A 68,711-nucleotide genomic window follows, 5' to 3' on the forward strand; every position below is an offset into this window, starting at 1 on the left:
ATAGATCCATATCTTATAGGATATGGAACTTAACATGAAGAGTTAGGGACAAAAGTTACATGGGTGAAAGATTATTGTTGCAACTTGCAATATAAATAAATTTGAAAATATATATTATATTGTTGAGCAATATTTGACTCATTGGTTCATGTTTTTCGGAAGAAAAAAATCTATCAATCATCCTAATATATCTTAATTATCATCCCTTATTTGGCATCCAACGATTAGATGATAAGTAATGAATGATAAATAGTTTTGCAACCATCTAATGTCACGTTAAAGGATGATGAAAGTATAATAACAAAAAGGATCTCGAAATTTATAGCATTTCTCTTTTCGAAATATTATATAAACATATTTTCCATATATATTGACTGGTTTTTATGGTGTCTGCTTGCAGATTAGAGATAAGTATGATCAATTGAAATATATCTCCCTGGCTTTAACAGAAGACTATGTGACGGTATAAAAGACAACCACATAAAGATTAATTATACACTATTCAATGCAAAACGTTGAAATCAAATCTATCAGCATGCATACTTTTGACTCACATTCTTGATCCACCATGCATGCATCGATCATGCATGCAAGTATTCCAATTTACAGTACTACTTCATGCTATGAGCTTGAAGAATAAATCAGATATTTGATCATTTCATGAGTTTGGTTAATGGTGATGATCATATAATACGGGTTCATTTGTTGAGAACTATATATATATATATATATATATATATATATATATATATATATGAACGTAAATTGCAGCACTGCAGAAAAGGCCGAAACACATAATGCATAGAAAAATCTTTCTTAACATGCTGATAGATCTAGTATATTGATCATATACATATATATATATATATATATATATTATATATAATGTCTTCATAATGGCTCCTACGTACCTACGTGGAAGGGAAATTAACAACTATTTATAATGCAGACAATCATAGAGAGAGGTACGCTATATGTTTTTCAATGGCAAGCAGATCCTATTTTGTGGCCTACAGATCGACTTGGAGATCAATTGATGATAAGGTGACAAATTATATATTTCCTTCATATCATTAATGAAGACAAATTTAGAGGCTTAATTACCTTTTTTTTATTAGCTTTTAGAGACGTTCATGCCTCAACTATCTTTTCAATTTCCACGTCTGCTCCTACTAAAATGATGAATTTATTTTCGCCGCAAATAGTCATTATCGTTTATAAATACTCGTTTTTCTTGTAGTGCCAATATGTTTTATTCTTCAAACTCATAGCATGCATATATTTTTGGCCTCTAGTTTCATGACTCTTTGATAATATGATTAGACACAAATTTGGAATTTAATTATCAATAGGGTATATATAGATTTTTATATATTTAATATTGAGAAATTCTATTTTGCAGATCTCACTTGGAGACTGTATGTGCAGGTCCTTTATTAAATGAGAAAAAATATCATTTTAAGAAGAATAGTTTTGTAATTTTAAAAAATTTTAAAGATAAAATTACCTAGACTTGCATTGCAATCTCCAAATAAGGACTGTACCTAACATTGCTCCTTAACATTTTTACTAGATGTTCAAAGAATTGGCAAAATTTTTAGAAGCTTTACAAATTTGGAAGGCATATATAGATTCTGATAAAAAAAAAAAAAAAAACAACATAAAACAGTACGACACATCATCCGGTATATGACTACTTAAACATAACTTATTTAGTAGAAACATTAAGATTAATTTCTCGCAGAGTTTAGTTTCTATTTAAAATTTGATAGAAGAGTGGGCGGAGATCATGTACTATGATTAGAAAAAAAAAAAGAGCAAAAAAAGTATAGCATTAAAGTTAAAAGAGTAGCTGGAAACTTTTAAGATCGGATATATATAATTCACCTAATTAATTACTCTAATAGCTAAGCTTGTATATATGTGCAACGTCTTATTATTGTTGTGTTTCGCATTTGGATAAACAATAATATTGCAGGCAGATTATACCAGCTCGCGGCAAAGTCCCATATCGATCATGATTACGTACGTTAATATATATATATATATATATATCTACTTTATTATAATAAGTGGCTATTTAACTGTAAATAGTAACTTTTATTGTCTTTCTGTTAACTTTTTTTTATTTTTCCGTTAAGTCTTGTTTTACAAAAAAATCCTTAAAATTCTTGATCATTCCATATGTAGTTCCTTTGTAGAATTTAATGAAATATCTTGTTTTATCAAAAAGTCCTTAAGACCCTTGACCATTTGACGTGTAGCTCCCTTGTAGAATTTAATTTAAGATCATGTTTTATCAAAAGACTTTTAATAACCCCGCAATTAAATACTTTATTGAAGTTTAGATTTTTTTTAATCATATTTTTTATCTTTTTGTAACTTTTTTCAGATAAATAAGTTACTAATTTTTTTATTTTTTTTTATTTAAAGCATCATGTCAGATGCACCTCGAAATTAACGCACCCGGGACTGTTCTATATATATATATATATATATATATATATATATATATATATATATATATATATATATATATATACCATCTTACGTTGGCATGCAAGACTTATCCAATTAGTAATAAAAAAAATATTGAAATCATGATCATGATCATTACATGAATACAATAAAAAAAGACAAAACAGTGTTTGCATGAAGCAATTGCCTCAAACTCTGCTTCATCAGCCTCTATATATAATCAAATGATTAATTGCAATCATATGACCCCCACAGAAGCGTCCAATATATTGCATTACGTACATGAATCACAAAAGTCCATCAAATTAATGTTAATTAAGGCTGTTATATTCAGCTAGCTAGCAATCAACAATACCTCTCAATTACCTTAAAATTGGTCAGATCATGCTTATCTTGATCATCCAGTGTAGGGCCACGTCTAAGGTAATTCCAATGATTCAAGGTTTAAAAGAGTGAAATACATATGCTTCCTCGTTTTCACAGTTTATATATTTAATTTTTTTTAATTTTTTTTAATGGTTAAAAAAGTGGTTATTAATATATTAATTTTTTTTTATTTTTTAAAATATTTAAATATGTTTTAAAAAATATTTGAAATAAACATAAAAAATAAAAATACATTTTGCACTAGATGATCACACACCGAGCGGGCACATAAAGGCGGCAAAGTAGCACCAGTACTCTTGTAGAAATGAAACATGATTTGAAGATTACTCTTCCCAGAGAGTTTTATCTTGAATCCAAATACATATGTGATGCTTTTAACCTTAATAAGTAAGAAAATCAAAACTTTTGAAAACTAATATGATCTAAATGATTTAGTTTTCATGCAAATAAATAAGAAAAATGCTAGTAAACCCGTTTTGGGCTCCCGTTCGATTTGCCCGATTAGTTTTTTTATTTTTTATTTTTATTTAGTAATTAAGAAAATATTGTTTAATAATATTGTAAATTTTTTAGTTTTTTAAAAAATATTTTAAAATGTTAAAAAATGACGTGAAAAATAATTTTAAGATTTTTTATTTTTTTTCACATCATTTTTTTAACACTTTTAAATATTTTTTTTTAAAATCACAATATTATTAAACAATATTTTCTTAATCACTAAAAAAAAAAAAAAAAAAAACTAGAAAATAAATAAAAAAAAGTGAATGGGGAAATCAAAGAGCCCAAAACGGGCTTCCTTGCATTTCCCAATAAATAATGAACTCTTTCTGCTTGACCTTTTATGAAAGGATTATGCTATGCTGAGCACAAAGCCGTCCAACAAGATCAGGTCATGATAGAATGGAAGGACTTCTAGTCTTCTGCAATTGTTTATAAAATAATATAAGGGCCAAACTCATTAGCACAACCAATTAAGCTTTTAATATATTCATTAATTTGAAATTAAATTCCTCCCGAAAATGAAAGGTAATTGCATTGACAAGTACTGAACGGCTATTCTATTCAACTCTTGATTAAAATATTAATGGGAATTAGTAATTACATGCAATTAACCCAAGCCTGCTTCAGGAAGCTGCCAAGAAAGAAAGAAGACTCAGTTGGGAACTTGGGTAATAAAAGTTAAAACCCCATATATATATAAAGCGTGTGACAGTGAAAGGTTATAAATTTATTGTAAACAGATGTGGTTTGGTTCCTTTCAATTTCAATTCTCATATTTTATTTCTCCAATTTTTTCGTTAAATCTGTCCATACATTGTTCGCCAGCGTATATAAATACTTGGTTGGCTAGCCAGAAAACTGGACGTCCACACAAAATTTACCAACCCCTATTGTGTGTAACCATCAAAAAGATGATGCAGCCTGAGCTTCTTGATCAGCTCTCATGGCCATTCTACGATGTTATAGATTCCATTTTTTACGAGGGTGCACACCATGGCCAAAGCATGGAGTTTGCACCTTTTGATGGCTATGGCTTCCCTTCAATACTCACCACAACAGAGGATTCCTCTGAACTTTCTTCGGCCTCCTTTTCTTCAACAATATTCCCGAGTGAATTTGTCCGATATCAATTTTATGCTGATTCCCAGCCGGTCATGCTAGCCATGAGATCAGACTTCTCAACGGAGTTGGGGATATTAGAGAACATTTTGAATGATGATGAGACTGTGGGTATGGATTATATTATAGAAGAGAGTGAAGGAAGTTTCAGTTTGAAACAATCTTCCACTGCAGGAGAAGAATTTTTGTGTCCTAGCCCCTCAATGATATCTGAATCATCACCAGATGTATCATCCAACAATCAACCACTAGTAACTTTGCCAGGAGAGGACATGGAAATCGACAACCTTCGGACTGTCTACCATCTACTTAAGGCGTATGGAGAAACCTTCGAAAAGGATGAGAGAGAGCTTGCACAAGTTATTTTGAGACGCATCAGTGAGAAAGTTAGCCCAATTGGTAAAAGCTTGGAGCGTGTTGCATTCTACTTATGTCAGGACGTTGAGAATCAAGGTGATTATCTAAAACAAGAGTCCTGTAAGAATTTTGAGGCTGCGTTCCAGGCATTCTACCAAAGCTTCCCAGAAGGGAAATTCGCTCACTACGCAGCGAACTCTGCGATTCTTGATGCCATGCCAGGTGTTGTAGAGACTATACACATAGTGGACTTTCACATGGGAGAAGGGGTTCAGTGGCCTCCAATGATGGAGGCGATTGCACACCAACACAAAACATTGAGATTAACATCGATAAAATGGGAGGAGGATGCTCGTTCACTCTGGAGTTTTGAGGAGACCAAAAGGCGGCTCCATAACCAAGCAAGAGTTCTGGGTCTAAAGTTGAAGGTGGAGGAGATGGGGATTGAGGATTTGGTGAGTGAGACAAGAAAAATGCAGAAAAGGGACAGCAGGAGAGAGTGGATGGTTTTCAATTGCATGTTCTCACTTCCACACATGGGGAGGGGTAGAAGTAGAACACTGGTGATGGAGTTTCTAAAGGTTGCTAAGGAATTGATCTCTAGTTCTACCAACTCATGTAATAGGGGTATCGTTACTTTTGGAGATGGAGATGCTTATGACAAATTGAAACATTGCTCAGGTTTTGGTTCATTCTTTGAGGGGTATGTGGAGCACTACCAAGCCTTGTTAGAATCATTGAGAATGAATTTTCCACCTCATCTTCTAGAAGCAAGAATAGCCATTGAGTGCCTCTTCGTGGCGCCTTGTATCTCTTCTCTTTCTTGGCTCCATAAGTGGGAGGAGATGATGAATGGCTGCCATCCTCAAGAACGGCTTGGGTTGGAAGGTAGGAAACTCAGCCAAGAGATATTAGCAGAAGCAAAAGAAATGGTGAAAGAAGGGGAAAGTTCGTACGGAGCCAGAATTGTAGGACAAATTGGAAATGAGATGGTCTTGGAATGGAAAGGAATTACAATGGTTAGAGTTTCAATATGGACAAATCAACTCTAAAGGGCTAAAAACTAGGAAGTCCTTTTATTTATTCTAGTGTATATGCAAAATATGCTGAGATTTACTTTGATTTGTTAATGTATAGATTTTTATAACCAATAGATCATAAAGAATATTGATCAGACTGAGAGATCATATATTACATTCCGAAATTTACAATTGTAATTGCTATCCGTTTATGCTATGCTTAATACAATTATCCAAAGTCTTTGTATCTAAGAATATATGTGGTCAAGAGTTTTTTTTTTTTTTTTTTAATTGATTTTTATGGTGTGAAAGCTTTTTACTTGTAAATCGATAATGGGAACACATTCTAAGTTATTGATGTAATAGAAGATAATTTGCGAAAACTTCAAATTTTTAAACTTTAAACGTTTTCTAGCTAATGTATTTTAACAATAAGGGCCCGCCGCCCTTATGGTGCGTGGAAAGGCCATGTAGGGAAGGGTCCACCCCGTCCCGCACCATGCGGACATCACCCTATTTAACATAATGGTAGATGTATCATTCCCAATTACTTGTAAAAAAAATTTCAGTTATTTTCACGCGGTGTGGAGAATTCAGTCATGATACTTCTTCATATCTAATTAGGATTTGGAAAAAAAGATAGTTGTTTAGAGGTTCGATACATCTTGGAACTCGATAGATAATAACATGAAGCAACTGCGAAAAGGGGATTGACGCTCATGAAAATGTGACTGATCAAGATATTAGAAGGTATCAAAGTGATGAAATCCTTGAGGTCAGTGCTTCATCAGAATTTATGCTTTTTAGCATATTAATGAGATGGGAATCATAAGAAACATGGTTCAACCTCAAAGAAGCAAAGGTTAAAAATCCAGATAAGGAGTTCCTGACTCAAAAACCTATAAAAGGTTAAAAAAAAAAGTTTCTGTAACAGACATTCTATTCATTGGCTCAGGTAAACTGAAGTTGGGGCTCTCGTCCTAAGACCACAATCTCAGTTTTCCGACTAACTACATCAAAATGCCTACCTGAAGTAAATGGAAACCTGTGGGATATCAACATCTTTGTCATCATCGTCCTCACAAGCCACTACCACATCAAAGTGCTGCCGATATGGAGGCAGCTCTGCCTTGGCCACATTCCTAACCAGATCCACCAACTTCTTATCCATGCGCTCTTTATGCTTTGGGAAGATGCTGTTATAAAGTAAGCAACTCCCATGAGAGATGCTGTAAGCATTCAAGCCACTGTTTTTCAGCCATTGAAGAAGCTCCCTCAAAGTTGGATTGTCCTTCAAAATCCATCGGTCCCACACGGTCCAACTCATGTCTTTGTGCTTGATCACCTTAGGAGGAACAGGCTCGGCTATTGAGAACAGAGGGAGTGCTAAGTTGGCAAAGGTGTTTCGGTAGTCCTCTAATTTGTGCCCTCCATCCAGAACCTTGTACAGCTCCAAGCAAACAAGACCTGTTGCCATAGCAGTGGAGGTTGCAATGGCAGGGATGATCCTCCCAGCGATAAACTTGGCCTTAAGCTTGTCGACTTCAGGGATGCCATAGTTCCTTGCCCTCATATTTGCAAGCCCAGCTATTAGGTCCATATGATAGTTTGTGTCATCATCCTGGGTATCGCAAAAATTATAAGTGCATGAAAAAATTAGATGCATGATTCTAACTACAAAATTAATTGGACAAAAAACATACAGAACTCCACATTTGAACCTCTGACAGAAACATATACAGTAATAAAATGGTGAAAATGCTATGAGTAGGGAGTGAAGTATGAAGAAATAATAAAGGCGTAATATATTTTCAGTGGCAAGATAAGGTAGGATGAACAAGGCCAGGATCAGCAACCTATTTATCAGCAACATTGTCGAATATAAAACACAGTCCATGTCGTTTTTTTTTTTAGACTTGGAAATAGCTTTCAGAGAACACTCAAAAGACCTTGAGCTAAGTTGAGATGAATAAAAATGAGCTTAGAAAAACACAGCCCACCATAAGAAAATAAAAAAAGAAGAGCTTCCAGAATATATCTTCATATTAATAAATTAATTAGAGCCTAAGAACTGAAAAATGTTAACAATACGTTAAAAAGGATTGACAAGAGGGAAGCAGAGAGCCAGGGGAGGTCAAGTGCAAAGAGACCAACCTTCTCAAACTGAATTGAGTTCATCCTGAAACCTGGCGATAGCTGCTTCCTGCGTTCCTCTAACTTCATGATCAACTCATCGATGACCGCAGCATCATCAATGGATGAAGTGGAAAAGCTACTAGCTTTCTCATCTGTCACAATCTTAACACCTCTCTTGGGCTGGAAATCAGGGACTATCACCTGGTTAGCAGCATCGGCCAGTTTTCTAGGAGACTTGACCCAATCAGGAATTGGGATGCCAAATGTCTCTGCACGTAGCACAGACCCTGACATAATAAAATAAAGGTGGCTGGTATCATCGGCTGAGAACTGCAGTGGGCGAGGGAAACGCTTGGGAGCAGACCAGAATGGAGCCCCGTTACTGATTGTGGCATCCTCAGGAAAAGTGTATGTTAACTGCTTAACGCGGTTAGCAAAGTACTCTTCAAACCTGGTTCCATTAATACATGCCATCAGAAGCTGAACTAAAACACACAATGCTATAATGTAAACTAAATAAATGGAACAATATAAATAGAAACCGCACTTCAGACGAGCCCAGTTTATGCAATCTTGGAAGGTTTCACATCTCTCCTTGTCAAGGCATTCAAGTACAAGTTCCAAGTTATCCCTGGCCTGAGCATCACCAGCCTTCTTCATTGCAGATGCGTATTCATTTGGGTTGGTTAGATAAGTATTTACTTCAGCCGGTGTCTTCTCAAGGAAACCCTCAAACTCAGATCGAGCCCAAGTCAAGCAGTGGTCGATATTGTGAGGGAATGAGTGAACTGTGCACATGGGTGCTTGCTTTTCAGGTGGGTCCCGTGAAGCACCATAATTTTCCGTAAGGTGAGGAATGACCATCTGAGTGTTGCACTTGGCACCCAGGGTTCCTGATTCTAGAAGTGGCTTCTGGAAATATAAGCATCTTTGATCAATGTAAAGCCTAGCATTCACATTGTCCAGAGCATTGACAACAACACTAAGATTCTCCCAGAATTCATCATTGAACACATTCTCTGTCTCAGGGCTTGCACGATTCTGCAGCGCTTCAATGTTGAGACTAGGGTTTATCAAAGCAGCAGCTGAAGCAGCTACTGTTGACTTAGCCTGTCCAATGTTCCAGTCCCGGAAGAGAAACTGCCTACTAAGGTTACTTTTCTCAATTACATCATCATCAGTAATTGTTAACTTCCCTTGTTTACCGCAAGAAACTCCCATCAAAGCTAAATTCTTCAAAAATTCACACCCTAGTGCACCAGATCCTGCAACAAATATTTTTGCATCCTCCAACTTCTTTTGGATCTTGGATCCAAACACCGAAATTTGTGCATCATAACGACTGTTTAAAGGTTTCAAATCACTAGGAAGCAAGGGTTCTGAGGGAAGAGACTCGACTGATTCAAAGTAGAAAAACTGCGGAAAAAACATACAAAATATTTGAGTTGAAAATATAGATCATCAGAACTTAAAAAGAGGATAAAATATCAATGTGCGAATTGATGCTAACTCAAGACAGCAGATTAAACTAAAGAGTTCACTAAATCAGGTTAGCAGACCCAATCCACACTCTGGATGGAGTGAAGACCTGATCATCACTAGATCAGGTTCCCAGATCCATACAGATTCAACCCATACCAATGTAACTAACCTGAAAAAGAGGATGAAACTTCCCAGAGCAAGCCTTCACAACTTCCTGTCCAACAATACCACCAAACATGGCAGCCATGGGATTCAGCACAGCCCTAGCACCAGATGCAAAATGACGAAGAAGGTTTTGGTCAATCGCCTCGAGCCTCCCATCTGATAAGGCATCATTCATGCTAGTGACAGAAGAAATGAATTTCTGAGCATCATCCTCTGATCCAGCAACTGGGAAGTGTCCAAACTCTGACTGAAATTTATCAAGCGCCTGAAATGCCAGGTGTAGGAGTGGTGGACGATCAAACTTGGAGAAGTCACTTAGAAGGAAATCGCCAGGGTCCTTTAGTGCTTCTCGCAAAGGCTTGAAGCTCAATACCTTAGGTTGCTTCACCTGTGTCACAATACCACCTTTCACGTATGCAGAATACTTTGCGGTATCCTCCTCAATAGCGAATGAGTACGGTCTTACATCCTTTATCTTCCTTGGCTTTCCATCATTTAATTCTGTCATTCCATTGACCTCAGAGAACACAACAAGATCTCCATCCTGAAACTCAAGCCTCTCATCATCAACACAGGTCACAAGAGCAGGGTTGTCATTGCTAATAGATGCAATTATGCCTGTATGTGGATCTTTTCCATCAACATCAAAAACTGTAAACTCAGGGCCGAAGTCACAGAATGTACTACCAAAAAGACCTCGCACTTCAGATTTTATAAAGGAGATTGGAGGTTGATGGTTATGGCAGTAATCATCAAATTCAATTGCTTTCTCCAAGCTAATATCAGTAAAAACTACCACCTGTAGGAATTAAAATGTCAAATTGCTTAATTCATATATAATAAAGAAAGCAAAGAAAACAAATATTAATAGAAATCACTCAGAACTCAGAAGCACAATGGTATCAAACTACACACATCTTCTCCGATATTCAAATTACATTTTGCAGACTTCAATCTGATTAAACCAACTGTTTTTATACAAAAATTTGTCTACTTTAACCAGATGCGAAGGGCTTTGAATGATAATATTCCTTATAAAGTTCATTGAAAGGAACAACCCACAAAAGCATCAAGTTCACTAGTCCAACTACCCGCCATTCCCATACAAAAGAGGCATAAGCCCCAAATTTTATTAAAAAACCTCACTAAGGCAGAGGAAAGCCATCAATACAAGCAAAAAGACACTGGCCCCTAATATAGGTAAGACCCCATTTATCCATACATACTAGGCCCCGAAAATGTCTCCCCCCAAAATCTTCATCCTGAAAATCTATACTCCTACCCTTCGCACCTTCATTCGCTATAAAATCTGCCACCATGTTAGCTTCTCTATAAATATGATGTACTCGAACATTTAACAATCAAAAACAAAACAATGGCCTCTTCCCAAAAATCCCATAAGTACCAAAACTTACAAATACCCAATTTAAACCACCCTACTATCACCGTCGAATCTGATTCCACAAGGAAGTCCCTCAAACCAAGTTGATGACACAACTTTAATCCATCTAGAAAGGCTCTACACTATGCAACCGTGTTAGTGGCATGTCCATAGAAATGGAAAAATCCTGCCATTCCCATACACAAAACTATGAATTTGTGCAGGAAAGAAAAGAGCAGAAACAGGGTATAATAATTTAATAGAAGAACCAAAATTGCTTAATGTTTGGCAATAGAATATCAATGATACCTAGAGAAATCAAAGTTCATAAAACTATAAAAAGAACTGAATCCTGACAATATAAACATAATTAGCCTTTGAGTGGTCCCCTTTAGTCCCACTCAAACTTCAGTTGCCACCAATAAGAATTTCCAAAAGTTTGCAATCACAGTCCCACACACATGGAATGAGAAAAGAGAGATCTATGAAGATTTTAGAGAAGCTTATATTAGCATCCAACAACATTCTTCCATTTTATCAAAGAAAAGATTTTCCAACTTGGATAAACATCCGCCCAAACATGCCCAAGGTAAATTAAAAAAAAAAAGTCAATTTTCTTATCTAGCAAGGTAGGCTATGGAAGATCTCATTAAAATACTTGTAGAAAAGAACAATAAAATATTGGAAATAATCTTTTGATAAGTAAGAAAGTTTTATTAATACGAATGAAATAAGCAATGCCCATGTACACAAGGAGTATGCAAAAGAAACACCTAGACATTCTAAGAAAAAATTGGAAATAATTATACCAACCACAAAGTTTATTTGCGATTGCAACCCTGGCTTGACTGAGATTTTCAACACTCAAAAGTAAAAGAAACAGACTTCATTCCTTAAAAAGGCCTGGCAGATTGTACAGTCACATCCAATATCTTACTACCCCTTAGAGAATTTATTTTGAAAAAGATGAGTAGTGGCTGTTTAAGTCACCAGCTCTCTTTCTTCCATCCTCTCTGACTTCATGAACCTTCTTTTCAACACACTTTATATCCACTGTGTTAAAATTAATACAGATTGTGAAAAATAAAAAGACAAATCAAGTATAGTAGTAGTTCTAATTTGTTATTGGATTGTACAGGTTACTACTATACTTATTACGAACAATGAAACATGGACACATAAAAATGCTTAATTCATCCAAATTTTAGATTCTCGCATTGTACCATCCATCCACATGCGCATACAATTCCTTGTAAAGAACGACTTGAGCTTTTTTCTTGGCAGCAACACAAAGCTGTAACAATATTAAAAGGAATAAGACAAGATCATAACAAATTGAATCCATTAGCAAGTTTCTCATCTTCTGTGCTTTTGCTTACCATGTGGTATTATTTCTCCCACTGCATTCAGATGTTCACGATATTTTTGCTTTTCTTTTCAATAATCTTATTTTTAGTTTTCTTTATCCTCGACTAATACTACCAAACACCCTTTAAACCAAAAAAATAAAACAAACAAAACAGGGAGGTTCTGGACATGAAGTACCGGCAATGGAAATCAAGCATTTTGATCTTATGAAATTCACCAATAATCGTTTAATGACTCAAAAAATTACCTGAAAATGGGAAAGTTGTTCCTTAGTCAATTCTGTTGTTGTTAAACTACAAACGACCACAGAGTTATTTAACTCTTGCAATTTCTTGACAGAAGCGAGGGCCCGATTTTTCCCCACGTCATCCTCTGAGAAAATAAAATTCCCAGATAGATCCCACAGCTCCACAGCACCTTCGTCATGCACAGTGACGGACTTCACACCCGCAAGAACAAGGTTCTTTGCTGAAAAAACCGCATAAATCATTGTGGATAAAAAATAAAAAATAAATAAATAAATTATAATAAGAATCTTCGTTTTTCTTCATGGATGCAGGATTCCATCACACGTGAAACTTCAAGAAAACAAAACAAAACAAAGGAAGTATCCACAACTTTGAATCTTGGAAAAAATAAATATATGTATTTACGTACCGATCTCGGCACCGAGACCTTGCATGCCGGAAATGAGAATGTTGGAGGCAAAAAGCCGGCGCATCGTCTCACGGCCATAGACCGCAAGCTGACGGCTGTGGAGATCTTCGTCAATATCAATCGAATCCCCATTTCCCAAAGCCATGATATGGTCTTTGGTGTCGGCGATCGAGTTGTTGTTATCGTCGTTGCTCCTAGAGTTCCCCGTGGTGACGGCCGTGCAATGCTTCTTAGGCGAGGATTCGGTGGTGGTCTGAACAGCCTCCGCTCCCGCCGCTCTCTTTCTAGGAAGCATAAAGTGCAGTGAACTGCTGAGAAACAATTTCATTTCCATTATAACAACAGATACTCCGAATTGAATCTTTAGAACAAAAACAAAAACAATTAGAAGAAGAAGATACCGAGTGGACTTTGGAGAAGTAAATGAAGCGGTCCTGATGAACTTCGCTTTGTCCTCTCTCTCGGTCTTCTTGTGCTACGTACGCCAGTTTTTTAGGGTTTCACAGCTCCGAGCTCAGATTCGGTGGTCACTTTGAAGGTCGGTTTATCCCTCCTGGGGACTGAGTGCAAGCGAGTGAGAATGTGTGGGGGCGTGAAAAAGGAAGGGCTCTGATCGGGGGTGTACGTGATGATGGTCCCCAAGAATTAAGGACCGTTTGGCTTCTCGGATACCATAGTGGACACATGGATTGAGGTAACATCGCACCTTCCCGGATGGGAAATGGTTTCTAAAAATTTTAAATAGACAAAAATACGTATAAATTTTTATAAAAAAAAAAAAAAATTTCATTTAAAAGAATTGTAAAAAACTTATTTTTTATTAATAAAATTTATTTTTTTACAAAAACTTAAATAAAATTTATCTATTTAAAATTTATAACTAAAATGTAAACTATTAAGGTATCACCAACGCAACTAACAGAGTCCACAACAACAGAGCACTAAGTGGAATGTATACTGCTGTGTAACAACCCTCTGCTGTGTAATATTCTAGAATTCTGCTATGTAACAGAATGGACAGATGTCATGTATTAAATGGAAAGAATATTCTGGGTTGTTACTCATTGCTTCTATAAATAGAGGCCTATTGTGTATACGTCCAGAAGTGGAAAAACAGTGAATTAATTGAAGGTACTCTGTGTATGGCCTTTTTACAAACAGATGGTGTGTTGTTGTATTCTTTATGGTAATCAGAGCCAGAAAGGACTAACGTCCCTTCTACAATGGCGACTTCCGCTAAATCCACTTCCTCTTCTGTAAGTTCGTCTATTGTTACTGCAGCCACACACCTTGTTAACCTCAAACTCACCATAGAAAACTATCATCTATGGAAAGCTCAAATAGTTCCGTTTTTAAAAGGTCATAAACTGTATGGGCATGTTGATGGCTCTTACCCGATTCCTGAACCTCTTCTTGATAACAAACCCAACCCTGCCCATGATCAATGGCTACTTCAAGACCAACTCATTATCTCAGCCATTAATTCCTCCCTCTCCGAATCTGTCCTTACTCAAGTTCTTGACTGTACCACCTCAAAACAAGTATGGTCAACTCTCCAAAATTTGTTCTCAGCACAATCTTCTGCACATCTCATGAACACTCAATTCCAACTTGCTACACTTAAGAAGGGAGCCGAATCTATTACGGAATATTACAACAAAGCAAAACATCTCTCCTCTCAACTAGGTGCTGCAGGTCGTTCCCTCTCAGATTCAGAATTTACTGTCTTCCTTCTAGCAGGGCTGGGAGCAGATTATGAGTCATTAGTCACCTCCTTAACCACTCGTCCAGACCCACTCACTCCTCACCAACTCTATAGCTATCTCCTAAATCATGAATCAAGACTCTCCCATCAAACCAACTCCCTTCTCTCGGGTACATCCCTTTCAGCCAACAACACTACCATTCGACCCCCTTCTTCATCTGGACGTGGCCGTCATAATAATTACCGTGGTGGTAGGAGAGGACGTGGTTTTGGTCGAGGAAACAACTTCTCTCGTAGCTCAAGTCCTTCTTCCAACTTTTTCACCAATCAGTCTGATACTCGTCCTCAATGTCAGGTCTGTCATAAACCAGGGCACACTGCTCTCCTCTGTTATCATCGTTTCAATCAATCTTACCAGGCATCACCACCACCAAATTTGGCTGCTCATTTCACTGCAATGCCTCATTCCGCTACACTGAACTCGAGCTGGTTCCCTGATACTGCGGCAACACATCATTTTACTCCAGATTACAACAATCTCAATCTTGACTCTGCCTCTTATCAAGGCTCTAACCAGGTCAGCATCGGAGATGGCTCTTCACTGCCCATTCAAAACATCGGTTCCGCTCAACTTCACTCCTCTACTGGCAATTTTCTCTTAACTCAACTTCTCTATGTTCCTTCCATATCTAAGAATTTACTGTCTGTTCGACAATTTTGTCAAGATAATAACGTTTTCTTTGAATTTTATTGTGATCATTTTGTTGTGAAGGATTCTCGCACCCGGGTAACGCTGCTTCAGGGTCCCGTTGAAGAAGGCTTGTACGTCTTTCCCTCATCCACCATTGCTACTGCTTCCTCTTCCCCACCTCAAGCACTACTCAGCACAAAAACAACAAATCAACTTTGGCATCTTAGGCTCGGTCACCCTTCCTCCAGGATTACGGCTCTTACTCTGAATCGGTTTCATCTTCCCACCTCCAACCATGGTCATCTTCCCTGCTCTGCGTGTGTACAGGCTAAGGCCCATGCCTTGCCTCATCCCTTGTCTCCCACTCGTGCGTCTAAACCATTTGGACTTCTTTTTATTGATGTATGGGGCCCAGCTCCAATTTTGTCTTCGAAAGGATGTCGGTTTTATCTTTCAATAGTTGATGACTATTCCAAGTATATTTGGTTTTTTCCTATGCAATCCAAATCCAGTGTTTCCACTTTATTTCTTGCATTTTCCAACTATGTTACTAATTATTTCTCCTCCAAAATTATTTCTGTTCAATCTGATTGGGGAGGTGAGTTTCGACCTCTTCACAATATTTTTAAAAAAATTGGAATTTCTCATCGGGTCATGTGCCCTTACTCTCACCAACAAAATGGAAGTGTGGAACGTCGACATCGACACATAGTTGAAACAGGCCTTTCTCTTTTAGCTCATTCCTCTATGCCCCATAAATATTGGGTTGATGCTTTTCAAACTGCCACATTTTTAATAAATAGAATGCCCACTCCCATTCTCCAAAACAACTCTCCATATGAGGTCTTAATGGGCCATGCACCAGACTATTCCTTTTTAAGAGTTTTTGGTTCCTTGTGCTGGCCCAACCTGAGACCATTCAATAAACATAAAATGGACTACAGGTCCAAGCCATGTGTGTTCATAGGCTATAGCCCGGATCACAAAGGCTACTTGTGTCTACATGTTGCCTCGGGTCGCATCTATGTTTCGCGTGATGTAACCTTCCATGAGACTTTCTTTCCGTTTGCAACTCAGCTCTCAACTGACCATGGGCCCCTTATTCCTTCTCCAGCCCCTTTCATTACTTACTCTTCGGTTCCTGATACTTCACCCATACCTTATATTTCTTCTCCTAGCCCACATACTGAATGTAGCTCATCTCAGCCCAGACCCAATTCGCCTTCTTCCTCATCTAGGGCTTCGACTTCTTCTCCCTCACAAACAGACTCCCTTCCATCCCCGATAGCATCCCTCTCCCCTGCCTCTCAACATTCATCCTCCTCTACTTCATCACTTCCCTCCAGTAACTCCTCGCCTCATTCTATTTCACATCCGATGGTCACAAGAGCCAAGTCCAACATCCATTGCCCTCTGGTTCGTTTCGATGGTACGGTACCATGGCCTCCACCCAAACCCAGCTTTTCCCATACCTCTTCGGTGTCTTCCCATTCTTCCTCGTCTGTCTTCATACCCGAAGAACCCGATTCGTTTACTGAAGCCTCCAAATACCCAGAATGGAGGACAGATATGCATCTTGAGTTTCAAGCTTTAATGAACAATCACACTTGGGTGCTTGTTCCTCCATCTCCTCACTATAATGTCTTGGCCTCCAAATGGATTCTCAAATCCAAACGCAGAGCTGATGGCTCCCTGGAACGCCGCAAGGCTAGACTTGTGGCTAAGGGATTTCATCAACAACCTGGCTTGGATTACTCAGAAACCTTCAGCCCTGTCGTGAAACCAGTCACCATTCGTCTCCTTCTTTCCCTTGCCGTTTCCTCCAACTGGCCACTCCATCAACTGGACATACAAAACGCCTTCTTGCACGGTGATCTTGAAGAGGCAGTGTTCATGCGTCAGCCACCGGGGTTCGTCCATCCAGAACATCCTACTCATGTATGTAAGTTGTTTAAATCCATCTATGGTTTGAAACAGGCTCCTAGGGCTTGGTTTGCTAAACTATCTGATGTTTTAATTTCACTCGGGTTTCATGGTTCTAGGTCCGATTCTTCACTGTTTATCTTAAACACTTCTACTGGCTGTATTTACCTTCTCATCTATGTAGATGATATCATAGTCACGGGTTCCAGTACTGCACTTATCTCTGATTTTATTTCCTCCCTCAGTACACATTTTCCAGTTAAGGACTTAGGGTGTTTACATTATTTCCTAGGAATTGAAGTAACTCGTAACTCCTCTGGTCTTTTCTTATCTCAGTCCAAATACATTTGTGATATTCTTACCCGAGTCAAAATGCATGCCTCTAAACCAGTATCCACTCCGATGTCAACATCTACCAAACTGACTGCCTTAGATGGTTGTACATTTGAAGATGCTCAACTGTACAGAAGTGTGGTTGGAAGTCTTCAGTACTTAGCATTCACTCGTCCAGACATCTCGTTTGATGTTAATCGTGTGTGTCAGTACATGCACTGTCCACGGCTGCCCCACTGGCAAGCTGTTAAAAGAATTTTACGTTACCTAAATAACACTCAAAACCTTGGTTTGTGCTTCTCTTCATCTTCCTCTCCTACACTGTCCGCTTTCTCTGATGCTGACTGGGCCGGTTGCCCAGATGATCGCAGATCCACAGGTGGTTTTTGTGTGTACTTTGGGACTCATCTCATTTCCTGGGGTTCAAAGAAACAGCCTACTATAGCCAGATCTTCCACAGAGGCTGAATACAAGTCAATAGCAAATACGACGTGTGAAATTCTTTGGCTTCAATCCTTACTGCGTGAGCTGGGTGTTGTTCTCAAACAACCCCCCACACTCTGGTGTGATAATTTAGGTGCCACATACTTGGCAGCAAATCCAGTTCTTCATTCTCGCACCAAACACGTTGACTTGGATTATCACTTTGTTCGTGATAGAGTAGCAGCAAAGACACTTCAAGTATCCTTCATTTCCAGCAAGGATCAAATTGCGGACATTCTTACCAAGCCACTTTCAGCTGCACGGTTCCATCTTCTTCGATCAAGCCTCACTATTAAAACAGTGCCGCTTGACTCGCGGGAGGGTATTAAGGCATCACCAACGCAACTAACAGAGTCCACAACAACAGAGCACTAAGTGGAATGTATACTGCTGTGTAACAACCCTCTGCTGTGTAATATTCTAGAATTCTGCTATGTAACAGAATGGACAGATGTCATGTATTAAATGGAAAGAATATTCTGGGTTGTTACTCATTGCTTCTATAAATAGAGGCCTATTGTGTATATGTCCAGAAGTGGAAAAACAGTGAATTAATTGAAGGTACTCTGTGTATGGCCTTTTTACAAACAGATGGTGTGTTGTTGTATTCTTTATAAACCATAGTTTTCAATTATTATTATTTTTTTTAGAAATAGTGTTTTATTATTAATGTTTTGCCGAGAGTTCTGTCTAAGAAAATTGACAATGACTTAGTCATTAATTAGTCATTGTCAAGTTTAAATTTTGACTAAAATTTAAGATTTTGTCTATAGCCAAAATTTTTGAAGAGATTAATTCATATTGAACTAACAATTCTAAAATCAAAATAGTAATATAATATTATATATTTTAATAATATTTTAAAAATACATTTGTATTAATATTTTGTAAATACACTTGTATTTAATATTTTGTATTAAAATTAAAAATATAATATTTAAAAAGAAAGGTAGCTATTTAGTGAGTAACTGTAGAAAGACTTCTACAGTGACTCTCTAAATATGACTGAATTTTAAATTACTGTAGTTCAAAACTTTACAAATAATTTTAATTCAAAAATAGCTAAAATTTAGACTTGAAAATGCGATTGCCAATACTCTTAACAATTATAAGAATGTGAGATATATTTTATGATAAAAGGCAGAAAAAAAAATTGAAGACGTCGACAGCAGGATTCGAACCTGCGCAGGCATAGCCCAACAGATTTCGAGTCTGTCTCCTTAACCACTCGGACATATCGACTCGCTGCCTTATGGTTTGAAGATTTATTTATAAGTTGTAAATATGTTGAAACGGTTGAGTTTTTAATCAAATTTTTCTTCCCTCTCATTTCCTCTTCGTTTTTCCCGCTATCACGAAAATTCGGTGCCCTAATTTCTGAATCTTATTTTTTGAAAAAGAGAGTCTGAAACCCTAGACTACCATAGAAACCGATCCGGTGCGAGAACGACTTCTCTAGAAAATGGTTGATTCCTCTAGAAACATCGACGTGGAGCAGCTGATCTCCTACAGCGACGACCTCGTGCGCGTCTTGAAGGACAAGAGAGACCTCAGCAACATCTCTCAGTGCCTGGAACACTCCAAGGCCCTCCGCTCTTCCTGCGACGCCGATTTCCTCGAGGCCCAATCCTTACTTCAAGGTTTGTCTCTTCACTTATTTCAGACATTAAAATCAACATCTTCTTTTTTCTGTCTCATAAACTAATTTGCTTCGCCACTAGTTTTGATTAAGTGCTTTAGATTTTTTTTTTTTCTCTTTGTAGTTAATGGTTTATATTTTCCGAAACATTTTTTCCCCTTCTAAAGACCTGTAATTTTATTTTCGTTATGTATCATATCTGTAATTATGGTAACATTTAAGCCACAAATGTCGATTTTTATAGTTTCCTGAAAAAAACGTTTATGGTCATCTGTGGTTTGCGTGACCCTGTGCTTGAGTCCTGGATCGGATGAATGCATCTAGTTCAAATTAGAAGTAACCTGTCTTGGTAGTTTAATTCGTGCAAACTGTTGAAAAAGAAATACTTTTTGAATATTTGAACCAGCACGTGAACCCATTTTGTTTTGCAGTTTTAGAAAAGAGAGCGTGGCTGTAAAGAGTGATGGGACGGAGACAATGTGCTGCTTACTTCTTATGATGATGTTTATATTGTGAGCCCTTTCAGTGGTAGTGAGCGTGGGTGAATATTAGAGCAGTATAAATACAATATAAGTAGTTAAAGGAGGATGGGTTTCAGGGAGTACGGAGATTTAAAATCCCTATCCTTGGCAAGGTTGGACCTACCTGGTGCACTACATGTCCTAGTTAAGATTCTCGTGATTGTGATCTTAGAACAAGAATCAGGGTAATAATATGTGTTGCAGCGTATAGTGATCGTAGATGACCATAATTATGGAAAGGTAATTATTTGTGATTATATATACACATATTTGAGGCACACGTGGGGTTTATGTTAAAAATTTAAAAGAGAAACTCACAAACTGCACCACCTTAAGATCTAGGAGAAAAGCTCGCTGGCTTTTTTCTAAATTTGTGGACATGTTTTCTTTCATCCCTTGAGATGGAACAAAATTATTCTTTGAAGCTCACTTTCATGGTAAACTCATATGAATTCATGTTTCTTCAAGGAACAAAATCATAGTGAAGATCTGCTACTATGCTCTTTTCCACAATGTTTTGTGATTGGTTGTTTAGGCACACGCCCTGTGGGTCTTGAATTTATAACCACATCCTCTGTCCCATTTTATGTTATCTTCTTGTAAAAATTTTCATGCTAACGTAGAAAGCTTGTCAAGACTTTTGATCACTCAGAATGGGGATAGTTTTTTGAGTATCCTACTTTAGATTTGAGAATAGTGATAAAATTCCCTCATGCAAATTTGACACCAAAGCCAGAATTTCTAATGTGGTTGTGCGAATTGGAAACATTAATGAACGGTTCAAATTGGGCTTGAATTATTTTAATTTTGATATTGAAGCCTTAGAAAGATATAGCTGATGCAAAGATGTTTGCTTGTTTTTCTTTAGTTATGAGCTTAAGATATATAAGCTGAAAATGTACTTTTTAATATCACTGATTAACATTTAAAGTTTAGTCAATGTCATATCTGAGAGTTTAGGTTTCAATCACATGCTATCGCCAACTGAAAGGATCTTAATTGCTTTACGCTTGTCTTGTATATTTTGAGGCTATAGCGTGCACTTGACATGTTCTTATATGATACAGATTATCAGAAAAAGATAGATGAATGCAAGAAGAGATCAGAGGAGGCTAAAGCTGAGGTCGTTGCAGATTCTGAAATCGACCTTCTTCAGAAAGAATTGGATGAGGAAATTGAGAAAGAACATTTTTTTATGGATGAACTTAGATAAGTATATTGTCAATTTTAAGCATGAACTCTTTTCAATCCTTGGTTTTATTCAATGGCGTTGATTATTGAGTCTCTCTTTTACATAGAACACAATTATCACAAACGAGATTAATGATTTGGAACTCCAACGGGTTTCTGTTCAAGAACGAAGGCAAATTTTGAAGAAACTTGAGCAGGATGAGCTGAGGGCACAGTAAGTATATGTTTTCTCATTTTATAGCACAGAAGGTAAATGGCGATAATCTAGCTAAAAAAAGAAACTAAAGTGATTAGTGCTTGAGTGCCTATTAATTTATTTATTGCTTTAGGTTCGTGTGTTGAAAAAGCAATTGTGTTCTTCTATGAGTGTACTATTTATAGGCCGTTGTGGCTACAACTTTTCTATCTTTAATAATTTATTTACACCAGATCTTTATATATAAATTAGTCTCATATAAAAAGTCAGGATATTAGCCAAACTGCTACAAGCTTGACAACTTGTGGAACCTTTTACAGTTTATTATGTTTGTGGGGGACTATTATCGTCTCCATAAATGTTTAATCATGCCTGAGTTTGTCAAGCTTAGATGTATGATTAAACATGTATGGAGATTCATTTTTGTTACTTATAAGATGAATATTTGAGGGTTGTAGGACATTGTTCATGAAATTGTCCGGAATCTTTTGCTGCGGTGTTTACTGACCTCTCTCTCTCTCTCTCATGAAAATAGTTATGAATCTTTTGCAGCAGTGTTTGCTGCAGTGTAGGACATTGTGTGCGTGTGTCTGTGTGAAGAAGAGCAGAATAACAGTTTTACTTCCATAAATCCAAAAGCCAACGTCTATGTTATCTTGCAGGAGGATGCTTTCATTGTATGCGTCTGTCACAAATATCATACCAAACTTGGATGACGAGTCCAGATTCTCAGGGCGTATCCTTCTGCTGTTGTTTAGCATACTTGATATGTTTTCTTTTGCATGGCTATTTTCAGATTCAAGGTGGCCAAATATTATCTCAACTCTGTTCTCCTTAAGCCTTGTCAATTGCAGATATTGTGGATAGGGATAAAAAGGTGGTCGAGAGGTTTGAATTTGACCTAACGAAGATAGATTGCCTTGATGCATGTAATGCCATTTGGAAAATGATAAGTTCATCGTAGATAATGAACAATTTTCCATTCAGATGGCATGTGTAATATAGTGTGCTAATTCTCTTAGTCCTTTTTTTTTTTATTTGTCTGGCGTTTCTAGGAACTTCTCATTTTTGCATATTCCAAGCTGTAATATTTAGTTTGTGTTTGCAATAAGTTATTGTGAAGCACAATTTTCTATATTTATTTCTACGAGTTGGGTTGGTGCCTGCAGCCAGCAAGAGGTACGTACTCTAGTTTCATTATTCATTTGTTTTTTTATTCAAGAAACAAAAATGTGATTTTCTAGCATATGATTATTTACATTTGCAACAAAATAACATGAAATCAGGCTTGATGTTATAATAAAATAGTAAAAGTTATTGGATCTATATTATCACCTACTATTTAAGCCTAGTGTTCTCATTTCCTATTACTACAATTTCATGAGGTCATGTATTGCAGTATCTTTTCCCCTCATTAGCATCCTTTTCCTGAAAACATTTGATGATGAAACCAATGCCCAGAAAAGCATACTCGAAACAACCAAAATAGAAAAGTTTTAACTTTAGCAAATGCAAAAGAAGAGACTTCCTCTATGATTCTTGTTTTATTCCATCCATTGATTAAATTTAATCTGTGTATCAGCAACATGCTTTTTATGACTTGAAGTTCACCTAACTTTTTCATTATCCCTTGTGTATATGTTTACCCCTTTTGCCTTTGTAAAACCATGCTAAATGAAAAATATTATAAATTACTAATTTAACATATTATAAGCTATTATATTATAAAAATAACTTTTGACAAAGCGTCAATGTTAGCACAGTGATATCTAAAGTTTGATCGAGCACTCGTAGTACTATCTTTTCTTTTCGTACTATCCTTTATGCAAGTTTGTGCCGAGAAATCTTATAAATTTTATTCAAGTGCAGAGAGGGATCAATAATTATCAAGCAGTATTGTTTTTTAGTGAACACAATGTAGATCATTCTGAAGCTTCCATTCACATGCAAGGTAAGAAATCATGAAGTTTGTAGTTGCCTAGGATATTGGTTTGATTAGGGTCCAGTCTTATAGATTCACATGTATTGCAAATTTCATTGATTACATATGCCTTGTAATCTAGTTGATCTGAGTTACAAGTGATTTGCAGACCTCGGGTGCACCATTGCCTTTGTATGCCTTGCAGATGTAGGCTGCAAAATTTTGATACTCCTGCATTAAGAATAGCAGCCATATATTGATGAGAGAGAGAGAGAGAGAGAGAACAAGGGGGGTATGTTTAATAGATTAATTAGGGACTAACCTCTTGGAGTGGATGATTATTCACCACCACCCATGGCACAAATGTATGGGGGGGATTTAAACGGGCAGTTTCATCAGCATACTTCTGCACAAGCTGCATATCAATTTCCTTTTAGACCTCACCATTTAAGGTATATGAGAAAGCAGCATATCTCATTCCCTAGTGTACATTAACTAAGTAGCCAAACACAAAATTTAAGAAATCTCTAAGTAGAATACTGAATGGCTTCTAGGATTAACAAATCAGTTAGGAAGTAAAAAAGCTAGGACAATAAGACCAAAGGGTAATAATGAAACCAACCTTTGTTCCATTTCCACTAATATAGCAATCCAAAACAGGTTTCTTGGGTAACCCCAGAGAGGTGAAACAACTTTTCCAGTCTTTTTGCCTTCCTTCAATGGCTAGAAATTCAAAGCAGTATATCAAAGCGTAATGCTTGTTCTGCAATGGAGAATTAGCAATTGAGAGACAGCTTTAAAACCACAATATGCAAGAAGTCATGTCTCTTGGCTTCCAAAGTAACTCTGTAAAGAGGAAAGTTCTTTGAGAGACAATGCTCTGATGACTTCTGAATGGATGGAAGATTGGTATCTGATTTAGTTATGAACTTATGAGTAATATGGAATAGAAAGCAGCCACACCACATTTTGCAAGACATCAATGGCACAGGCTTCCAAAATATTGAGTATGCATTCATCCGGGCCATGCTACAAAATATTGTCAAAATTCAAATCCAAAATGAGAAACAATCATATCTAAAGATTAAACAGGGTTTTATTGCAAGTAATGTTGAACATTTTCATTGATAGAGGTGACATGCCACAATAACTATGCCGGTGGCAATAGATTATATGGTGCCAAAACATTGGGAATAGAGTAGCTGAGCAGCAAAGTATACATTCCAAAGGTCATGAGGACAGAGTGGGAGGACCCATATATTGCTAATGAGTAAAGTATGAACTTCACTGTAATGTCATGGGACTGAATCTAATGAACCCATTTCTTTTAGAGAAAGTTTACTATGCGGCTCCACTATGACCGTTCAATTTTACAGCTGGTCAAAATTATTATTATTTTTTTTTACTTAATGGTTAAGGAAGTGATTTTAAATGTATTGATGTATTTTTTTTATTTTTTAAAAATATTTAAATGTATTAAAAAAATATGAAAAAAAAAAAAAAAACAAAACAAAACCACTGGGTAGCACGCCCAGCTGTAAGAGTGGGGCGGCATAGTAGTCCCACTCTTTCTTTTATTTGCTTTTATTTACTGCAATGTAATGTTTGTTTTGAAATATTTATTGGGATCCTCCGCCCCCTCTTAATTTCATTAATCTACTTTGATCATGGAAAAAGAGTAAAGTATGGATCTATTTTAGGAGACTTCAATTGGAGCTTCATCGACCAGTATAATCCCTGTTTGGTTGCAGAGAAAACCATTCAACTGATCATAACACACGTCTTAGTTGGATTTCACTTTGGACAACTTATTACTTAAGCGATCAAAACTCTTATTTTTTTCCTATTTTCCAGCAGCATTTTCAGCAACCAGTAATGGAAACCTCATACTAGTGCTCAGTCAACTCTGCTAGGCATATACATCTGAAGGAAAAATAACATCGTCTCTGAGAGAAATCCCGGAGTAAACAAGTTCTAAACACAGCTATTCAATCTAATAAAAACCAAAATGGGGATGAGAATATGTAACCTGACAAACAATGCCATTGCTAGATTTATTGATGTAAGAGTTGCCCCAGGGAACTAGCCTGAGATTGATGATGTTGATGAGGTCCTCGTAGAAGACTCCCGTGAGGTTTTTCACTATGAAAGTTGCGCAAAATGGACACAAAGTATCATAGTATAGAGAAAGATTAACCTTCTGAGAATCAGTTGCAGAGACCTTGATGAGAGAATCATCAGTTGGGTAAGCAGGAATGGCGTGAAGAAAAGAAGATAGGAGCAAGGTCCAGAAGAAAACTATTACACATGTGAAGAGCAAATTGGGAGCAGTCATTTTGTTTGAGAGCGGATACAGTACTGCTAGTACTGGAGGCTTGTCTAGGAGGTTGTGCATGTATTTATAGTTTGAGCAAGCTCTGCTTTTCAAAGTGTCATGGGAAATTTTGTGTCCCTTTCCTACTGCTTCTTCAGTGTCGTAAGGAATTATTTATATTTTAAATGATTTAAGCCATGAACTACTTGGGTCATGGATGAACTCTTTCAATGTGGTCCGAAGGAAGATTCCTCTGTACATAACTGCTGAAAAGGATCAAATGGCCTGTAGGTTGTTTCCCATGAGATCAACACTTTCACGAGAGAATTACCATTTTAAGATGCAATACAGCTTTCTCTGCAATGTATCAACCACAAGAGGAGAATTCCAGGCGGCTTGGATGTAGACTTCTTTTTCTTTTTTCTTTTTTTATTTTTCTAAAGTGACTTCATTAGTAAAATAAAGTCACTATAGAAAGTTAATGTATATTACAAACTATATTTCGTTGACTAGAGAGGACCCTTCCCACTATGAAATTCTAACAAGTATCTTGATATTTCTATCATAGGGATTTTTTTAAAATTTGTTATTGGAATATGCTTTTTTTGCAATGGAATGCGCGCATCGATTTTAGAATTGATGTATCTTGACTGTTCTCTATTCTTCAAGATCTTTTAACAAAAATATGATATCTCTTGCTTCTCATTCTGATTCCCAGTTGTTTGCTAGGATGTAGACTTTAGCAGACAAGACTCAAAACAATAATTACATGTCGGATCAAAGTTATCTATGAATGTTATGCTTTTGTTAATTGATGTGTGCAATAAAAATGCTTGTTAAACATGTCATGTTTTGGACTAACGTGATGACTACAAGATTTCATTATAGCAAAGCAAAAGAAAAATGTTTCAAATAAAAAATTACCATATAAGTAATGTGAATGATATATTTTAAGAGTAATATTATACATCATACTGTCATCCTATTTTAATCATATTAAGTAGTATGTGACACATTCATCACTATTAGATGATAAAGAAGCATGTAATAAATGATTATTTAATGATGATAAATGTGTCATATCATACTTAGTATGATGAAAGTGGGAAGGTAGTATGATATATAGAATTTTCTATATTTTAAATACCGATTTACAAATGAGTAATATTATACATCACACTCTCGTCTTATTTTGATTATACTAAGTAATATCTGGCATATTTATCACCATTAGATAATACAGAAATATGTAATAAATAATTATTTAATAGTGATAAATGTGTCACATCATACTTAATAGGATGAAAGTGAGATAGTAGTATAGTGTGTAAAAATTTCCTTTACAAATAAAATAATTCATCACCTATAAATGAATCCAATGGCAATGGGTCAAAATGTACCCGTTCCAGCGTCACTTCCCTCCTTTCCCACCACAGTTTTTAAACCACTCATGTGGAGTGGTCCATCCAAAAGGACTCAAATCTCTTTCCTCATTATTGAATTTCTAAATTTCCGAGGAAAAAGAAGGGTAAAAAGCAAAGCAAATGACCCTCTTCGTGGTTTTTCATTTTCTGCTCCAAATGAATCCAAGTTCGCTGAGAAAGCCATTTGGGTACTTTTGGTCTTTGGATTGTCGATACTGCTCCAAACGAGAGAGACACTGCATCATCTGTAAGACTGTAAATATGTTGACATTACGTGTATATTGGCAGGTTTGAACAGGATTCTGGAAAATGACACATGTATCATCATTTTCCTTTACATAATCATATTTTAAATAAAGAATATTTTTATAAAATAATTTATAAAAATACCATCATTTTATAAAATATATATATGTACTCATTTTAATAAATAGTTACGCTAAATAGTTGTAAAAATATTGTGTGCATCATTGTTAGCTAGAAATTATGGGTGGCCATCGCTCCCGGCTCCACCCGCGTTAGTTATATTAGTATTTTTTTAATATTTTTAAATATTTAAAAAAATAAAAAATTATAATATTATTAAAAAGTATTTTTTTAATCATCCCAACAGAAAGAGTAGTCTTTTCCAGAACAGAAATGCTAAATGTCTCGAAAGTGTGTCTTGAAAATGTGTCCCGAAATTTTTTTTTTTTTTACTTAATGATTAAAAAAATATTTTTTAATAATATTGTAAATTTTTTATTTTTTTTTATAAATATTTATAATAATTAAAGAAATACATGAAATAAAAATAAAATATACATTTTGAGACATAAATTCGGGATAAATCTTCGGTTGGTGTAGTATTACTTTTTCCAGAAATTATACCGAGATTCTTGCAGCCCACTCGTACCTGGTCACATCCCATCAAAATCCTTTTGCGCCCTTTTCCAGAAGACAGTTGACGACCCACAAGTTCTTTTCATCATTGTAAAGAAGGAAAAATAACTTTTTTTCTTTTCTCATTCTACACGGGTCGGTGAATCATACCAAATACCAATTTGAAACAGAACTGTGAAATGGGAATTTTGAAGGGATAAATCAGACTTCCAAAAAGCTAAATCATCACATCACTCATCATCATATGTTGCCAAATTGTCATTCATATAAATAGACCAAACCAGTAAAGAGATGTAAAAACTAGTTGGGCCATATATAAATAACTTCAATCAAGAAGAGAGAGTCTTACAACAGTATGTATGAACTCAGCCAATAAATAATCATTAAAGCATCAGGTGGACCAGCCATGATAACATAAAGTTTTGTATTGACGTAGATTTTAATGAATCATGAAAGATCCATCTTCATCCCCGGTGTGTCCAAGAATCGTTTGCCGGTCTTGGGATATTTTCATTTCCTGTTGCTGCGGATGATGTAAAGTTCCTTGCTTTATCTGCATAGCAAACTGGATGGAGGGAATTTGCTTTCTCAGTCGAGTCCATTTGAAACGTAAGTGATATGCAGGCCTCAGGTCTAGGATTGCCTTTGTAAGCCTTGCAAATATAGTTCATAAAATTTCCGTAGTCCTGCCTCAAGAAAGATACTATTCAGAAAAGAACTGAAAAAAAGGTCTAGAGCAATGTTGCTTTTCGTTCTTCATCATAATAATTAATATGACAAAGTTTAAATGATTTTATAGGTCTAAAACTCAAAGTAAAAGACATTGAAAATAAAATGCAATGAATAGATATGATTGAAGATAACAAAATTAAGAGTAAAGAACAACATTTCTCGAAGGCCAAAGACCAAAGATTGACCAACCTCTTGGAGTGGTTGATTATTCACGACAACCCATGGCACAAATCTATGAGGTGGATTAAGCTGAGCAGTTTCCGTAGCATGTTTTTGTTCAATCTGGTGATCAAAATAAATATGGACTTAGCTAATGAAAAACAATGAAGAGGGCACGCACATAGGCATTGGACCAAACATGCTATATATTAGCAAGTGAAACTAACCCTGTTTCCATAGCCACTATTGTAGCAATCTATTGGTACAGTTCCCAAACCTGTCATATCAAAGCAATTGGTCCACTCATTGTGCTTGCCCTCCAAGCTGAGACGCTCAACGCAGTGTATAAATCGAAAATGCCTGACCTGCACCAGACTCAAATTGATACCAAAACATATACAAATTGATACCAAAACATATACAGGTCAGCAAACATGTTTCATTTTCAACTATAATCATAAGCTCTTGTGCTAACTTATCAACCGTGCCAAAAGCTCATTTCTTTGATTTACAAACATGAAAATTAGTATTACTAATCAGTCAGTGGGGTCACTGAAGATCACAATCAAAGGTTGCCCCCCTCTTTAAGGCGTTGGAGGGCCTTACCACATCAGGATAGATAGTAATGGTGCAGGCTTCAATGGTGTTCAGCAAGCATTCATCTGGCCCATGCTGCAAAATTGGTAAAAATGGATATTAATTGAAATAAATATAACTTTTTGCGGTAAGAAATTTATCTAATTACAGCACAATACATAATGAACATCTTTGTTGTTTGTTTGTTTGTTTGTTTGCTTTTACTAAATCAGTTGCTTCTGTTTATTTTTAATACCTAATGGCTGGTGCAGGGGACCCATAATACATTAAAGGCCACCATGAATTGCCCCGTGCCCTGTCGGTATAGACGTGTTAAAGTTTACACAGTCAACCGCCAGAACAGAAAACTTAATTTAAAAGATAATGATAGGCTTAAGTACCTCCTACCACTCATTAATTATCATTACTATAAATAGAGTTGAAATAAAATAATTTATAATGCATTTTATTGTATTTTTCTGCATAATGTATGTTACGTGTAGCAGTGATTATATCGATTTTTCTCTTTCATGAAAATTTATAGTAATTATATCTACAACTTCTGAGGATTTCTCTGTAAAGATTAGAACCTACAATTTGTTACCCACCATTTTGTTAACACAAAGTGATCAAAGACACATCAATTAACTACAAATCAACGGATTTATTACGCATGTTAATAGAACACATGATAATTGTTTGCAGGTTTACTTGCTCGCGTTTAATTGGATTTCTAATCAATTACCGGTTAGGATAGGAATATAAAAATGAGTACAAGAATAGGACAATTAGCTGCAGCTTGTGCTTTCTTCCCACTATTAAGATTAAGTTTTTCTTTTTTTTTTCATCAATCACCAGAGAATAATTGAAATGTAATACTTAAAAACCAAATAAACAATCCCAAATGAATATATGTGTACACACACACACAGAGGAGGAAGATGACGATGATGGAGACGGAGACGGAGAAGTGACCTGGCAAACGAAGGTGCCGTCCGATTGGATCCAGGCGTTGCCCCACGGGATCATCCTGAGATTGACGACGGAGATGAGGTCGTTCTGGAAGATCTTCACCAGATAACTCACTATGAAATTCGCACAATAAGGACACAGAGTTTCATAGTAAAGCGAGACGGTAACTTTGTCAGAGGAACGAGAATATGTTGGGGTAGTGAACGAAACCAAGATGTTCGTCAGAACAAGAATGGTGAGAAATCGTCGACAAGCAGCCATTTGCTATGGGTCTCCTGTCCTTCTGTTGGACTGCTTACTGTGAAAGATTTGGTTAGGGAACTCTGCGTGAATAAATACCAAACGATTGGAATTCGCTTGTGCTGCTGCTGCTGCAACGAACGTTACAGTGGCAACTGGGAAGTCCGATGCGTTGCTTAACCTTTTATTTATTCGTTGTGCGATCGACTTTCCAACTTTTTCTTTTTTCAGTGACCCTTTTTCTATCCTCAACAGAACAGGAGACGAGGTGCATCCCAAGGAAGGAGTGGCCTCCACATATCCAAAAGTCTGGCTTTTAAAGCTGCTGTGCTTGAGCTCCTCCACTAACTTTTGTATTCTGCCTTTTGCTTCCCTGCTAAATTGCGTGTCTCAAGCAACCTAAGGCTAAATTGTGTTTATTTCAAGCAACATAAAATTAGACTTCGCATGTTAAAATGAGTTGAATTAAATTTTTTATAAATAATAATAAATTAAGTAATAAAAAGAGTTATATAAAATCCATTTAACTGAGTTTAAATTTTATTTGAATATTTAAATGTTAAATTCTGTTAAGTTTGAAAACCAAACACAGTCTTACTATTTTTAAAATTAATTTAAAAGTTTAATATTTTGATATTAGACTCAACTTAAAAATTTTATATATCCGTAATTCAAAACGAGTTTTGCTGACGTCCTTTCAAATTTTACTAGATACATTCTGCTTAAAAAATATATAGACAAGATTGTTTTAAGTAAAATAATAAAAAAAAATACTTTTACAATGAAATAAGATAAAACATTTCTATTATTCAAACGGAGCATCAATCTTATCTATTCATTTTTTAATTAATATATACAATAAATTCTTAACAAGACAAGCCAAACTCATCCAAAATGACCAAAACTACTGAATAATAACTATGATTGTCATGTATCATTTACACTGCTTATTAATTACTCTTAAAATCTTTTATTGAGTCACTAAAATAAAAAATGATATTTATAGTAATAGAATATGTAAATTTTACGTATTTTTTTTTTTAAAAGTAAGTAAATATTAGACTTACATAAAAAAATTTAACTTTTTAATAAACAAAACGTTACTCTTTTTGTTAAAAAATATGTGAAACTTGCAGCACCATAACTATATATATGGTATTATTCCAAAGTTTCCGACCAAAACCTCACCGCTCCTCAAAATATGAGCAAGAACGTGATCATCTTGGTCCGGAAGAGGATGTAAACCTACCTATAAGGAAGGGCCTTTCAGCCCAATGGGGCATTTGTCAGAGTGGGTTTATAATAGATGAAAGATTGAGCCCAAAGAGCCCAAAAATTCGGTCCTCCATCCCCAGAATCCACCATGACCATCAACTTTCCCTACTGACCTCTGTCTCCCCAGAATGGCATCCATAATAATCCATATCAATTACTCCAAGTTCCAACCTCTTGGATATCTGGTTCAAGAAACCTCCAATCCCCATAACTCTCATCGACCTCCTCTACATCACCAATCGTTTTTACTCAAAATCACAAACCCAACAAGTTTTCTTCACACACACACAAACACACTCTCTCTTGAATTATAGGCAACCGGCGCATCGGTAAGATCACTCCCCCTACTTTTTTTCATTGATATGTTCTGAAAAATGTTATCTTTTATTTATTTATCCTCTGTTGGAATATGACCACATGCCAAACAAATGCATACCAAAAGATCTTATGTATGTTCACTCAACTGGTGTTTCTCCTTTGTTGTTGTTGTTGTTTTGGTCACTTTTGCGCCCAACCGGTACAAGATTAATGTCGATGCATAGGGGACGCAACACATCATTATGGCCTGTATCGACTTATGATTTATCTTCTGTTAAAAGGAAGGGGAGGCTCAACAGGAGCTAATGCTTTCTTAATTAGGTTGAGGGATGTCTTAGCAGAATCTGATTCGAAGGTAGTGGTGGGATGGTTTTTGTCGGGGACTTGTAATTACTGGTATTTGTGGGATTTTTGGGAGGAAGCTTTGGGTCTTATTACTTCTCTCAAGGCTCGAGTGTGACATATTTTTAGAGAGTCTAGTATGGTTGCTAATTTTTTGGCGAAAGAAGGGGTTAATGGTCGGGTAAAGGATTTTTTAGGAGATGATTTTGGTCCGGGGAGATTTCATGGGCTTGTTCGTATGGATAGATAGGGTTTACCTTACATTCATTAAGTAGCCTTGTTTTTTGAGGGGAGTTTTCTTTTTTGTTTTGGAGTTGTAATCATGGTTATTCCTCCACCTTAGTGAGGGTTTTTTATTAATACATGGAGGTGCCACCCTCATTTCTTTAAAAAAAAAAAAAATCTAGGGGTTCATGTAAGTCGTGATTAGTCAACTATTGGAGGATGCTTACGAAAAAGTTCCAAATAAGATGTTTGCCATTTATTTCTGAGGGTCAATACTCTGTTAATTCTCTTTCTATGCGTGTCCATTTGAAATGGTATTGCTACATGTCTAGAACTGGTCATCAAACTAATGTCATGTTTGTGTGTGTATTGTGAGGCAGATACCAATTGGTTAAAATTATATCTGGGTTAAGGCCATGGCCCATGGAAGGTTTTAAATGTAGAACAAGCAATGTGTCAGGTAACATGTGGTGGGGAGTGCTGTCCTCTTGATTCATACATCAAGCTTTGGAATAAGGATGTCAAGGTAAATACTTGCTTCTACTTCAGGATTTCAATTAATTTTTCTGCTTGTTTGAGCTGAAAAATAGCAAGGGGTAAAACTAACGATCTTGCTCGATAATCTTGGAACATTTGAGTGTATTAATTGATAGAATCTGCTTGGTTAATTAAGATTGTTATGACATCTTTATAGGATTATCTTTTTTGGGGAGTTTGAATTGGTAAATGGTGTAAGGTACTTGGTTCATAAAAATTCCCTTGGGAAGTTCAAACAAGAAGTATTTGCATTCTGTAAAACATTGGTTTATAAGTTCATATGCCCCTATAATCTATATCACCCATTGGGGTTTTTTTTAGCAGAGAATATTTAGAATTTTCTACAACCTTAGCATCCAAGTTTAAGACAAGTGGAATTGGACAGTCTCTGATTTCAATATGGTAACGGAGGAAGTCCAGGCTGATTCTGCTGCCAAGGGAAGCAGGCAAGAAAACGCGAAGGGAGGCCAGAGAAGGACCTTCTCCGGTCCAGTTCATGTGGCAAATTTGTAAGGATGATCTCATAATCTTGAAGGTTGTAAGGAAATGACTTCACAATTTTCCCTTCCCTTCATGTGGCAAATTTGTCATGTTCTGGACAATCTTTTTGCATTCAACTACATGTTTTTCTCTCGTCAAATTTGGAGTCATTTCACCTTGGACAGTCGGATTCTGGTACTAATGCAAGAATATGCTTTTGTTTGTATGAGAGGATGGCAAAATTAGATGTAAAAATTCGCTTTTTAGCCCAATTTTATCATTAGTTTGGTAACTTTGGTTATTTGGCAGATGAACCTACTGACAAATTTTCTTCTTCTTTTTCCTTTTAAAACGAATATTAGTATTTTTCCTCTCTCTTTCCATGACAAAAACATCCGAACATGAAAAATAAACACATTTTCAAACTGGCTAATCATTTAACCGGATGTAAGACAAGATTTTCGAAACTCCAAGCTCTACGACAATTTCTACCGACATATTGGGCCGAGGATGCTCTTCGTTAATATTATAATATCTTCACCAGGGTGTTACGTGTGACCTGCTAATAGGCGAAAAGGCTTTCATGAGACAGGAGCTGCAAAATACGTGTAACGAGATCTCAGCTTCTCCCTATGTATGCGACTCTTTGGACGAGGACGTTTGTCCCCCTGCCTATTCTGAATGTGATAAATATCTAGTCCTGGAGCCCAAAGGAAAAATTCTCGAACCCATAAGAGAGACTGAACCCGAGGAAGGAAAGTAAAAGAGAAACAAGATTACAGAAGGGCCGGGAAAATGGAAGATCTACTAGGAGCTGAAAGCCTGGAGCATTCCATGAACCTCACTCCAAAAGGAGGCTCCAAAGAGGTAGATGATCGTGAAGAGGAAGCTGAGAAGAAAGAAAATGGAGCTAAAGGAGGAGAAGAAAGGACAAGTGGATTTATAAACCATCTTCTCTCTAACTTGGTGTCTGGAGGGGAAGGTCAAGAAGAAAAAACCGGGGAAAAAGATGATGAAGAGAAGAGAGGCATCGTGAGTGAGGAGGGTGTTGATCATGATGATAAGGGAGGTGGGTTTATAAGCCATCTTATCTCCAACTTGGTCTCTTCCCATAGTCCGAAAGCAGGGAAAGATAGTAAACAAAAGGTGGAAGAAGGTGACAATAGGGGCTCTAAAGCAGAGGAAGATGCAGGTAGTGATAGTAAAGGTGTACGGGTCCAGAAAGGGAAGTCAAAAGAGGAGAGTGGTGGTGGAGGTATCATCGAAAAGATAGTCTCCCACTTGCCTGCTCCACTTCAAGGTAAATCCTTTTAGACATTATGCATTTACGGCAATATTAGACTGTTTTTGGTAAAATCAACTAAATAAAGCACCATTTACAATTTTCTTTTTTAATGTGACTTGATATTCCAATTTCCAACATTTTTATGGGATGCTGTCAGATATGAAACTTCATAGTTCATCCGAGACTTGGGACTCGTTCTGAGTTCTCTGACTCTGTGTCATCAAGGGTTTTATTATCTTTATTATGATGAAGATAATCTTATGGCAAACGGACGGAGATTACAAAGTCCAAGAATATATCTTGGCAATCCCGGGGACAACCACCCCTATATAAAGCAACTGAGCAACACAAAATAATGCTAGACCATTCGAACAGATCCACAAAACAAAGCCAAGATTACCCATAGGCCATACCCCGTGTGTTCTTAACAAACCAACAGCATTAACAAGGCCCATGTACGCGTCAATAGCAGCAGAAGCAATAATCTAGCAATTCTTAACAAAGCCTGCATATTAGTAAGAACGTTCTCAGCCCCAGAAGCCAGTCAAGATACAACAGTCAACACACATTGACCTGATAACGCATCAATAACATAGGCAGTGGCTCCCCTTCATCGAAGCGACATGCATCCACTAAAATAGCTCCTTTATCCCTACTGGGTAAAATCAATTAGTCCCCAAGTATCAATCAATCCATTGTTCAGTGAGTTTTTTAAGAAAGCCTTCATAGAGCCGATTCTTATCATGACATAGTCTAGTATTTTCGTTGGAACATCAGCATTTATTGTGGGCTTTTCAGTAAAGGATCTCAGGTTCCAATCTTTCCAAATGAAGTAGACAGATTCTGCCAACATCAGCCCTGCCTTCAGGGACAGCAACGATTTACCCTCAAGTTTATTAGGGAAATTTCTTTATATATATGTAATCTTTTCAACATGATTTAGCCTAGTTGAATATGTTCTGTGCATAGATTGACATTTTGATATGATCTTAATGACCAGATGATGCGGCTACCCCGCCAGACGAGGCCTCCATACTAATTCACTCCATCATTCATGACTGAGAAGCACACACCAGGCATTGATTTTTAGGATTGCTCATTTAGAAAAGCTAGATTGCCATTCGATGTATTTCATCTTTCATTTTCTTTTGTTTGTATAATACTTTTTTTCCCTCTCATTTGTTAAGATAGTCTTTTGGAGTTGTGAAAGAACTTTTCCCTAATCTTTTGTTGCCATTGGCGCTTCAATCTTTTAATTTGCTGTTATTGGAAAAGCAGTTTGGCCTTCACACACTCTCTTATGGTGATTATTTTAAGCACTGGTCTCAATCGTTGTAATGCATGTTAGATGGGATTACCTGAAAATTAATCAGGTATTAAAGATCTGAGAATCTCGTACCTACTGCACGTGTAGTGGCGGGGTGTTCTTTTTCCTAATCTAGCTGCACATATTAGAATAAAAACAAATATTTTAAACTGATATCAGTTATGGGAGATCTTTCCTGTAACAGAAAGTCAGCAGGCAAGGAGGAGTTCATAATGTAATGTTTCAGAACAAGGAGTTGGAGGGCGCTCTCTGTGCAATGTGATGCGCACATTGGGTTGTTATAGAGTAGGATGGGGTTGTGCTTGCTACGGATCTGATCAGAGTTATCTCCTAGCCTATGAAAGAACTTTGATTTCGAACCTGAAAGTTCTTTTAGGATTCTATATCGGATATCATTGTCCAGGGATGTTTTTTTTTTTTTTATTATTTGTCCAAAGAGTGATTGGGAGGCCAAGATTTAATCTTGGCAGAGTTGAGATTTTGAGTTATAGGCAAATTAAGACATTGGGATTTTTGGATTGCTGTTTTTACTGAAGTGTGTGGACGGTTTGCCCAGGTGGTATTTTTTACCAGACCTTCAGTAGCCTTAACAGCATTGCACTACCAAGAATGAAAAGAAAAGGAGATAGGGATTTCTTAAAGGCATTGAAGAACCGAACCGAGCTGGAACATCTCGGTACATTGACCGAGTTAACACCATAGATCGAAATTGTAGTCCTACGATCCTACCTCAGGATCGACTGATCGGTTCTCTTGTGAGTAGGTTAAGCGATACTGTCTAGGCTGACATGATGGCAGAAGGAACCACAATGCCTTGTAGGGCGGTTGACACCAGCCACAACTATCAGAGAGCCATTTTGTGTACTATTTGTGATTGAAGTTGAAGAGAGCCCGAAATATCTATTCATGCAATGTATAGAAATTTGTGGAGGGTTTAACAAAACTTTAAATATAACAAGTTTAATGTATTAATTAATATAACATATTCGCTATTATTACAGCTGAGATCAATCCTAATATTTCACAAAGAAGTTTAATGTATTTAGCTGTAACAAGTCTTATTCTCTCGGATTTTTCACTCTAATCATCTTCACAGTTCACTTAAAACAGTTACCATACAAATAAAACCACTTCAGCAGTACGGAGTAGACTCTAACTAAGAGCTAAAACAACACCAGGATTCTTCAAAATGCCTCTTCACCCTTATGGAGGAGCATCTGATCAAAGTGCCACACTCCTGCAAGCCACCAAACAATAAATGCACTTCAAAAAACTGTAAAGGAGGGGATTGAGGAAGAAGAAACGGAAGGTGTTCTTTGAAAAATGAAAAAAGAAAAAGAAAAAAAAAAAAAAGGGCAGTGAATTGTCAATCCTTGAAATCTGAATCATACCGTGTCCTTTACCGACCATCCTCAATTGAGCAACATACTCTGATATCTTCTTAATGGCTTCAACCTATAAAATAACCAGGAAATACGTTTTTCAAACATAAATATAAGACGTCTTTCCATCCTTCTTCATTGTTTGTTTGTGTTTTCTTGCTTTATAGGAAATTAAGGACGAGAGATTCTTTTAAGGCACCATTTAGAGAAAAAAGAATTTGCTTATATCATCGCCAATGCATCACAGACTATGAAGAAATGAACTCAAGGCTCACCTGCTCTTTTAAAAACTCGCTCTCAATGAATTCTGTCATTTGGGGGTCATTGTTACAATCTGCTACCTGTCGTTCGTAAAAAAAACAAAAACAAAAAGGGTTATCTCTTAGGAGGAACAAGGGTAAACAATGCTAAAATGACCCAGAAAGGTGAATGCGTATACTACATTGTGCAAGCTCAGAAGCTTCTCGTTCGTTAACTTCTCCAAAGCCAATGCCAATTCCATAGCTGAAACAAAAACGAGGTACCAAGTTGTTGGAATGAGTAAATTACATCATTTTCTCGAAATATAAACACAGATTGTCGCCTCCATGCAATTAATGAAAACACATATAGCTAAAAGGGCAATGTCTCTCGGAAATGGCAGAAGAGGTTGGTTTCCAACTCGTGTTCATTTCCTTTTTGGCAATTGATCAACTTCATCGAATCAAAAGAAAAGGCATATATAATATATATCTCGATCTCTGTATGTAAACCAGAGATATTGGACTGTCAAGCCATATTCTTACACATCTATATGCATGATGATCGAGGACAGGTGAAGAATCTCACCATACAAAGCATCTCCTTTCTCTTCATCCTCGAATTCTGATGGGGGCGTTACTATACAATGTAGTAGTACTTTTCCACCGCGTATGTTCTAATTAATTACGACAGAGTAATGTTAGATCTTCCAACCAAACACAAAACCACATTAAAAAGAAACCATCTTTTCTAGACATTTGGGACCAACCTGGTATTTGATCAACTTTTCAGCATGCTCTCTTTCTTCTTCACTTGATTCCTTGAAAAACCTGATCATCGCAACAAATTAATTAGCCAGCCATGCATTAACTCGTATGAATACATCAATAAATCACAAGTCAGAATAAGGCTGATTTTTTTACTTGGCGGGGCCCTTGAGAGTTATGTTGTCCCTGTCGAAGAACGCAAACATGGCATGGTACACATATGACACATTGTATTCCACACTGTAACACAAAGCAACTAGCACAGCGTGAGAAAAAATGAGAAATCCGTATAGATAAGGGTACTAACTTCTAAGAATAAAGAAAATGAGAAATGATTTGTAGAAGCACAAACAGACAAGTTTCATAAAGCTATTCTAAAAAAATAAGAGTGCCACTTTGGAACCGTCATTCTGTTCATGGGGCTTTAATAGCCCTCAATAATAGCCGGCCACATCAGCAATACTCCACGGTATATTATGGAACTTCTCACATTCAATAAAATTAACATAAGTGAATGGTCAACAAATCAAAGCAATCATCGTCCAATTTGTAGTGAACTTTGGGAACCCATTCCACATTTTAGTTTCCTTACCTTTCTATGCGGCCAAACACACACAAAAAAATACCACATATATTCTCAATATTTCAGCCCCTTATAACGACGAGTGTACAAAACGGCTAATGGCGACTTCTAATTGCAAGGACAATGGTTGTTGTGTGCTGGAGGGAGATATCTCCCTGGATCTCTTGTGGGAATGAAGAAGACGTTAGTGTTCTATAAAGGAAGGAAAAGCTTTTGCCTTGTTCTTCTTGTCCTGTAAGTTTGCCCAAATGACCTACTGAGAGAAAAACCACATCACCACCGTCGATGACCTCCAAACCCATTTTCTTCTTCATGTTCTCAGACAAAATTCTATATATTCCAGAAAAATTTAATGGCTAAAAGTTGCTTGTCCTTGCAATTGCTAAAAGTTTTGGGAGAGCGTCTTAGGCGAATTTTTGGAAGAGAGAGGGGCTTGGGCAACTGGCAAGGCCAGGTATTCACTTTTTTATAAAAGGAAAACTCTACGTGCAGTATTTTTGCATACTTTTTATGCGCTTTATTAGTATGAATAACTGTATCATTTTTTTTAATATAAAATAAATATTTTAACCTTTTACATTAATAAAATATGTAAAGAGTACATAAAATTGATTTATATAATAAAACTCTAGTTAATATATAACTTATCTATTTGAGACTTACCCTTAATATTGTTCAAACAAAATATTGCAAACCTGCTGTTAAAAAACTGCAGCTGATTAATAAAAATATATTAGCTTTTGATAATAAATTACTCTAATACCTCCTGAAATCGATCCTCACTTATTTCAAAATCTTAAATCAATGGTACAGTTCGTTCACCTAGATTTTCATACACTCTTGCAATATAAAATAAATAATAAAAATATACCTTTTCTGATTAGATTAAGTTTTTGAAACAAGTGAAAATTTTACATAATTTCAGAGAAAAAAATCCTGAATTCGAACTCTAGCTCTTCAGTTTATTCCATTTAATTAGATATTTTATTTTATAAAAAAAATAAATACGTGTCGGGTCCATCCATTAAAATGAAGTTTAGCTCACTCGTGAGTATTAATATATTAAATAAATAATAAAATTTATCTTTTTCCCCGTCATTTAAACATCAAATGATAATTTCACATACTCCTATATACCAAACTATCTTGATATGATATTATCCATCGACAATCAGATCAATTTTTATCTTCTAGAATTAGAAATTTAAGAGAAATTAAACAGCGTTTTTCATTATATATACGGAAGACGATGCAGAGAGATATGCAAACAGAAGATAACAAACAAAATATATATGTATATATATATATATATATATATATACGCACTTGATCTGCTCATTGATGGCCGCTTCACACTCCTTTGAATAGCCCTGCCGAGCGATGGAAACATGAGGGGACACCGGGACAACATGAGCGTCCTTCTTGAGCTCTTCAAATGGCTGAAACAACACTCCAGTGAGAGGTGCATCAACTATCTCGCTTGACGAAGAAACAACGAATTTGTTACTTCCTGATCTTTGGCTAAAGATTACAGAAGCAGTGGACGAAGAGAAAGGATAGTTCAAGGAAGATGCAGATGATGGAGCAGTCCTAGTTGTGAAAAGAAATGAGCCTCTATGTCCATGAGCATCCCCTCTCATTGAAGAGAGAGAAGAGGCTGAAACTGAAAAAGGTCTCAGAAACATTGTTAACTGCGGGACGCTTGGAATTTCAGAACAGAGAAATTGATTGTAATTTGTTGAGAAGAATGGAAATGAAGAAGCGTACAGCGAGGGAGAAAGAGAGAGAGAGAGGGAGATCGATCATGTATATAGTGGCGGTGAAGAACTGCTTGAAGAATTCCAGATGGAATGGGCTTTTTTTGGACCGTAGGATCAATTGAAACGTGGATAGCTGTAGCTGGAACACGTATTAGGGCGTGTGGAGAACTCGTGTGTCTTATCTAGTGCTCAGAATATTGCAAAATATCCGGTCCACGTGTTCAGACACTCGCGTCTTGTCGTTGAGAACCGAACCAGAGAACGACGCAAAATAAATGATCTTAATTTTTATCGTAATTTTTTATTGTTTAAAGAGATTTTAGCATTCTTATATTTAAAATGTTTCATGTTAATTGTTATTTGGAAACGTGATATATTTTTAATAAGAAATGATACTTGCAGTTTGTTGATGTCGTGTTTCACCATTTGGACTCCATCACGATTCCAAATCAGCCGGGCCAGCAAATAAAGCTGAAAAGGGTGCTCCGGTAGCACCTGAGGTCACTCCAATGCTAAAGTTAGTGAGGATCTTGATAATGAACGACACTAAATGTAGAAGAGAAAATGTAAGATTAGTTTAATCTACCTTCCGCTTGGAGGGAAGGCTATCATTTATACCTGGCTGGGGTCCTACTCCCAAGGGGTATTTGGTGCGAAGTCATCATTCCACTATCTCAGGTCCACTTTATCAACTCATTAGGTGCATGATGAGTCTTTTTCTTTAAAATCGGATTGTCCCCCATTATTGAAGGCCCCACTGCCTGCATCCCACAATATATTATTTGCCACATGCTCATATTGTGGGATCAGGCGATTTATTGAGTCCCAGGGATTATTTCCTGATGCCGGGCGGGGCCTGAGAACCAAATCTTCGGGGCTTACAACTCGGTCATCGGCTTGGTTGGGCTTCTCTGTCTGGGCCCTTTGCTTGCTTCAATTCTCCCCTCGAGTGGCTTGGGATCTTCGTGATTTGGGCCGGAGTCCTTTTCATAGAAGGTCTCCCTCATAGTACCCCCACGAATTTTTATCACATAAATGTGATGGAAATTCAACACGCTCTCCCATATGAGCGCAACCCGTCAGTTGAGTCTTTTTGGGTTTATTTATTTGTTCGCTGGTTTTGTTTACCTGTGCTCCGTGCCCGTCTGCTGGTCATTGTAGATTCCCAGGGTCGTCTACTCGGTTTCCATCAGTTCAGATCCCTAAGACCACCTGTCAATGTAATAAATGTGTCTCCTTAGTTCCCGCGCCAACCCGTTCCCCCAATGGTTGATTTGATGTGTCAGTCGCTTCCCTCTCCACGCCTATGGAACCCCATTGGTTCATGCTTCCCATGCGTTTGACTTGACAGTTTATCCTCGCATCGATAATTAATTCGTGATCCCCGTTGCGTCTCACTGGCTCCGTAACTGCTAGAGTTGCTTAGTTTCCCGTGCGCCTCACTGCTTCCCCTACCTCCCCCAAGACGCCTCATTCTTCCTCCATTTTTGCACTTTCCTCCCTGCGAACGCCCATTGTCTTTCTCCGATCCTCGTCTTTTCGTCGTCGTGCTTGTCTTTCTATTTCATGCCATTTGTCATGGCTCCTAAAGCTCCATCCACTCCGGCACCTCCATACTTAGTAGGGAAGCGTTGGGTTTCCTCAATTACCAGTGCCGATCTTAGGGAATTCCACTCCAAGTACAACATTCCTCCCTCCGCCATCTTGGAGATCCCTACGAGGGTGAGCATGCGGTGAATCATGACAGGATGATGACACATGCGGCCCTTTTCCTCTGATGTTTGTTAATAGTCTTCGTCTCCCGTTATGCTGTCCCATTTGCAAAGTTCTCAATTACCTTGAGCTCTCCCCGGTGCAGCTCCATCCTAATGCTTGGACTTTTGGTGTTCAGCTGCATTCTTTTCTAGATGGCCCTCTATGGGACAGTTGAAGAGTACCTCAACTTGGTGGGAGTGTTGGGGAGTCGGGAAGCCGTGCCGAGGCGTCCCAGGGCCAGGATATTCATGGGCCAGAGTGACAGCAGTCGGTGTGCCAAGTGTCCCTTCGACGTGGGGGACCACATCTTTTCCGAGTGGGTCACGTTCTACCGCTGGTCCTTCTTCTTCTTCTTCTTCTTCAGCAGCCCCTCTTCCTACTTCAACTGGGTCCTTTCCCGATCAACTATTTCCTTCCGTAGAAAAGGTGGATGCGTGCAACCTTCAAACGCACTTCTTCAGTTCTTTCGTGCATCCCCTCTTCGTGGGCCCAACACATTTGAGTCATTTGTGTCTTCCAAAGATACTTTGGAGAAGAATCCAGTACTTGATTCTCCTCAGCAGACCCCATAAGCTCGGTGCAGGGAAGGAGGGCTAGATCTAGAAGTTGGGCATCAGGAAGAGGTTTAGGATCCTTCCAAGGCCTTAAATGTATAGGAAAATGGAGGAGGAGAGGAAGATGGAGAAGAAGAGGAAGATGGAGTAGAGCATCCTCACTTCGAATCTGACGTAAGAGAATAGAGAGGAGAGGAGAAGGAGGAGTAAGGGGAGGTCAAGTTGGGCCGCTGTGACCAGTTACTCAGAGGAGGTGATCGGGATTGCCCTTCCTCATGCTAGGGCCGTTTCCCCTCCGCCCTCCTTCCCCGAGCCAAATGGGGCTGATTATGCGGAAGGTTCCCCGGATTCTCCCTTTGTCATAGAGTTAAGTGATGACGATAGCTTTGAAGTTTTGTCGACGGTCGCACCCGGGCCGTGTACTGAAAGTTGGAGTATGCCTCCAAATTTTTCTTGGCAATCGCTGGCCCCTCTACTTCTGCTAAGGTCGACGGGAATCAAGCCTCAACTTCAAACCTAGAAAGGGTCTAGGCTACCGCTCCCGAGTGCATCGTGCAAATGTTGCGCCCCCTTCTTTGCCCAGGTTTGGTTTCCCATTTCCTTGCTTACTTCCTTGAGTCCTTTCAGTCTTGTACTTTGGCATTTTTTTTTTTTTATCGTTCTTTTGTTTGCAAGTCATTGACCTATTGGCTATAACAATTAGAGAGGAGCTTAGGGAATTGGAGGAGGCTAATAGGGGGCTCGGGACGTTGGGTCGCTTTGGGTACTACAAAATGAAGCAGGTGGCCCAGTAGATTAAGAAGGTCAGAATTGAGTGCAAAGAGCTGATCCACGATGTGGTGTCCTTGAGGGATCAGAACCAACTCTTGGAGGAGCAGAACCGACTCTTGGAAGAGCAGCACCAACTTTTGCAGGAGGTCGTTGCGAGGCGTCAGTAGAAAAAGAAGGTTCTAAGGTGCCTTATGCGTGAGGTCGAGGAAAACACAGATCGATGGTTGACTGAGCGACAACGCCTCGAGGAGGCCCGTGGCTCGGCCGGGCAGAACTTGGTCCATTGGGAAGCAAGATTTGGAGTTTGCTCGAGAGAAGTAGAAGGAGTCTAAGCAAGGGCGGGCCTCGGTTACCAGACAACGCTTAAAGCTGTTGGCCAGGTACTTCAAAATTACCCAAACAGCCCAGTACCTAAGGGAGCAACTATGTCAGGCGAATGAACACATTGGTGAACTCTCTTGCTCGGTAACTTGGCTAAACATCGACCTCTTGACCCGCGACATTGAGATTGCCGGCTTAAAGTCTCAATTGGATGATGTTGCGCAACATTTTGGGGAGATCAGGTCTCAGATCTTGAAGGCCAACGCCATTCGGGACGCGACCATTCTTATGGTTACAAGGAGGGCCTTGTCCAGTTGAGCGAGCACCTTTTCCAGAATCCCGGCCTGGACTTGCATGCTCTAGACTTGGCCTCCCTTCTCCCGAATGCTGAAGCACAAGATTATGTCAAGAACTATGGAAAGCCAGGGTATCCTCCGTATCCCACGAGTGCTCCTCCGCCTCCTCCTCTGCAGTGACCGGCGTGGGCAATATGTTTTTTTTTGCTTTGTAGGGCCTTTGTATAACACTTTCTGTTTTGGTTTTTGTAAGAGTTGTATACTTTGTTGATGAAATGAAATGGAAATAAGTTTCTCCCAACAACTTTTGTCTTACTTTTTGTCTCTCTTCACAATGAATCTCAACTCTCCTTCTCTTTTTATTTTATTTTATTTTTTAGTTTTTGGAGTTGGCAAGTCAAGAGACTTGACCTTATTGTGCATTTGTTGGACAAGAGGTCACATCGAGTTTAGAGACTCGACTTCGTTGTCGTGAGGCTAAGTCATGGGCTCGGGATCTGATGCCCGGCCTAAGCCTCACGGTGAGTCTAGGGACTCGACTTTGTTGGACAGGGGGTCGGCGAGCCTAGGGACTTGGCCTTACCCCACAGGGAGTCTAGGGACTCGATTTCGTAGACTTGAGGCTAAGCCATGGGCTCGAGATCTGATGCCCAACCTGGGCCCCATGGCAAGTCTAAGGACTCAGATTTGTTAGACGGGAAGTTGGCTAATCTAGGGACTTGGCCTTACTCCGCAGCGAGTCTAGAGACTCGACTTCGTAGACGTGAGGCTAAGTCATGGGCTTGAGATCTAATGCTTGGCCTGGGCCCCACGGTGAGTCTAGAGACTCGACTTTATTGGACGTGGGATTGGCAAGTCTAGGGACATGGCCTTACCCCGCAGTGAGTCTAGAGACTTGAATTCATTGTCGTGAGGCTAGGCCATGGCTTGGGATCTGGTGTCCTGCCTGGGCCCCACGGCAAGTCTAGAGATTCGGTTTTGTTGGACGGGGTCGGAAAGTCTAAGGACTTGGCCTTACCCCGCAACGAGTCTAGAGACTCGACTTCGTTGTCGTGAGGCTAGGTCATGGGCTCTGGATCTGATGTCTGGCCTGGGCCCCAAGGCGAGTCTAAAGATTCAACTTCGTTGGATGGGGAATTGGCAAGTCTAGGGACTCGATTTCGTAGACCTGAGGCTAAGTCATGGGCTTGGGATTTGATGCCCAGCCTGGGCCTCACGTCAAGTCTAGGGACTCGGCTTTGTTGGACGGGAGTTTGGCTAGTCTAAAAACTTAGCCTTACCCCACAACGAGTCTAGGGATTCGACTTCATAGATGTGAGGCTAAGTCATGGACTTGGGATCTGATGCCCGGCCTGGGCCCCACGGTGAGTTTAGGGAATCGGTTTTGTTGGACAGGGGGTCGGCCAGTCTAGGGACATGGCCTTAACCCGCAATGAGTCTAGAGATTCGACTTCGTTGTCGTGAGGCTAGGTCAGGGGCTCTGGATCTAATGCCCGGCCTGGGCCCCCGGCGAGTCTAGAGATTCAGCTTCGTTGGACTGGGGGTCGGTGAGTCTAGAGACTTGACGTTACCCTGCAGTTGGTTGGTGGCTTTGCAGAATTTCAAGATAAACACTTGGGCAGTTTTTATTCACCGAATAAGTTCACAAATTCCATACAAGATATTGTTGCGAGTCCTTACACATAGTACTTCTTCAAGTGCTCGGTGTTCCAATGGTGGGGGAGCTCATGTCCTTGACTGTTCTTTAGGTGTTGAGAGCTGGGCCAATTACTTAAAGGCATTGAAGAAAAGAGATGGAACATTTTGGTACATTGACTAAGTTAACACCATAGATCGAACTCGTAGTCCTACGACCCTACCTCAGTATCGACTGATCTGTTTTCTTGTGAGTAGGTCAAACGATACTGGCAAGGCTGACATGATGGCAGAAGGAACCACATTGCCTTGAAGGGCAGTTGATACCAACCACAACTATCAGAGAGCTATGGGAAACAATGTCGCCTTTTGTGTATTGTTTGTGATTGAAGTTGAAGAAGAGAGCCCCGAAATATCTATTCATGCAATGAATAGAAATTTGTGGAGGATTTCACAAAACTTTAAATATAACAAGTTTAATGTATTAATTAATATAACATATTCGCTATTATTACAGCTGAGATCAATCCTAATATTTCACAAAGAAGTTTAATGTATTTAGCTGTAACAAGTCTTATTCTCTCGGATTTTTCACTCTAATCATCTTCACAGTTCACTTAAACAGTTACCATACAAATAAAACCACTTCAGCAGTACGGAGTAGACTCTAACCAAGAGCTAAAACAACACCAGGATTCTTCAAAATGCCTCTTCACCCTTATGGAGGAGCATCTGATCAAAGTGCCACACTCCTGCAAGCCACCAAACAATAAATGCACTTCACAAAACTAAAGAGGAGGAGGGGATTGAGGAAGAAGAAACGGAAGGTGTTCTTTGAAAAATGAAAAAAAGGAAGGGCAGTGAATTGTCAATCTTTGAAATCTGAATCATACCGTGTCCTTTACCGACCATCCTCAATTGAGCAACATACTCTGATATCTTCTTAATGGCTTCAACCTATAAAATAACCAGGAAATACATTTTTCAAACATAAATATAAGACGTCTTTCCATCCTTCTTCATTGTTTGTTTGTGTTTTCTTGCTTTATAGGAAATTAAGCACGAGAGATTCTTTTAAGGCACCATTTAGAGAAAAAAGAATTTGCTTATATCATCGCCAATGCATCACAGACTATGAAGAAATGAACTCAAGGCTCACCTGCTCTTTTAAAAACTCGCTCTCAATGAATTCTGTCATTTGGGGGTCATTGTTACAATCTGCTACCTGTCGTTCGTTAAAAAAAACAAAAACAAAAAGGGTTATCTCTTAGGAGGAACAAAGGTAAACAATGCTAATATGACCCAGAAAGGTGAACGTGTATATTACATTGTGCAAGCTCAGAAGCTTCTCGTTCGTTAACTTCTCCAAAGCCAATGCCAATTCCATAGCTGAAACAAAAGCGAGGTACCAAGTTGTTGGAATGAGTAAATTACATCATTTGCTCGAAATATAAACAGAGATTGTCGCCTCCATGCAATTAATGAAAACATATATAGCTAAAAGGGCAAAGTCTCTCGGAAATGGCAGAAGAGGTTGGTTGCCCACTCGTGTTCATTTCCTTTTGGCAATTGATCAACTTTATCGAATCAAAAGAAAAGGCAATTGATCTCTGTATGTAAAGCAGAGATATTGGACTGTCAAACCATATTTCTTACACATCTATATGCATGATGATCGAGGACAGGTGAAGAATCTCACCATACAAAGCATCTCCTTTCTCTGCATGCTCGAATTCTGATGGGGGCGTTACTATACAGTGTAGTAGTACTTTTCCACCGCGTATGTTCTAATTAATTACGACAGCATGCAGTACTGTTAGATCTTCCAACCAGAGACAAAACCACATTAAAAAGAAACCATCTTTTCAAGACATTTGGGACCAACCTGGTATTTGATCAACTTTTCCGCATGCTCTCTTTCTTCTTCACTTGATTCCTTGAAAAACCTGATCATCGCAACAAATTAATTAGCCAGCCATGCATTAACTCGTATGAATACATCAATAAATCACAAGTCGAAATAGGGTTGTTTTTTACTTGGCGAGGCCCTTGAGAGCTATGTTGTCCCTGTCGAAGTACGCAAACATGGCATGGTACACATATGACACATTGTATTCCACACTGTAACACAAGGGAATTAGAACAGCGTGAGAAAAAACGAGAAATCTGGATAGATAAGAGTAGTAACTTCTAAGAATAAAAAAAATGAGAAATGATTTGTAGAAGTTTAAATATACAAGTTTCATACAAGCTATTGTAAAAAAGTAAACCACACTATAGAAAAAACTATTCTTTATTAGTGGAATCCACCTTTTTATAAAAGAAAAATTTTACGTAAAGTCATTTTTACGTACTCTTTGCTCACTACACTAATATGATTGGTTATATCATTTTTTTAATATAAAATAATTATTTTGACTAATCACATCTATAAAATAGATAAGGAATACATAAAAGTGGCTGTACCTAATAAAATTATTTATAAAAAGAGAGTATGTAGCTTGTAAACTTATTCCTAACATTAGTCAAACATGATATTGCATACCCGCCGTTAAAACTGAAATTGATTAATATAAATATACTAGCTTTTGACAATAAATTGCTGTAATACCACTTAAAATCGATCCTCACTTATTCCAAGATGTTAAATCACTAGTACAATTCAATTTCATCTGTATTTTTATTCTTATATAAAATAAATAATAAAATATATTTTTTTAGATATGGTTAAACTTTTGAGACAAGCGAAAATTTTACATGATATGAAAACAAATCCCTTGTTCAAAATTGTGATTCAGCATTATTCTATTTAATTAAATATTCTACGTGTTGAACCACCGTCAAGAGAGACTGACGCTTATGAGTTTGTACGTTAAATAGAAAATAAATAATAAATCTCTTCATCAACTTACAATTTTTGGATAAGTGCTGATTTCACGTACACCTATATACCACACTATCTTGATATGATATTACCAATCTACAATCAGATCAATTTTTATCTTTTAGAAGTAGAAATTTAAGAGAAATTAAGCAGCATTTTTCATTATATATATGAAAGACGATGCAAAGAGATATGCAAACAGAAGATAACAATCAAAATATATATGTATATATATACGCACTTGATCTGCTCATTGATGGCCGCTTCACACTCCTTTGAATAGCCCTGCCGAGCGATGGAATCATGAGGGGACACCGGGACAACATGAGCGTCCTTCTTGAGCTCTTCAAATGGCTGAAACAACACTCCAGTGAGAGGTGCATCAACTATCTTGCTTGATGAAGAAACAACGAATTCGTTACTTCCTCTTTGGCTAAAGATTACAGAAGCAGTGGACGAAGAGAAAGGATAGTTCAAGGAAGATGCAGATGATGGAGCAGTCCTAGTTGTGAAAAGAAATGAGCTTCTATGTCCATGAGCATCCCCTCTCATTGAAGAGAGAGAAGAGGTTGAAACTGAAAAGGGTCTCAGAAACATTGTTAATTGCGGGACGCTTGGAATTTCAGAACAGAGAAATTGATTGTTGAGAAGAATGGAAATGAAGAAGCGTTCAGCGATGGAGAGAGAGAGAGATCATGTATATAGTGGTGGTGAAGAACTGCTTGAAGAATTCAAGATGGAATGGGCTTTTTTTGAACCGTAGGATCAATTGCAACGTGGATTGCTGTAGTTGGAACACGTAATGGGGCGTGTGGAGAACTCGTGGGTCTTATCTAGTGCTCGGAATATTGCAAAATATCCGGTCCACGTTGCAATCTCAACTTCCCCAAAATCCTTCCTTTCTTTAACCCTTTCTGACTCGCTCGAGTCTCAAATGTTCAGACACTCGCGTCTTGACGTTGAGAACCGAACCAAAGAACGATGCAAAATAAATGATTTTAATTTTTATCGTAAATTTGTATTATTAAAAGAGATTTTAGCATTCTTATTATTTATGAAAAGTAGCATTCTTCTATTTAAAATGTTCCATATTAATTTTTATTTGGAAACTCAATATAGTTTTAATTAAAAATGATATTTACAGTTTATTTAAAAAAATAAAAAATAAAAAAATCATCCAAAGTTTTCATTTCCCAATCCACTGCTATTTGGTTACCAGATGCTGATGTTTTAGGGCGAGTACAACTTCTTCATCAGTCTGCGACTATAAAAGTTTAAATTGGGAATTACCATCTGCCAGCTAAGGTTAGACTACATATTAATATTTTGTCTTCATCCAGAGTTTTCCGCCGCCGTCGCTTTACTAGAAACTTTTGGTGTTGCTCTTTTCCACGGAGTCCTTAATATTGGGCTTTTAATGTACCAGCCCACCCAAAAAATAAATAAATGGGCCTCATCTGTCCAGTTTAATCCAGCCCATATTTCCTAAATCTTAATTCTGCGTAGATGTGGGCTTTATTTGTTGACCTATACTATTTACGAGATGGTACTTAAATAGAGTTTTTTTATTATTAAGTATAGACTACCGTCGATCATTTAAATGGTAAGATTTGATTTGTAAAATTTAAATTTTAAAATTGATGTACACACTAGCTTAATAATAGAATTTTGGTTATCGTGAAACTATATAAAAAAAGAAGTCAAAATACAAGTGATTTTTTAATATTGTGTTTGGATGTTAAATTGAGTTGAGTTGAGATGATAAAATATTGTTAGAATATTATTTTTTAATATTATTATTATTTTGAGATTTGAAAAAGTTGAATTGTTTATTATATTTTATGTTAAAATTTAAAAAAATTATAATGATGAATTGAGATGAATTGAGAGTAGTTTATCATCCAAATGACGCAAACTCTAGTGTAAAAGGCGTTAACATCAGTAGTGTGCAGTGCGTATCAATGTTTGTCCCGAGTGCAGACAATTATTGTGCATTTATGCAGATTTAGAAGTTAGAACAGAATTAAAAAGAACAAAAAAGAACAACAGAAAAGAAGGAAAAAAAGAAAAGAAAAAAGCAATCCCAAAAAGGACACGATTAATCAAGATTGTGTAATTACCAATCCATATGAGATTCCATGGTTTGTAGCTGTTTCAACACCAGTTTTGAATGACGTTGCTCTTATTCTTAATTTCTTACGGGTTTTAGATCTACTAAAAAGTCATGACATTAAGCATCCTATTTCTCTTGCTGCTGTACGATATTCAGATGTTGTTCGAATAAATAATAGGTCTGCAGATTGTCCAAGCTAGCACATATATATATATATATATATATATATATATCTTGAAGTTTAGTTTGAGGAAGCCATGCATCAACATGCAGTAAACTACTTTTGAAAAGTGAATATATAGGAATTTTCACAAGCTTCCTCCTTGATCAAGTAGTACTTCTCGGCCTGGTCATATATTTTCCAGATGCATAACATAGTGCAGCAGTGACTAATGATTTGGGTGCAAAAAGCAGGCAAAGAGGCTGGCCGCCTGCCATGGGCGACCTTGGCCGGACTAGGTGCACCCATCAGATAGTAAAGTGAAGAAGAAGAAGAAGAAATATCAGTAGGCTAATCTAAACCAACTACGCAAGGAATCTACACATTGCCTCATAAGTTTGATTAATTTGTCGGATATGATCAAAATCTAAAGGGTGGTGGAGAACCCTTCATTTTTTGATTGATTTATGTGTAAGGACTGTAGTGCAGTTCATTGTCAACTACTTGCTGATAAGCAAAGCCTCGATCCCTTTCTACGATTTGGAAACTTGCGCTTGCTTTTGGGGATAGCTTGTGGATGCCATGCATCGTTCGTGACCACATGATGTCGGGGATGCGGCCCTTCTCAACTCATTTCCGATATTATTGCTTTCGTGTTGAACTAAAGAGCTCAGACTGTGACAGCATTATCTTCTAAGACCGCATGCGCGCTATGGGGCTTGTGGATACCACACGGCCTTCGTTTCATTGGACACCAGGCGGCCATAGACACGACACAGTTCTCCGATTATTTAATCCCCATTTATTCTTTACCACATTAATTCCCAGTATTGTTATAAGATGGTAAACAAATCTTTGGCTGTGAATAGATCTCTGGTTAATTCCATGTAATATAAGACGATTTCTTCTATATGTAAGCCAACGTACGGAGGACACGACTCTCAAATATGATTTCTCGTATCATACAGAAAAGTTAGTCGTGCATGATATGATATATATATATATATATCAATCGGGAGTTTAGAACTTTGTAGATTATAATTCAGTTCAATCCCGAGATGTAAATGCTAGAAATGTACCATCAACTGATCACGATCAAGTACAAATGGTGGATTATGGTTGTTAATTTTGTACCTTGCTTTTCTTCCCCTTTTTTGAATTCTACAATTACTTTTAAAAAAATCTATTCATCATCTCAACTTCTATCATTCTCTCATTATTTCATGATGTGACATTAAATGATAGTTTTATAGATAAAATATAATAAATAATTTCTAATCACATAATACCACGTCATAGGATAATGAAAAGATGATAAAAATTGAAATAATGAGTAGCATTTCTCATTACTTTTACATTAATAGAGTGTAATACGTAAAAATCAGTGCACATAAAATTTTTGCTCTTTTTTAGGCCAACTTGATTTGAGTTGAATTCAAGAAAATTAAGGTTGCAGTTAAAACTCCCCTTGCGATTCTCTCTCTCTCTCTCTCTCTGTGTTTTTATTTTGTTTAGATTTTTGTTGTTTCTTCGCTGAAAATAGCAATAAAAACAAATCAAACGCAGTGAAAGCTCCATCTATGCATGCACTGATCCCTATCTCTAAAATTCTCCCACAAATAATTCGTGCATGGCGACAACCCATTTCTATCCAACCAGAAAGCGATTCCCGGATCGCAATTATTCATTCTCTTTTTTAAGAACCAAAACCATTACCAGTCTCTCCACACTTCATTTCGATGGCCACAGATGCCTCCCCGAAATTCCGTGGTGTGCCGCAATCCCCGAGTTCCATACTGCAATATCGGTATCGCCGCCGACCCACGACGGCCTCGAGTTCTGGCAGTTCATGATTGCCGGTTCCATAGCCGGCTCGGTTGAGCACATGGCGATGTTTCCGGTTGATACTCTGAAAACCAGGATGCAGGCCCTTGGTGCAGGCTCTTGCGCGGCTCAACCGGTCGGAGTCCGGCAAGCACTCGGCTCGATTTTGAGGATCGAGGGCACTGCTGGCCTCTACCGCGGTATCGGAGCAATGGGGCTCGGCGCAGGACCGGCCCACGCAGTGTACTTTTCGGTGTATGAGTTCTGCAAAGAGGCTTTTTCCGGTGGGAATCCGAATAACTCGGCTGCTCACGCCGTATCGGGGGTATTCGCGACTGTAGCGAGCGATGCCGTGATAACACCGATGGATATGGTGAAGCAGAGGTTGCAGTTGAAAAGTAGTCCTTACAAAGGTGTGGCGGACTGTGTGAAGAGGGTTTTAATGGAGGAAGGGATCGGAGCCTTCTACGCGTCGTATCGAACCACGGTAGTGATGAATGCGCCATTTACGGCTATTCATTTCTCGACTTACGAGGCTGCGAAGAAAGGTTTGATGGAGATATCTCCGGAGAATGCAGAGGATGAGAGGTTGGTGGTTCATGCCACCGCCGGAGCTGCTGCTGGAGCTTTGGCGGCGGCTTTGACAACTCCGCTTGATGTTGTGAAAACTCAGCTGCAGTGCCAGGTAACAACTTTCACTTTGACATCCATCCATCATGATTCATGCCCTTAATTGATTTCTTTTAAGGTTTAAGGTTTCGTTCTGTTTGAGTTCAATTGTCAGCAAGAATGGCATGTCAACTTCAGTACAAACATATCAAACTTGAAGTAAACTTAGGACCTGGAGTAACATTAATGTTGTTTACAGTATATTACACCTCCCTATTCATATACTGTCGCAAGATCATGTTCTATTATTAAAAATTAGATTTTATAAACAATTTTTTGATGTGGAAATAGCTGCAGATAATTAATCCATTTATTTACCTCCAAGAGATTTTTCAACCTTCTATAATCATTCCTTGAAACCCTAATGGCTCAAGTGTTCTCTGTTACTACTTCTCAAGCCTTTCCGGTTCTCGTGTATGTGGTGTGGGGATGAGAGATCAAGGCCGATGGTTTAGTAGCTTGTGGGGTTTTCTTTCTAAGATTTTACAGGTATAGCTTGCCATTATTGCATCTCAAGGTTACTCTTCTGTTTGCACAGGGCGTCTGTGGATGTGATAGATTTTCTAGTAGTTCGATTGGGGATGTAATTCAAAGTATCGTGTCAAAGGAAGGATATCGAGGGCTCATGAGAGGATGGATTCCCAGAATGCTGTTCCATGCACCTGCTGCTGCAATCTGCTGGTCTACTTATGAAGCATCAAAAACCTTTTTCCAAAGACTAGGGGGCAGCAACTCATCCGTTAACTAATGGGAGGCCGGGCCAAACCTTGTGGAATCTGTAGACAGCTCTTTTAGGCGATCATGACCAATTGGAATTAAGAAACAGCTCCAATTTGTAAACTGCAGCAAGTAGCACTTGAGTTGAACATAATCATCATCTTCTGAAACCCAGCCATTTTCCATATAAGTGGTGCTTGTATTTCACCCAGAAGGGTTGGGCTCATATGTATAATATTATATACATGATGCAGATTGTTGCGCTCATGTCAAGTAATTTTCATACAATACCAATCACGGTGGGAATACTGGTTGTAACCCACAAGTATTTGGCTATTTACCAATAAAAAGATTGGCTACTTCTTAAGTACTATTGCCTCAATGATGCCACTGCATGATACTGCTTCTTTGTTCTTGCACAGTTTTCATGAAATGTCATCCCAGATTTCAGAGCTGGGAGAACCTAGCTAGTTGTCATACCAACAAAGCATTTTTCATTGAATCTGTGGGGGGTAATTGTAGCTAGAGACTATAGTTAGAAGAAACAATTATCATGGAGAAAAGCTGAAACATATTAACATTTTAATTCCTAGTCTTTAACATCTTCCACTTCAAAGTCCAGATCCCATATTCTAAAAAATAATTGCTAGTTAAAATATGCTTTTGCTAAAGGGTTCAATGAGCACCAGTGGTCTAGTGGTAGAATAGTACCCTGCCACGGTACAGACCCGGGTTCGATTCCCGGCTGGTGCATATTTATTTTTCCTATTTTTTTTTGGGTACTATACCGTCAAATGCTGGCGAACTACAACTTCCCACGCTTAATTTCAGTTCTTCCATTTAAGGGTCTTTTGGGGACTTCTCAAGGGCTCTCCCCAGTCCCAACCCTTCTAGTCTACTTCTAGTTCTAGCATTCATCTACAAATATTATGAAGACACCGGAGTCTCAAATATATTGCCCAAAAGAAAAAACATTCTGGATTTCAAGACATTTTGGCAGAACAGAAACATCAGATGTACGGATGGGCAGTCCCAGAAGTGTCACATTGGTGTCGGCCTTGTTGCCTATGGACGAATAAATCGATCATCCCTCTTCATTCTCAGCTTAAATTAACTACTACACCCTTCGTTACCTGCCTCCATTCACATGTGGACTTGTCTCACTGAATGAGCTCATAAATACAAACGCTCAAGAAAACACATACTCACTGCGACCATTAAACAATACAAAACACAAATAAGTCCACCGGATAATGACTATTCAACACCATAGGGAATATGATTCAATCATGTAACAGGTCTTTCTCATTACAGTACCCAATCATGGAAGAGGCAAACAGGCAGATCCAGGCACTAAAAAGGGGGTTAGAGCTTATCAACATACTAATCCATAATCATCCTGCCTTAGAACTTATCTACAATTATACCATCTCTAAGATACTCATATGCCTCTCTGCTCCTGGTTTTCTTCATCCCAGCAGTAAAATGCAGTTTCGATCCATCAGATGAGATACAGGTAACTTTTGCCCATATCATCACCTTTGTCTTCATCCCCTCTATATCTACTAGCTTTCCTTTCTCCAGATAGCCAGTGATAGTGGTGGAGAAGCGCAAGACAGATGAGTCCCTGTAGCCCACCTCACAAATTGCTGGTATGTAAACAGTAAGCTTTCTTGTCTCTTCATTGAACTCATAGTTGGTGGCATCACGAGGGAAGATCCCTACAGCCATATCATACTCCTTTAGCAGCTCTGGCAATGGCTTTTGCATTTTTCCTGTATGGACAAACATGGAGTTTACATTAAGAATGACCGATTCCGTTACTAAAAGTGAAGAATGTATCATCTTATTTCCTAATCGTGCCTCCTGAATTCCATCAATGTTAAATCACACTTGTCTCATCTTTTCCGTTCTAAAATTGATACAATTCCCAAGTAAGCAGATCCAATTTGAGTCAGTTAGGAGTCAAACACTTGCAAAAAGCAGTTGGGAGGGGAAGATAGATAATGTTATAAGTGACAACTTAAACACCAAGGTTCGTTATCATACAAAGTGGCCATGGATATCTACTGTTACACTAATGAATTTAAAAGCAATTCAGTAAGCATATTTAAGGAATGAAAATTAAAAAAGTTCTTTCATATGCAACGCACTATCATTGGAAGTGTACAACAAAAAATAGAAAGCACAAACCTTTGATTTTATTAACCAGCCATTTGGTTCCACCTTCAATACTGGTTGACAGTGACTGATTGCAGTGTGAAAAAATGTCAGAAAGGAGTATACGAAAAAATAATCAAGTAATGACAGTAGTAAAAAGGTAGGAGGCTAAATGCAGATGGTCATTTCTTTACCCGGATTATTATTATTATTATTATTATTATTTTGATATATTAGGGATCTTTACGTGCATTACTAATACATGTTAGCACATTTCTTAACTTCGAGTCACTAACCTAAGATTTAAAGAGTTGCACTACACTCATATCCTTTAATTTTTATCTGCTCCAATACTTTTTTCTTTCGGGGAAGTAAAATTGTTGCCACATGTGTAAATTAGAAGTCTAGAAAGAGAAAAAAAAAAAAAAAAAAAGCACCTGAATACATTAAAATAATGAAACAAAAGCAAATAAAATCAGTCCTTGTGTGGGTAAGACCCTAAGTTGGGAATTTGAATTCAACCCCAACCGCATTAAAGTATCATCCAATTTATTTTGAGAAGAGGGAGGGTAATGAAAAATATCTTTAACTGAAACTTCGATTTAAGTGCACATCCTTCTTGATAAAATTTTAAAGAAGCTCCAACTTGGTTGATCGAAGCTTAAGTATCTATTCTCATGTTTGGAATACTGTACTCACCTTCCATTATCTTAAATACTTCTTATGCTATTAAAATAGCCACAAACTGATCTATTTATCAATTTTATCCTGTGAATTAAACAAGCAATGATCAAGTCCAGCAATATCTTCATAATTAGAAAAGCAGAAATTCTATGCTTCTATGTGAAAGTTTTTTAAGTAGTAGAAAACTAAAAGTTTCACATGGAAGAATAGAACTTCTTGTTTCTAACCATCTCAAATTCTGAAGATATGGGATTAAATAAATCAATCCCTAATTTCTACGCAAGCAAACTACATGTGCGTAATTGTAAATGTTTGTAAAACAGCACTTACCCCCAAAAAAAGGGCGTAAATTTAAATAGCACTCTGATTTAAGTTCTCGACTAAACTCGTTTTCTTTTCTTCCAAGCTATTCGGCATAATCCCAAAGTATATTTATTTATTCTTTCTTTATATAGACATTTAAAAAATTACGAACACAACCCAAAATATGTTCGTTTGAATGAGACAAACCTCATTGGTTTCCGAATTACGCTAATTTAATTACTTCCCAATCTAAGTTACATTCCTGAGCCCAAGTAAACATATCAATTAAGTGATCCAGAATTTAACAATTATAATCCTAAACAGAAATCATAGAAACCCTAATTCAATTGATAGCTTCAAGATACAAAGAAACAGCTTTTCCATCAGACGAATATGCTAACGAAATTTAGCAAATAAAAGCAGATAAAGTAGAATAATAGAGAGAGAGAGAGAGAGAGAGGCAAGCGCACGTTGAAGTCATCGCCGACGGAGTTTATCTCCTTATTAGCCCTCTTGCTGAACCAGTACGAGCCGACCTTGTTCAATATCTGATCCATTGTTGATTGAACCGGAGGATATTCGGTTCTCTCTCTCTCTCTCTCTCTCGCTTTCTTGATCACTTCAAAAGAGATGGAGGAGATATCTCCACCGATGCAGACGATTTCTTGAGAGAGAGATCGCTAGTCTGGTGTCTTTTTTTCCACGACGACTTATCAGAAGTTCTAGACTTCTTATTTTGATGGTCTTGGTTTTGAATTTTTCGGTGTTTTCGATTTAAATATTAGAATGAAATATTTGGATATCGATGTGTACCGGTAGATCATTCTCGAATGAAAGATTTTACTCATCGTCTCAACAATACATATGGTAATTTTTTAATTTTTTTTATTAAATATGTGATATATAAATTATGAGTATAATAACTCAATTAATTTAAAAAAATAAAATTAAAAAGTTAAAAATAAAATAAAATAAGTATTGTGTATAGTGTGTGAGATAATGAGTAGCAAACATCTTTTGAAGTACATATCAATATATTTTTTTATAGAACAATACTATATACAGTCTCCAAATGAGAATTTCATTGTAAATTAGTTAATTTTACCTTTAAATTTTTTCAAAATTACAATAATATTCTTATCAAAATGGTATTTTTTTCATTTAATGAAGGGTTTGCACATACAGTCTCTAAATAGAAATTGCAAATAGAATTTCTCTTTTTTATAAATATTTACATATATATAATTCATACTTTTTTTATAACAGTAAATACTTCATTCATAAATTTATAATAAAGAGTATGCATACAAATAGATCCAATTACATAATAAAATCTAACAAGATTTTAGAAAGAAGAAAATGTGGAAATTGGTGCCACCGTTATATAGTATCATCTATCATTCTAGCATGACTTGCAAGCAAATGGGTTGCCTCATTTCCTTGTCATCCAACATAAATCACTTCAAAATCCTTGTTGAACGGCTGAAAGAGAAGCTGGATTTTAGCAATCAAAGAGCCTAGCCTTGATAAATTAGAACCCCGCAAACCAATGGCTTCAATAACTACCAATGAATCCCCTTCCAAAATCATATTAGAAATACCCAAATTTAATGCCATTTGTAAGCCTCGTAATGCAGTTAGCGCTTCAATTTCATCTACTTCAAATGAAAAATTCTATACATCATATTATCATCATACTTTCATCTCACTTTCATCTCACTTTCATCCTATTAAATATGATGTGGCACATTTATCACCGTTAAGTGATCATTTATTACATATTTTTTTATTAATGGCGATGAATATGCCACACACTATTTAGTATGATCAAAATAAGATGATAGTGTAGTGTACAACATTACTCACTTCAAGTACACCAGCATTACACAAAGCCAATAATACGTCTCCTCTATCATCACGTACAATATCCCCAAGGCCTGCAGTACTCGAAGATCTGAATAAAGCAACATCAAAGTTAAGTTTAACATTACCCGGTGATGGTGGAGTCCATTTGAGTAAACGCTCCTTACTTACAATCAAGTATGGGACTTAAGTAACTATCCTTAGGAGTCATTTTACACTCGTCACATAAATCTGAATGGAGAATGCAGCTTTTCATTAAATTCACCTTTGTAGGCAAATTATCATGACAAGCTCTCCAACAATGTTCTTTACCTTATTAAAGTAACTTCAAATCCCAAAGTTTCTACCAAAAAATAGGCCTCCTCAAAGGATCTAAACTTACATTACCATCACCTACAACTTCATATGGCGAAAAAATGATCCTCATTAACATGTGAAATGAAGGAATATGAAGAATCTGATCAACTTCATATGACGAAAAAATTTCATGCACTAAGACTTGATTCCAAGTTGTTGATTGCTAAGGTATCAACAAACAAACTGTAGCATTAGGAGGTCAAAGCTGGTGACAAGGTAGAATTTGTTTCCGCGGAGAAGATGACATCCAATTATCTTTCCAAATGTAGATTTTATCCAATTATCTTTGCAAATATACTTCGCCACACATAAGAAGGGTAATTGCCAAGTGTTGATCTCAAAAAATCAGAATTGGAAAAATACTTAGGCCTTAAAAAATCTAGATAACAAAGAATGAGATTCATGTAAAAGCCTCAATCCCTTTTTAGCAAGCAAAGACAGATTAAACAATTCCAAGTCCTTGAGACCCATTCCACCATGAAATTTTGAAGTATACAATTTTTGCCAACTCTCCTAGTGAACCTTACATTCATTACCACGTTTTCTCCTCCAAAACCTTGCAAACATTCTCTCAAGATCCTTACAAAAAGATTTATGTAGTTTAAAACAACTCATAGTAAAGGTTGGCAAAGCTTGAACAACTACTTTTATCAAAATTTCTCTACCAGCTATTTCTAGATTTACCAATACATACTTTTACACTCCTAATAAATTTGCAGCATTCAACATGTTGAAGAAGATGAGATAACCTCTCAGCACATAACACAAACAAATAAGGTGAGAGGGGATCAACTTATCTCAATCCTCTAGATGCAACAAATGAAGAAGAATGGACACCATTAAAAAACACCTTATATGAAACTGATTTTAAACAAGACAAAACCAACTCCACCCACTTTGGAGCAAAACCCAACTTCAACATAACTTTTTGAAGAAAACTTTTATTCCACTCTATCATAGACTTTACTCATATCTACTGACAATACACCTCGTTAACCTGGCCTCTTCTTTCGAATGGTATTAATAGTCTCAAAAGTAACAATCACATTATCGGTAATGAGTCGCCCCAGTATAAAAGTACATTGACTTTCTTTCAGAAATCACATGTGGCATAATAGATTTAAGTCTATTAGCAATAACCTTAGCAATAATCTTGTATAGAACATTGCATAAGCTGATAGGGCGATATATAGTTATTCCTTCAGGTTGCTTCTTTTTTGGAATAAGAATAATGAAAGTCTAATTCAATTCATGAGAAACAACACCATGGTTTAGAGAGTAGAGAACCATTTTAGCAACAAAATCCCCCAATATATGCTTGTATTTTTAAAAAAGATAGGAAGCATACCATCAAGACATGGTGCCTTCGTAGGTTGCATTTGAAACAAAGCAAACCTAACTTCCTCCCTAGAATATGGCATTAAAAGATCAGAATTCAGAGCTATAGTAACCTTTGGCTGCAAAAGATCAATTACAGGCTCCATAGAAGTCAGATTAAAAGTGGTGAATAGTTCTGAAAAACAAGTTCTAGCAATTGATTCCATAACCATACCCTCCCGCAAAATGCCCAAATTATCCCTCAATCTATTAATACTATTAGTAGCCCGTCGATATGAAGCTTTATGATGAAAAAAACTTAGAATTTTGATCCCTTGGTTGTAACCACAAGGCCCTAGACTGCTGCTTTCACATCAATTCCTCTCTCTCTTTCCAATAATAAATTAATTTGATGCCTAGGAGACTTAATATCAGAACCCAAAGATGTAAAATGGGAACTATTCACCGTACAACTTAAAACTCTCCTTTTTTCAGTTAACTAAGTCCTAATATTACCAAATTGTGCAAACTTCAGAACTTCTAAGTCACGGCTACAATGTGAAAGTACATCCTGCAAATTCCCAACATTGACAGAATCCTTTCATATTCTCCATGAATTAGAAATAACCTCCTCGCAACTAATAGCCCAACCTGCTTCAAATTTGAAAGACTTCTTTTTTCTCAATTGACTACCAATAGAACCGACAGTACTAATAATTAAAAAATTTTGATTAGAGTAGGAGTTAGGCAAAGTTCTGACATTATAATACGGATACATGGCCAACCACTCAGGATTTGTGAGAAATTTGTCCAACCGCTCTTGAATATGACCCCCCCCCCTTCTTGCAAATTCGACCAAGTGAACGAAGCACCATCTGGTTTTAACCCTATCAAATGACAACAATTCAACATCTCTCTAAAAGCTTGCATCTGCCACTCAGGCCTTCCATGACCTCCTTTCTTCTCTGAGTTAGAAATAATTTCGTTGAAATCGCCAAAGCACAACCACGGATCCATTGGTCAAAAACTGCCAAATTTCATTCCTACGTCTACTTTGGGATGCCCATAAACAGCCGTAATTCTCCATTTACAATCTCAATCAACATCAGTGACCCAATCATCAAAGTAATGCTTGGAATAGGAAATAAGCTCCAAATCTAGAGCACTACACCAAAATAAAACAAGACCCCCACTTCTACCTTCACAATCCACCGCAAGACAACTAGAAAAAAAATTCCAATAAATACTTCAATTTTTCCATACTACCAACAAGGGATTTGGTTTCTATGACAAAAACCAAATCGGGATCTTCCCTTCAAACTACATCAAGAAGGACACTAACTCCCCGTGGGTCCCACCCATGGGAGTTCCAACTCAATATTTTCATGGTGTCCGGTGAGGCCGAGATTTAGCCACTGCCAATAAGACCTCAATCTCCACCAAGCTATCTTCAACAGAGGGCTTCAACAGAGGGTTTTAAACTCTTCAAATTAGAAACTACAGAAGAAATAAGAGATGGAAACACACCTGAATCACGCTTAAAGGAGTAAACTCAGAATTGCAGCTTGAACAGTCTGAGAAAGCGTTAGGCCCAATATCAGAAATAACATTGACTGGCCAAATATCGAGTGTAGAACAGACTGGCCCATCTTGGCTCACCTCTGGAGATTTGAAATGAGGCAACAGATCACTGATATTTAATCAGACTCTCACCCTCAAATATTCACCCCAACCAAGTGATCTCGCTAGTAAATCAATATCTTTAACTACAACCTATCACACGAACAACCCAATCAGTCAGACCTTTCAGAGGAAGATCATATAAACCAATCCAAAAGGAGCTTGAATTCATTAAGACCTTAGATGACAGGACATTGCCATTGTACTCTTGCATTAGAACAAGACACTTATTGAAAGATCGAGGACCATTTCGAAGCACTCTATCCCTATCAGTTTTCTTAAAGAATTGTGCTAAGAAAATATTGCCACCCAAATCAACAAATTTAACCCCCTTGGTCGGATGCCACAAAGTTTGCATAATTTACGTAAAAGCTAACTTTTTAAAGAACTTTGTAGTATACAACTTGAACAGAAGGCATTTTTTATGATGAAAGGCTAATAAACCTTCAAATAGTTCCTGAATTACAACCTCCTCTTTCTCAATATCAGATAGAGGATTTCTTCCAACGTTCAGTGAAAGAGTCATTTATCACATAGCAGTTTTATAACAAACAAAAACCATGGAAAGAAATAAAACTTGTAAGCAGACAAGAAATTAGACACTCAAGTGAACAAATTGCCCATGCTATCGCATACTGAGAGAAAACCCGTTCTGGCATTCTAATGTTAAACGCTCTTTATAGACATATAAGATGCCAATGTAACTATTTTAGTTGTTAACTAAGTAAATCAATAATGAAAATTTTTATTAGGAACGAGGACAATAGAGATGTCTCTTCGACTTAAAAATAATGATATATATCATTTTACTTGGATATGATAAAATCAACAAAACAAGAAGTCTGCTCCTGATCTAGTTAAGGAATCTTCTCTCTACTGCTTCTCAATGAGTAGACAGAGGAGAAGTGTTCAGTCCTTTCCCTGTGACGAAGAGGAGGAAATAGTTCCTGGTCACTTCGGTGATTGGAGCTAAGAAAATGAAGGAATTAGAAGAGATTTGGAAACGACTTAATTTGAATGAAGAAGAACAAACATCTATTGATCCCAACAATGGTGATACGGAAGAGATTAGCAGGAGAGGAATCGGAGTCTAGTTGATAAGATATGTTCGGTGAAATAAAATAATTGGGAAGGAAGTAGTTCGAACAACAATAGTAAAAATCTAGAAAGTGGGCAAACCTATGACATTCTAGGAAATTTACCAAAACACTTTTGTCATTACCTTTGATACCAAGGGGATAAACGTCGTGTGCTGGGGAGCAACCATGGCTTTTTTACAACAATCCCTTCATCTTGAAACCATGGAATTACTCAGCCACATACGTTAACCTTTGATCACAAGTCTTTCTAAGTACATATGCATAATCTTTCTTTGGCATGCATGAACTTTCAAACTGGGATTATGATTGGTGGCACGATTGGGAAAGTTTTAGAAGTGAATGTTCAGGATGATGGTGTGGCTTGGGGAACCAGTTTGCGAGTGAAGGTTGAGGTTGAACTACCAAAAGTCATAGCAAGAGGCAGGACTGTAACTCTTCAAGGGTGAAGAATGTAGGCGCCTCTGCCATATGAAAAATTGTTGTGGATGTGGTTCAAATGTGGTTGCATAGTGCACAGTAATTAGGACAGTGCAAGGACTGGCCCCATAACAAAGCAAAGCAATGAGATGGGGAACCAATTTGACCCATGGCTGAGGGCCATCCCGAGCACTCATCGAAGACCAGTGACGAGCCCAAAGAGTTCAGCAAAGGACTCAATTAGTAGCGAAGATCTAGAATCATGGAAGGATTATCAAGCTAATGATAGTCCAGTCAATCCACTTTCAATAGTGGCGGAAGACGATGGTGCAAGGTGAAAAACCTTTTAGGAAAGTCAGGGGATGTAGGCGAGACTTTGGGTGATCATAAGGGTGATGAGGAGCACAAGGAGGGACAGGCGTTGATGATGGACTTAACAGAATGTGAAGATCTTGAGATTACCTTAGAAGGGATCACAGAGTACTTCTCGGGAAATAAACAAAGTAAGGAATATTGTGTCTTAGAGAGTAGATACATCTCATCTAAAGCAAGAAGTGGGGGAATAGGTGAAAATGTAAATGGGCCTTATGGACTTGCTAAGGTTCCAGGGCCAAGTCTTTTAAAGTCCCCTAATAAACCCAACCCAGTTAGCATCGATAATGAAAGGCGGGTAAATACATATGAGTGCATTGTCAATAGCACCAGAAACAAGCCATACCAAAGGTAGTTGGAAAAGAATAGCTCGAAACAGAAGCACTAATGGCATGCCTATGATTAGTCCCCATGCTAAAAAATGTGCAATAGTCATTCGAGAAGATGATACTTCTCTAATTTAAAGGGTTAAAGAACTCAGAAATGGGGAAGATGAGAGAGCATATGTACTTGATCACCTTCGCTAGGCAGTCCCGCCAAAACCATTGAAACTCCTAAGTTGAAAACACAATGGTAAAATGGTTTTCACTAGATTTTATAGCCATCCTGATATAGGGAAAAGGCACACACCATGGGATATCATGGCTAGATTGAAACCCATGACCATTGTGATTGGTGTGTGATTGGTGATTGCAATGAAATCCTATATCAACCTGAGAAACATAGGGGCGAACAAAAAAGGGAAAGTCAAATGGTTAATTTCATAGGTGCCTTGGAATAGATTCACTTGGAGCAATAAGCACACAAATGATACTATTATCAAAGAGAGACTGGATAGGGCTGTAGATAATAACCCATGGAAGGACTATTTTAAGGAAGCTTGGGTAGAAGGCTTAACAACTAGAAGCTTAGACCACAAGCCAATCTTGTTATCCATGCATGCAGTACAGTCAAGTTATGGGAAGAGGAAGAAGTTATTTGGATTTGAAGCAAATTGGACAAAAGATGAAGAATGTGAGAATGTTGTAATGCAGGAGCGGCCAGAAAAGGTCTCATCATCAAATCCTTTAGTGAGGATCCAAAACTCACTTAAATCCTACGGTGGGACTCTTACTAGATGGAGTAAACAAAAGCTAAAAGGTAATGAGGAAGAGATTAGATGTAAAACTGTCATGATTAGAATTTTGCAAGAGGCAAAAGGCTAACATAGTGTAGAGGAAATAAAAAAGCTACAAAGTGAAGTGGGACTCTTACTAGAACAAGAAGGCCTCAAGTGGAAGTATAGGACTCAGTGGAACTGGTATCAACAATGGGATCGAAACACAAATTTTTTCATGCTTGTGTAACTCAAAGGAGAAAAAAGAACTGGATTAAGCAAGTTTTTGATTCACAATACAGAGTTACGAAAGAGCAAGTTGACATTGAGGAAGCTTTTAAGAGGCATCATATAGACGTCTTCAAATCTACCACACCTTATAATGAAAAGAATGAAGCTTGTCTGCAGTTTATAGCAACTTGGGTGACAGTGGAGATGAAAAAGATTCTGTAATAGGAGTTTACAATAAGAAGTTGAAGCAATTGTCACTACAAGAAATTAGACTTTTTCCAGCAATTTTAAGATCGCTGCAAAAAAAATCTCCGCTAAAAGTACTTATTTACGGCGATTTTTAAATTGCCGCTGAATTTCAGCTCAAAATTGACGAATGCGAAATGAGAGTTTCTTGCTTATTTTTTGCAGCAACTTTTTGTATCTTTTGCGGCGATTTGTGTCGCCGCAATAGAATATCGTAACTGTAGCGACTTTTTTTTCCAATGAATTAAAAATCGCCACCATAGTTACTTTTGCCAACGAATATTGCCGCTGCAAAGTCATTTTCTTATTAGCGGCGAATCAGTTGCGCCGGGAAAAACTGATAAAATTAAAATCCCGCGTTTTCCCCTCATTCCTCTAATTCCCTCCAGCCGTCTCCTCCCCCCCTCCCATCTCTTCCCAAACCCTATTCTCCCCGATTCCCACTCTTCATGCCTCCACGCAGCAGCCATTGCACGCCGTCGTCGATCCACCCTCACCGTCCACCTCCACCGTCGCTGGCCAACCCAGCCAAGGCCCTCCCTTGCGGTTTCTCTCTCCCGCAGTTCTCCCTCGCTCTTCACGATCGAAGTCTTTCTCCCTCGGGTTCCCTGTGCCGCCGCATCCTCAGCCGCCACACCACCTCCATATACCGGCGTAGCTACCCCCCAAAGGGTCTGCAACCCCTCCACCGAAGCTTTCCCTCTCTCTCACCGTCGATCTGCTCTCCTCCTCACGGATCTCGCTCAAGCTCCTTGTACAAGTCTTGAGCCGCCTTCCTCCACGGTCACGGGACCACCCCATGCTCCCTGGCCTCCCCTTCAACGCCGTAAGCCAACCCAGAACAGAGCACTATTTTTGTTTACCAGCATATAAGAAAGTAGCTTTTATCTCAAATTAAGCGAAATTGTTAATTGGTTTGGAGAAATTCTTAACTGTTTACAGAGTTTGTATCTCCCATTTTACTCAAGTTGTTGATAGCAAGTGATGACTGATATTGTCGTGGAACTTTGATATCTCCCATTTTACTCAAGTTTGTATCACCCTCGCTCTTAACTATTTTTGTTTACCAGCATATAGGAAAGTAACTTTGATGGGGAATTTGTAGCTGCATATCAATCATTTTTCTTTTACAAAAAATAATAGAATTTTTGTAAAAAATCTAAACTAGTGTAAGATTCCCCACTTGTGCTCTCGATTATGTACACGGGTCTGTCTTCTCCCCTTTCTTTTTTCCATTTTATTTGATTTCTTTATCTCGGACCTCTAATTTATTGTCTAGGTTTTGTTTGTGCCATCAAATTTAGTGGGTATTTCCTCTGTTTCCCATATCTTATTGTTGTTTTACATACACCCATGTGATGAACCGTCCAATGTGCTTTCTAAAAAACATGAGTTTTAGATGTAGTTGCCCAGATCTAGGTTTTGTGTGCTCATATTTGGGTTCTTGATAACCTTTTGGGTTCTAGATGTAGTTTGCTCATATATGGATTTTGTGTGCCCAGATCTGGGTTCTCGATAAATATCTATAGGTACTTTTTCTGTAACTTTCTTGCACTGAGTTATATTCAAACAATGAAACATGTTAATATTGTAGTGACTTGTCTATGGTGGTCGAGGATCTAGATCAGACAATGAAACATGCTAATATTGTAGATGGAAAGCATATAGCAAGGTAATATTATATACTCACTGCTTGTTAGGTATTTTGTTTGG

General features: G+C 37.6%; 9 protein-coding genes, 2 non-coding genes and 1 pseudogene across 15 annotated transcripts; 5 read left to right on the plus strand and 7 right to left on the minus strand.

Annotated features, from left to right (window-relative positions):
• Window positions 1–4,148: 4,148 nt before the first annotated feature.
• On the plus strand, window positions 4,149–6,018 carry LOC121264626 (protein NODULATION SIGNALING PATHWAY 2-like). The gene has a single exon (XM_041167896.1). It carries the CDS (start codon window positions 4,278–4,280, stop codon window positions 5,892–5,894), a length of 1,617 nt encoding a protein of 538 aa, XP_041023830.1. The 5' UTR covers window positions 4,149–4,277; the 3' UTR covers window positions 5,895–6,018.
• A 730-nt stretch (window positions 6,019–6,748) lies between these two features.
• On the minus strand, window positions 6,749–13,679 carry LOC121264625 (ubiquitin-activating enzyme E1 1-like). Of its 3 annotated transcripts, none has more exons than XM_041167895.1 (7): window positions 13,452–13,679; window positions 13,051–13,334; window positions 12,641–12,861; window positions 9,649–10,443; window positions 8,545–9,413; window positions 8,016–8,448; window positions 6,749–7,482 (listed from the first exon to the last, which is right to left on the minus strand). In XM_041167895.1, exons 2-7 carry the CDS (start codon window positions 13,193–13,195, stop codon window positions 6,886–6,888), a joined length of 3,060 nt encoding a protein of 1,019 aa, XP_041023829.1. In that variant the 5' UTR covers window positions 13,196–13,334; window positions 13,452–13,679; the 3' UTR covers window positions 6,749–6,885. The 3 variants fall into 3 exon arrangements, with proteins under 3 accessions (XP_041023829.1, XP_041023826.1, XP_041023827.1); XM_041167892.1 differs by having other exon boundaries at window positions 13,051–13,358; XM_041167893.1 differs by having other exon boundaries at window positions 13,051–13,361.
• Window positions 13,680–19,345: 5,666 nt separating this feature from the next.
• Window positions 19,346–19,427, minus strand: TRNAS-CGA. The gene has a single exon. It is a non-coding gene; the product is annotated as a tRNA-Ser (tRNA).
• Window positions 19,428–19,500: 73 nt separating this feature from the next.
• LOC121264628 (kinetochore protein SPC24 homolog) lies at window positions 19,501–22,900 on the plus strand. The gene is made up of 5 exons (XM_041167898.1): window positions 19,501–19,825; window positions 21,413–21,554; window positions 21,649–21,750; window positions 22,395–22,468; window positions 22,587–22,900. Exons 1-5 carry the CDS (start codon window positions 19,648–19,650, stop codon window positions 22,694–22,696), a joined length of 606 nt encoding a protein of 201 aa, XP_041023832.1. The 5' UTR covers window positions 19,501–19,647; the 3' UTR covers window positions 22,697–22,900.
• Window positions 22,901–23,571: 671 nt separating this feature from the next.
• LOC121264629 (gamma-interferon-responsive lysosomal thiol protein-like) lies at window positions 23,572–26,116 on the minus strand. Its single transcript, XM_041167899.1, has 5 exons — window positions 25,683–26,116; window positions 24,617–24,682; window positions 24,276–24,416; window positions 23,976–24,068; window positions 23,572–23,884 (listed from the first exon to the last, which is right to left on the minus strand). Exons 1-5 carry the CDS (start codon window positions 26,046–26,048, stop codon window positions 23,792–23,794), a joined length of 759 nt encoding a protein of 252 aa, XP_041023833.1. The 5' UTR covers window positions 26,049–26,116; the 3' UTR covers window positions 23,572–23,791.
• A 2,449-nt stretch (window positions 26,117–28,565) lies between these two features.
• LOC121264630 (gamma-interferon-responsive lysosomal thiol protein-like) lies at window positions 28,566–31,335 on the minus strand. Its single transcript, XM_041167900.1, has 5 exons — window positions 30,716–31,335; window positions 29,771–29,836; window positions 29,392–29,529; window positions 29,195–29,287; window positions 28,566–28,959 (listed from the first exon to the last, which is right to left on the minus strand). The coding sequence occupies exons 1-5, from the start codon at window positions 30,971–30,973 to the stop codon at window positions 28,738–28,740; spliced, it is 777 nt and encodes a 258-aa protein (XP_041023834.1). The 5' UTR covers window positions 30,974–31,335; the 3' UTR covers window positions 28,566–28,737.
• Window positions 31,336–32,397: 1,062 nt separating this feature from the next.
• LOC121264631 lies at window positions 32,398–37,180 on the plus strand. Of its 2 annotated transcripts, XM_041167901.1 has the most exons (4): window positions 32,398–32,556; window positions 33,493–33,638; window positions 34,699–35,429; window positions 36,415–37,180. In XM_041167901.1, exons 3-4 carry the CDS (start codon window positions 34,925–34,927, stop codon window positions 36,474–36,476), a joined length of 567 nt encoding a protein of 188 aa, XP_041023835.1. In that variant the 5' UTR covers window positions 32,398–32,556; window positions 33,493–33,638; window positions 34,699–34,924; the 3' UTR covers window positions 36,477–37,180. The 2 variants fall into 2 exon arrangements, 1 of the variants encoding a protein (XP_041023835.1); XR_005940536.1 differs by lacking the exons at window positions 34,699–35,429; window positions 36,415–37,180 and adding an exon at window positions 33,974–34,355.
• Window positions 37,181–37,693: 513 nt separating this feature from the next.
• LOC121264633 (ferritin-3, chloroplastic-like) lies at window positions 37,694–41,413 on the minus strand. Of its 2 annotated transcripts, none has more exons than XM_041167903.1 (8): window positions 41,040–41,413; window positions 39,287–39,370; window positions 39,133–39,193; window positions 38,952–39,039; window positions 38,566–38,627; window positions 38,399–38,464; window positions 38,133–38,196; window positions 37,694–37,978 (listed from the first exon to the last, which is right to left on the minus strand). In XM_041167903.1, the coding sequence occupies exons 1-8, from the start codon at window positions 41,396–41,398 to the stop codon at window positions 37,926–37,928; spliced, it is 837 nt and encodes a 278-aa protein (XP_041023837.1). In that variant the 5' UTR covers window positions 41,399–41,413; the 3' UTR covers window positions 37,694–37,925. The 2 variants fall into 2 exon arrangements, with proteins under 2 accessions (XP_041023837.1, XP_041023836.1); XM_041167902.1 differs by lacking the exon at window positions 37,694–37,978 and adding an exon at window positions 37,992–38,045 and having other exon boundaries at window positions 38,086–38,196.
• A 5,860-nt stretch (window positions 41,414–47,273) lies between these two features.
• Window positions 47,274–50,445, minus strand: LOC121264634 (ferritin-3, chloroplastic-like). The gene is made up of 8 exons (XM_041167904.1): window positions 49,931–50,445; window positions 48,843–48,926; window positions 48,691–48,751; window positions 48,505–48,592; window positions 48,133–48,194; window positions 47,965–48,030; window positions 47,699–47,762; window positions 47,274–47,557 (listed from the first exon to the last, which is right to left on the minus strand). Exons 1-8 carry the CDS (start codon window positions 50,284–50,286, stop codon window positions 47,505–47,507), a joined length of 834 nt encoding a protein of 277 aa, XP_041023838.1. The 5' UTR covers window positions 50,287–50,445; the 3' UTR covers window positions 47,274–47,504.
• Window positions 50,446–53,686: 3,241 nt separating this feature from the next.
• Window positions 53,687–55,539, plus strand: LOC121264635 (annotated as a pseudogene).
• Window positions 55,540–55,854: 315 nt separating this feature from the next.
• Window positions 55,855–55,925, plus strand: TRNAG-GCC. Its single transcript has one exon. It is a non-coding gene; the product is annotated as a tRNA-Gly (tRNA).
• Window positions 55,926–56,423: 498 nt separating this feature from the next.
• Window positions 56,424–59,075, minus strand: LOC121264636 (uncharacterized protein At5g01610). The gene is made up of 3 exons (XM_041167906.1): window positions 58,790–59,075; window positions 57,366–57,420; window positions 56,424–56,947 (listed from the first exon to the last, which is right to left on the minus strand). Exons 1-3 carry the CDS (start codon window positions 58,874–58,876, stop codon window positions 56,577–56,579), a joined length of 513 nt encoding a protein of 170 aa, XP_041023840.1. The 5' UTR covers window positions 58,877–59,075; the 3' UTR covers window positions 56,424–56,576.
• Window positions 59,076–68,711: the final 9,636 nt, after the last annotated feature.

This window comes from Juglans microcarpa x Juglans regia, chromosome 5D (assembly GCF_004785595.1).
Source record: "Juglans microcarpa x Juglans regia isolate MS1-56 chromosome 5D, Jm3101_v1.0, whole genome shotgun sequence".
NCBI lineage: Eukaryota > Viridiplantae > Streptophyta > Magnoliopsida > Fagales > Juglandaceae > Juglans > Juglans microcarpa x Juglans regia.

Coding starts and splice junctions, on each gene's coding strand:
- LOC121264626 (XM_041167896.1), top strand. CDS start 4,278: ATGATGCAGCCTGAGCTTCTTGATCAGCTCTCATGGCCATTCTACGAT.
- LOC121264625 (XM_041167892.1), bottom strand. CDS start 13,345: ATGCTTCCTAGAAAGAGAGCGGCGGGAGCGGAGGCTGTTCAGACCACC. Junction 8,449..8,544: donor ATAAACTGGGCTCGTCTGAA/GTGCGGTTTCTA, acceptor TAATGGAACCAG/GTTTGAAGAGTACTTTGCTA. Junction 7,483..8,015: donor ACTCAATTCAGTTTGAGAAG/GTTGGTCTCTTT, acceptor TGCGATACCCAG/GATGATGACACAAACTATCA.
- LOC121264628 (XM_041167898.1), top strand. CDS start 19,648: ATGGTTGATTCCTCTAGAAACATCGACGTGGAGCAGCTGATCTCCTAC. Junction 21,555..21,648: donor TTTTTTATGGATGAACTTAG/ATAAGTATATTG, acceptor TACATAGAACAC/AATTATCACAAACGAGATTA. Junction 21,751..22,394: donor CAGGATGAGCTGAGGGCACA/GTAAGTATATGT, acceptor GTTATCTTGCAG/GAGGATGCTTTCATTGTATG.
- LOC121264629 (XM_041167899.1), bottom strand. CDS start 26,048: ATGCACAACCTCCTAGACAAGCCTCCAGTACTAGCAGTACTGTATCCG. Junction 24,683..25,682: donor GCAATGGCATTGTTTGTCAG/GTTACATATTCT, acceptor AATATTTTGTAG/CATGGCCCGGATGAATGCAT. Junction 23,885..23,975: donor ATAATCATCCACTCCAAGAG/GTTAGTCCCTAA, acceptor TTCTTAATGCAG/GAGTATCAAAATTTTGCAGC.
- LOC121264630 (XM_041167900.1), bottom strand. CDS start 30,973: ATGGCTGCTTGTCGACGATTTCTCACCATTCTTGTTCTGACGAACATC. Junction 29,530..29,770: donor TTACTATCTATCCTGATGTG/GTAAGGCCCTCC, acceptor AGTCTGGTGCAG/GTCAGGCATTTTCGATTTAT. Junction 28,960..29,194: donor ATAATCAACCACTCCAAGAG/GTTGGTCAATCT, acceptor TTCTTGAGGCAG/GACTACGGAAATTTTATGAA.
- LOC121264631 (XM_041167901.1), top strand. CDS start 34,925: ATGGAAGATCTACTAGGAGCTGAAAGCCTGGAGCATTCCATGAACCTC. Junction 35,430..36,414: donor CTTGCCTGCTCCACTTCAAG/GTAAATCCTTTT, acceptor CTTAATGACCAG/ATGATGCGGCTACCCCGCCA.
- LOC121264633 (XM_041167902.1), bottom strand. CDS start 41,398: ATGTTTCTGAGACCTTTTTCAGTTTCAGCCTCTTCTCTCTCTTCAATG. Junction 39,194..39,286: donor ACTCTCAAGGGCCCCGCCAA/GTAAAAAAATCA, acceptor TGCGATGATCAG/GTTTTTCAAGGAATCAAGTG. Junction 38,628..38,951: donor GAAAGGAGATGCTTTGTATG/GTGAGATTCTTC, acceptor TTTTTGTTTCAG/CTATGGAATTGGCATTGGCT.
- LOC121264634 (XM_041167904.1), bottom strand. CDS start 50,286: ATGTTTCTGAGACCCTTTTCAGTTTCAACCTCTTCTCTCTCTTCAATG. Junction 48,195..48,504: donor GAAAGGAGATGCTTTGTATG/GTGAGATTCTTC, acceptor CTTTTGTTTCAG/CTATGGAATTGGCATTGGCT. Junction 48,031..48,132: donor AGCTTCTGAGCTTGCACAAT/GTAATATACACG, acceptor AACGAACGACAG/GTAGCAGATTGTAACAATGA.
- LOC121264636 (XM_041167906.1), bottom strand. CDS start 58,876: ATGGATCAGATATTGAACAAGGTCGGCTCGTACTGGTTCAGCAAGAGG. Junction 57,421..58,789: donor CCGTCGGCGATGACTTCAAC/GTGCGCTTGCCT, acceptor CACTGCAATCAG/TCACTGTCAACCAGTATTGA. Junction 56,948..57,365: donor GCTGGTTAATAAAATCAAAG/GTTTGTGCTTTC, acceptor TTGTCCATACAG/GAAAAATGCAAAAGCCATTG.